Genomic DNA, 60,948 nt, shown 5'->3' on the forward strand with positions numbered 1-60,948 from the left:
GTTCCTTCTCCTTCCCTTCTGACTTAAGTGGGCACGGTCTCCGCCCGACAGTTTAAGGTTCTGCTGATCCCCAGCTTGTGCTCCAGGCGGTGATGAGAGTCAAAGAGCAAGTAACACACAAAACTTATTAAATCAGCAAAGGTTTTACTAAACTGTGACCCACTATATCTGCCAGTAAGCAACTTGAGCCAGTTAATGTTAATGCAAGTGTTAGCTAGTTATAATTCCCTAGGCAAGCTAACATTAGCCAATAATTTAAGACCTTATCTGTAACGTGTGTTTCATTACATGTGTGAGAAAGATGTGCTGTTGGACTTGATGTAACAGTCTTACACTCCTTGTTTTCTTTTCATTTGATTCGTGACTGCATTTAAAAGCAGTTAATAATTACTTACAGCTCTATTTGACCCAGACCTATAACAAAATTCATTATTGAACCAAACATCCACATCCATCCATCTATCTATCTCTACAATAGTATACATATACTGCATATATAATACATACACATTCTACTGCATTATATATAATAACATAAAGTAACTACATGTACACAATATTTCCTCCATTTCTCTAAAATAAATGACTGGACTACCTGCCAAGACAGGTATTGGTGCTTAAGGCTATTTTGAAACTTTTCTCTTTAATGCTTTTGTTCAAATTGAGGACAGCAGGAGGCAACAACACAACCCGAGTGTGTCTGGCTGCCTGGAAATACAAATGAGTGTAGACAAAGCACTAACACCTGAAAAACAGCTTTTTGTGGAGTTGTGGCTACCACACCCTATTCATATTTACTAGAAGTAGCACCCTGACATGTTGTTTGCTTGTGTTGTTGTTTTGTTTGTTTACCTTGTATAAGGAACATTTCCCACCGATGAACCACTGCAGTTATTGGCTTAAAAGCCTGCTGTCATTTCTGACACTTGATGTGTATTGAGCTTTGGCTCTTATGTCTGTCTAATGTATCAAGTTATTCATTACAGCAATTATGTTAAACACAGCTTTATGTATCTTCTAGTTACCCATTAACTGTGAAAAAACTATAAAATAAGTCAGTGTGATGCTCAAAGGTTTAGGTGTATTTATTATGTAATTGCACAAATTGAATCATATTGAGCTGGATAATACAGTTCAAAAAGTTTTACTGTAAAAAAATCTTATCTATACATATATCTCTACATCTATCTCTACATATATCTAAACATCAATTCATACAAATATCCATACATCATTCTATACATATGTGTATACATATTTCTAAACATGCATTTATACATCAATCTAAACATCAATCTATACACATATCTACACATCAATATGTACATATATCTCTACATCGCTCTATACATATTTCTTAACATCTATCTAAAAATCAATCTAAACATATATCTCTAAATCTATGTATCTATGTATCTATCTGAACATCTATCTGTACATCAGTCTATATATTCATCTGAACATCTATCTGTACATCTATTTACACATCCATTGATCCATTTGCATGACATCACAGAAGTCCACCATGAGGAAAGGAGGGCAGCTGATGCTCTGCACTGGATGGACTTGGTGGAGGATCAAGCTGCTCCATCACCAGGTGAAGCTCCACATCCTCTGATTGGCTGGACTCTGCAGAGGAGGACAGAGATGTGACGGCTGTTTCAAGAACATGCAGAGGAGTTTGTGTGTGTGACAGCTGCACCACGGCTGTCTGCTGATGTGTGCTGTGACAGGACCGGGACTGTCTGCGGGGGACGAGGTTCCTCTACAGCTCTCTGTGAGGTCGAGGCCTCCATCACAGCTGCCCGTGAGGAGGAAGCCACCACTGACGCTGCTACACCAACAAACAAAAACACAGATCAATCTTCCAAAACTTTGTTTGTTTAGTTTGTAAGCGTAAAAGAAATCAGTCGTTGAAGATCTTTCTCTTCTGATTAAAATAGTGTCCTTTTAAAGATCTTGTACCAGGAACCATTGTACGTTAGCGTTATTGTTCACAGTGGTGAAGTTGTTTTGCACCATTAAAGTAAATATACTACATTTCCTTGTTTGAAAAATGTATGTAATTTAACAGTCAAACATCTTGTAGTTTTCATTGCATTTCACATGACAGTTCTCACCTTTAGGACCTACACAGAAACAAACATTTCTCTACTCTTCTCCAGTGATGTATGTGGTGACATAAACATGTACGAGTTGTGTGTGAGCAGAGTGTACTTACATAGTTTTGGCTGACAGAGCAGTCGGGGTGTCTGGGCGTGTAGCTCTCTCTCTCTCTCTGCCAGCCTATTGGTAATATATGGCCTGCTCCTCTGCTGACAGTGACTTCCAATGTGGACAGATGGACAACACACTGTTTGTTAGCAGACGCATGCACACAAGAATGCAGACACACTGCCTACAGACACAAATAATAATTGATGGTATCAATCACTGTAAACATTTTTTTTTCCAAGCACTGATCAAGATGGTAACACTGACTGTCACACTTACTCTCTGTCCCAGGACCTTCCAACAGTGGCATGCTCTCAGCTGCCGCAGACTGACCCGGGATCAGGCTCACAGTCACAGTCCTTATCGGATGAAGTGAAGCCTGAACTTCCTGAGGTCTTGTTAATGTAAGTCCTGCCACTGAACATGAAACCACAAACACACACAATTGTCCTGTTATTGTCATGAATCATGTATCTGTTATTAGTTTTGGTGAGCTGAACTACTTTTTTCGTCTGAGAAATAGGTGCTGTGACCAGAGGAAGGCATCTCACCTGAGTTTGCCCCCCTCCACCTTCCAGCAGCAGCATGTTCTCAGCTGTCGCAGGCCGGACCATCAACAGAGGGAACACATGGCCTGAGTGTCTTTCTCATCCAGGAGAGGACACGTCGGAGGAATTTCTTCTTCTTCCCTGGCTCGTTCTTTGCCCCTGTGGTCTCTGAAAATAAAAGGACATTAAAGTCCTCAGCCGTACTCCAAAATGCACAACGGTTCAGACACAAGTAGAGGTGACTGTTACTTACCACATGAGCCCAAGTCCTCACATATCGATGACTCCATGCCACTTTCAATGTCTGTCTCTAAGGACACTGACGCCTCGTATCGGCCAGACTGAGAGCTGAAAACACAACAAAAAAGTCAGGCTGTCATTCCTGTTATTGTCATCACATCGTAATGCTGCAATGAGGAACTTTTAATTTTTGTTGTTTCTGAGGCTCCTGCGGACCAAACCTCCTGAGGTAAAGATCTTGATCTTGCTTTTTGTGGATTTGATGTGGAAGTGACTGAAAAACAAAGGCAAAAGGTTCTGATACTATTTTTCATCATCTCACCTGACTGCACTCTCCTGATCTCCCAGCACCGTGCACTGGGCTGTCGCAGGCCGAACCAGGATCACACCTGATGGTAGATATGTGGAAGATGGAGTGCAGTCCTCACTTGAGAACGGGGAAGTGAAGGCTGAACATCCTGAGGTCTTGTCAATGTAAGACCTGCCACTGAACACGCACAATTATCCTGTTATTGTCATGACATCTTCAAGAATTATGTCTCTGCTATTATTTCTGGTGATCTGAACCATTTTCTCATCTGACAAACGGGTGTCGTGACTAGAGGAGACATCTCACCTGACTTTGCTCCCCTGACCTTCCAGCAGCAGTGTGTTCTCAGCCGTCGCAGGCCGAACCAGGATCACACCTGCTGGTGGAATGTGAGACGTAAGAGTGGAAGGTGGCGCTGTCACAGAACAAGCAGGGCGTCTTTTACTCATGACATCCGCCTTTGGTCTCATCATCTTACCACGGCTTGTCTCAGACTTCTCTGCCCCACTGCTACAAAAAGACATACTCGCTGTTACACTGATGTCCCGGAAACACAACAAGACACTGATCAAATGACAAATCATCCCTAAGTAACAAAGCACCATCTACAGGACTCACATGTCACACGCACACTTACTTTGGGTAGTCTTTGGTGATAAATGGATGAGTGAGGACTTCACGGGGAGTGATCCTCTCATCCTCACTCGTCTTCAGTATGGCCTTCAGGAGCTCGATGCACTGCTCTCGCTCTGCGGCCTCGGCTTCATTATTTTCCTCAAGACGCACCTAGTTGAGGAAACAACGGTCATTTCCACCATCATGAAAGTCAATCGGTCATAGTGACAAGGAAAGTTACTTCACACTTACTATTTTGAGATCGTCCAGAGACTGGAGCTTGTGGTTCTTGACACTGCTGAGGTGACATCTGAAATACTCAAGAGATGTCTGAAAGAAGGTTCAAAGGGTTTGTATCAATGATCCTCAGAATCGTTTTCAATGATCGACTGTGAAATGTTGGGAAATGTTAATAAGAAATAAAAGATGATAAAAGATTAAATGCCAAAGAAGGTTCACTGTGGTACCTTGAACTCCCAGCTGTTGGACTCAGTGCAGTTAAAGTACTTCTTTGTCTGTAGACCACTACTGAGAACAAGGTCTTCTGGCTGACCCAGGAGATCAATGATGCTCCGCAGCTGGAGATTAAACACAGCATTACTTCAGTATTGTTCTGAATAGCCAGTTATCATCGGTGGGTTCGGTTTAAGCACGAGGATTGAGTTGGCCAATCAGAGGCAAAGTAGGGCAGGTCATCCTTTCTTTTATCTAAATTTCCGATCGATTCCAGCTTTAGACAACTCATTATTGTACATGGAGCACTAAGAAGAGCAAAACTGCAAGCACAAGTGAGGACACACAAGTATGAGTGACTGACAAACTGAATAAATTAAGGGACTTACAATTTCATACTCGGAGCGTCCACTGAACGGTAGTTTGCCACAGATCATTACGAACATCAGACAGCCCAGAGACCACATGTCAATGGCCTCAGAAAATGGACAGCCCAACAGGATTTCTGGAGACCTGAATGTGGAGGAGAAACATTACACAGGATGTTTACACTGTCAGACTTGGGAAGGGAGCAATAAATGGTAAACTTCTAACTCACTCCAGTGTAATAATAAAAATAATGAAGCCTACCTGAATGCCAGTGGTTGCAGGTGCTTGCCCTGGCTGGCTTCTGATCTGGACATGGCAACACCAAAGTCAATGAGCTTCACTCTGAAGGGTCGTGTTTGGTGATTCTCTATCATGACATTGTGGAGGTGCAGGTCAGCATGGATCACCCTGATCCCCTTCAGCGCCTCCAATGCTGTCCCCATCTGAAAGTACAAGGTCAGCAGGAATGTACCAAAGCCTAAAAGTGACAGAGTGCTCAGTGCTTTGCTTTCCATCTGTGGTGCTGATGGAGGTCATACCTGCTGGATGATGCTTCTGATGTCACTCAGAAGCATAGGCGCAAAACTTGTCAAACCAAGGTAGTCGCCTAGGGTGATATCCAACAGCTCCAGCACGATTGCCTTTCCATGTTTGGTTTGAAAGGAGTCGATGAACTCAACGATGTTGTGTTGGTGGAGTTTCAGACGCTTGAACCGTCTCAGCATGGAAACCTGGAGACACACGGCAAGTTTGACACGATTAGTTTTTTACAGTCAGTTAATGTGTTAACATGTGAAGTCAACAGCTTAAAATCAACAGCTCTCACCTCATTGACGGTGTCATTCTCGAAGCATTTAGGTATCTTCACAGCCACCGTCTGCTTGATGTCCTTTTTCCAACATTTCAACACCGTTCCAAAGTAGCCCTCTCCCAGAACTTTCAGGACCTCATATCCTCTGGGGAGCTGGACAGGGTTCATCTCGGAAGATGAGGTTGATGCCTTAGAAACACTGGATCCCATGCTGTCTCTCAGAATACTGAAACAAAACAGGTGAAAACAAGAAAAATGAGACGTTACTTTCATTCCCTTTGAAGGACCATGACAATGTTTCAGATATTGAGTATATATAATCTTGCTACCATTCTATGGTTTCTACCCCGTCAATGATTAGATGACACAAAACTTGTTGAACTGCCGCTTCAGGTCGTTACAAAGACAATCGTGTATTCCTTTCAAATTCCACATTTCAGTGATCATCTGATCGTCTGAGGTCTGAGCAAAATCAGGGGAATTCCCACTAAATATTGATCATTTCTACAGGTATCTACAAATATGAGATTTATATGATAAACAGATAAAACCTCAGAGGAGGGTAATGCAGTGATAAATGTCCAAATTCAAGCTTATAAACTCAAAAAACAAAGCCTAAACTACACCAGGGTCTTCAGAGGCAGAGAGGGAGTGTAGTAACAGAGATCAGATCTTGATTTTGATGTCACTGTAATTTATGTGGGAAATGTACCAACTAAGATGAAAAAACAAACAAAACAAAAAAATGGCCAGATATTTACTACAAATACTACTACCAGCTAGTAAAAAAAAAAACAACAATTAGGAAATGGTGAAGTAAAGACTCTCCAATAATCCTTGAATGGACAGAAATAGTTCATTCAGATACTCCCTACAAGTTACATTACAGACGAGGATTTTACATCTAAAACCTGTCCTTAGCTCACAAAATGTGATGCAGTGTTACAGTTATGGATACCAGTTGATTTGTTTATTATAACAGTCTCTCAAGTAAAGTAAGTAGGCTTATCCTCCAAGAGCACAACCATTTGCCCACTGTCCTATTTATATACTGTCTATCCGCAAAATATATATTGCTGTGCACAGAACACGTCAGTACCTTCATTAAAAAGCACGCAGTGGACTTCTCCAATATAAGCACACACAATAATCTGTTCTTCACGGCAGCGAAAACTGATAAAGCCAATATGTTTTCTATTAGTCGCAAGTCATGCGTCATGGAGGAGACGGTGGGATGGACGCAGGATGCCACTGTCATCTCTGCCCAAACTTTACAATACCAACACGTCAAGTAGAAGTTCTGAGCGCGCTCTCTCTCTCCTACAACATAACCAGTTACACTTGAAATTCAGTTTCAACAATTACAGCAGCTATCTCAGCTGTACACAGATAGACGGGCCCTGGTGCGTTTAAGTTACACTTGCACGTTCTCATCTCCTAACGTTCCATCGTCTCCATGGTGCACGAGACAAAACTGTTGTTTTTCAAAAAAAACAACAACAACAAAAAAGCCCGGTCGCCATCTTTTCCCTTAAATGTTCCAGCTTAAATATCTAAACATGTAATGCCCCAAACAAAAATATCCGTTTTAAAAAACCACTACACAACCATTAACACATTCCTCACCTTTGCGGGACTTTCGGCACATTCTTAACCTCTAAAAATAATTTTACATCGTGAAAATGTGGAGTATGACCCAAAACTGACTTTCCATGAGAGGCTAGCTAAAATGCTATTAATAGCTTATCTGTAAATTCAATAATTTCCCAAGAGTATACGCAAATTGCCAACCGAAACACACCTCTACACGTTTAAGAAGATGAATAAATACATTTGGTGTGATAATAAAAGATGTCCTACCTGCAGAGAGTCAGGACAGCAAGTGCCTCGCCAGAGGGGGTCAACTGGAGGCCACTTCTCCAGCAGTTAGAGATGGTCTACTTCTGGCAGTAGCTGTCCTGGAGCAAAGTAATCCAAAAGGTTTGTTTCCAAAGAATTTTACAGGTGGTCAGGAATAATCCAAAAGAGGTTTGTCAGAGATGAAGTCTTCAAGTGATCAGATTTAATCCAAAAAAGGTTTGTCTGAGATGAAGTCTTCCAGGTGAACAGGTATAATCCAAAATGTGTGTTGAGTAAAAGTTTGCCAGTCGATCGGGTTTCCCAGATTGCAACTTTCCAACAATAAATCCGCAGTAGGTCAACTTGTCAAAGTTTAATGTGCGAATGAGAAATAAATGAGGCCTGCAGCTTTTATAGCTTTGGTCAACGTTCTGTTTCCATGGCCTTCAGTGACGCGTGTACAGTGCATGTGTACGTGCGTGTGCGTGATCGTGCAGGTTCTGTGCACCAAATGAATATTTTTAGTTTTCTTGTGTTAAATGTCGTCATTCAACAATATGTCATTTAAATGTGTCAGAAGTGTAACTTCATTCATGCCAATAAAGCTGAATTTGAATTGATAGATGTAAACTGTGGGACTGTTGTGTGAGCAGCAGGTGTTTCTACAACAGCTCCAGTTCTAATCTTCACTACTTTGTGGGGGTCTAAAATAATGAACGTTAGTGGCAGAGATCAATTGATAAATTATAAAGGAGAGAGAAGGAGGGAGAGAGGCTTTTCCGTTTCCACCAGTTAAAGAAAAGCAAAAAAAAATTGAGATTAAAATATTTAAATTATGAGATTTAAAATCACATGTCAAAGACATGTCAAATTAAATACCTATCCACCCTCTAGAGAACAGAGCACCTAAACATTATACTTTTTGTGTTGTATTAAAATGAATAGTTATGGTGTACAGGTTTGCATCCAGAAGTGGAGCCCAACACTGCTAACTAGCTACATGTTCACTTGTCAGAAAGGCCCTGTAGAGAAACAGCATGAAGGCAAGTTTTCAGTTTTGTGCCTTTAATCAGTATAATAAAAGTGGCTAATATGCACTCTAGTGGTTTTCCTTGTCATTTCAGTTCATTTCCTATTATATTTGTCTCTGTTGTTAACAGACCAGTTGATCCTGTTATGACACATATATGACACATGGTGATATACTAGTCTTTCCTGAAAGCAGAAATCACTTGTGTTCTGTTACTGCCAGTGTTGGGGAAACTACTTTGCAAGCATAGCTTGTAACATTAGCTTGTAAATCAGCCTGGCAGTAGTTGGAACAAAGTGCATTTCTACCCCTGGAGAAATGTTATTTGTAAAACTACTGCTAAAAATCAGTAGCTTTAGCAACTACTTTTACTAATTTAACTCAGCGTTAAAACATTATGGTGTATATGAAAAATTGCCTACAAAAAAATATGTATATATATAAAAAAAAAATCACATGCCAGAAGAAAGCCTTTCAACTCAAGTTTTATTTTTTAAAGAACAAAAGCTGACATTTTTAGTGAACATCACAGGAACTTCAAAGGCACGAACACATAGGTCGTGTCTGTAGATGCATCTCTATCCAACATGTACATGGTCACATATGGCCATGGTTGGGCTGGTGCATTTGGGGGTGCATCAGGGGCAGCAGGAGAGTTGTCCATGACGTGCTTGTGCCATATGAGCGCTGCCTTCCTTGGCACTAAGTCCCACCCACTCTGTGAAGCATTTGTTACGGTTTGAGGTTGTAGTGGAGGACCCAAATGCAGAGCTGACTCAGGAGGCAAGATAAGGGGGAAACAAGAAGCGTGTTTTAATTATACCAAAGCTGAGAGATACAAAAAGAAAAAAAAAAAAAGTTAACCAACTTCAAGGAGTCAATTGCAACATAACATAGCTAAACAAAGTGTAACAAAATCAATTCAACAAAGTTCAAATCCAAAAGTACAAAGTAAGAAATCAAAAATCCAAAACCTTCCAAAGGGGAGTACACACAATGAACTGACACATACAAGAGGGAAAACAAAGACTATATACACAAACACTAACAACCAAGAGGAGGAACAGGTGAGATGGAGAAGCAGGTGGGAACACTCTGGCTGATGAGCAACACACTGGACAGCCTAACACAGACAGAGGGAGACAAACATGCAACAGGACGGAAGGGAAAGACAGGGAAGGACGCAGGACACTGAAAGGACACAGGAGGGCGTGGAAACAAAACATAGACACCACAAGACACAGAACCATGACAAACTGAGTGCTGCCAGGGCGAGCCAATCAGAGGCAGCGCTGGCTTAGCATGTCATGACATGTTTCATGCCTTTTTTCAAAGAAAAATACAATAAAATGTATATTATATAGGTCTTTTTTTATAGAAAAAAATAATGTTTCATGTTACTGGCCAAAATTGTAGTTTGTAAATTGAGTAATTAAACTACTCGAAATGACCCAAAAAGTAGTTGAAATACTTGACGCAGCACAAAACATGAATGTAGTTGAACTACCAGCAAGTTACAGCAAATTAAGCTATATGTAGTTCAACTATATGTAGTTTAAGTCTCCCCAACACAGTGTGTCTGCTGCCTATAAACTGGATAAGAAGCTGCATGTCTGATTCTGCTGCAGGTGGTTCACTGATTCATCAAAAAACAAACTCCAAAATGGAACCTGTTTACGTTCAGAACAGTTCTTTGGCGGCTGTGTTTGTGTTTCCTCATCCCAAGTCAACCGTGAAACCAGCACTTCATTGTTTCCTCACTGTTAGCAAGAAGGACACAACCTGCCTGTATTTGGAGTCTCTCCATGATCAACAGCCCCATCTAGAGAACCATGCTGGACAACACACATCAGCATCAGCAGAGTCTCTGCTGCGCTGCGCAGAAACATCAGGAATCCCGCCATGATCGACAGCACCGCTGGGAGTCCTGCTCTCATCAACGGCAGCACAATCTGGAGCTCTGCTGTGCTTGAAAACAGTGCCAACGGAAACGTGTGTGTTGTTCTGACATAATAACAAAGGAAGCTGATGGATAAAAGAAAGTGTGACAAAAATAGACACCGTTTTGTCTTATTCCTCTCTTTTCTGATGAGATCATGTAAGAAGGGTGAGCATATCATGAGATTAAACAAAGAAGCCATCAGCAGCAGCTCTCCCTTCATTTTCTAAAACCAAAATACTTGAGGAGGACTACAAATGGCTTTACGCGCTTGTTTGGATGAGGTCAAGCAGTAAGGAATCACTGATTAATGTGTGTTTATTGATGCACATTATTTTATTTTCATCACTGAAAGAACTAAACATTAAGCTGACTAAGCAACTAAACTGAACAGAAGCAGTATTGAATTACTGTGCAGCACAGCTCAACTTTGACCACCTTCAACCTTAAATACTCATCATGAGCCATCGGACGCTTCTGCTCTATAATGCCTCTTACACTGAAACGTTTTGCTTTCTTGTTAATGCTTTTACTGTGCTACGAAAATAACTTTTAACAGACTTTGTGTGTGAAGTACAAAAAAACACCTAAACATCTTTGATCAGCACTTTTTTGTGTTTTGTGGGAAGGGGAGTAAGCTCTGAAGAATACGATTAATAACATTTATTAAACAAACATATGGCCGACTTTTAAAGGCTTTAAGGAGTCAGGTGGAGTCATTAAACAAATGCCTGCTGACCCCAGCCCACAGGAATACAAACCTGCAGAGGTGTGTTTTTGAAAGAAAAGAATAAGGAACAGAACAAAAACTGTGTGTGTGTGTGTGTGTGTGTGTGTGTGTGTGTGTGTGTGTGTGTGTGTGTGTGAATGCAATATTTATGCATGATATACCAGTGGGACTGTATAAAACAATGAAGCATCATTGTAACTGAACCGCATATTTATCACCTGCCGTGTCAGCCCCATGCCTACTTGTACGTTGAGAGTGCTTTTGTGTGTGTGTGTGTGTGTGTGTATGTGTGTGTGTGTGTGCGCGCCCTCATTAATCACAGCAGTGCTGTTCCTCCAGCGGGACGCTCCTGTCTCAGGGGGGAACCATCTGTTGCTCAACACCGTCTCTTCTTCTGTGGTGAGATGAAACACGTAGAACTCAGTGCCAAACCCATTAAACCTAAGAGATGATGAAGCACTGAACATCATCTCAAACTGTCCTTTAACAAATCTGTTGTCACACTGACCGCTGGAGGAAAAAAATGTGATGTTAAAGTGAGAGGTGCAGGTTTAATTTGTCAGTGAGTTTGATACTTTCAGCTCTCCGGCAATGAGAAGAATGAGAAACTAAAAAAACATGTTTGTGCAGATGAGGCCTGCTTTGTGTTATGCAGGAACAGACCGAGACACAGAGTCTCCCGCTTGGTAGCACTGTCTCATCTTCAACGCTTACATTCTGATATGTAGCAGGTATTAACGCTGAACATGTTCCACGGTCAAGGCCACTGCCAATTCCAACCACAAGAACATGTGTTCAAAGCAAAACAAGTGCAGTGCATCAGGAGAGTCAGAGAAGAGAGCTGCAGCTTGAACTGAAACTCTGAGTATGCTTTGTGAAATCTAAAGAAAGGCCTCCCTCTAGAGGGAGCACCTCCTGGAGACATGGTTCACAGGAGAACCAGGGCAATGAGACAGAAAGTAGGAAACACACACACACACACACACACACAAGTGATATGACCATTCTAGAGAAATAAAATGATGCTCAAATCAGTTTTGTGTTGATGTAAGAAAGGACACTGTGTGTGTGTTTCCTACTTTCTGTCTCATATCCATGCAAAACTGAAACAATGACTCAAACAGGTGGATTCATTTTGAATGGCAGAAGGATTAAATAAGCATGGACTAAATAAAATAACATCGGACTCTAACTCTTATTATTTATATCATGAGGATCAGTTAGAGATTGAAAATAGATCTATTGGCTCTGATGATGATATGAAACACAGTCCCCTGGCATGACTGTTTACAAGAAAACCATTATCCACAGGTGAGAGGTATGTTACAGTCATGTCACATAACTTTTTAAAAGCTACAATTGTCATTAAGCTGTTGGACCTTACAAACACATTGTTAGGGTGTGCATCCTCCAGCGGTGGAAGCTGCACTCTGTCACCTGTTTTAAAACAGGTGGGTGAATGACCCGGTGTTCCCTTTTATCAGCGTGAAAGACACGTGAAAACTCTTACTGACCAAAATGAACAGAGAGTTTTTAAAAAGCACTTACAGCCTACATGAGTGATCAGACGTCACCAAGTTTCAGGTGACGTCAGCATTACTGCCTTCTTGTTTTAGCTTGTTCTTGTCATCTAGTTTTCAGGACAAACAGGAAACTCATTTTGTCTTATAATTCGCCTCATATTTTAGGATGTCTGCTCTCCCTACTGCTCTGAGACAACCTGTTGAACTGACTGCACTCACCAGGGACAAAGTTTAACAGCACTGAATCCTGCAGAAGACTTGACCCCAAAATACCTGCAGTAGCGTCTCACTACCACGAGATGTCAGTAAAGCACCATATTATATTTATGTTTTCGGGTCTGGCTCAAAGTCAACGTACTTGGACCGTTTGAATACAGACAGAGTCACTCCTTGCCTCAGACTGTCCAGTAACCAGTGCAGACTAAAGGCTGTAATGATGCCATTTTGTATTCACACTGCAAAAACTCACTCTCGTCTCTCTAGTAATGACATTCAGTTATTACTAGACCCTTCAGTGAGATTAAGGGGACTTGTTTTTGACATTTTTCACTTGTTCCACGGGGAGATTTTTTTTTTTCACTCATTACAAGCAACACCTTTTATTCATTGCCTATTATTACTTTTTTCTTCTTATTTTGAAGAAGCATTTTCCCCCCAGTGCATATAATTTTAAAAAGGATTTAATAACTTTCTCATTTTTGTAACAAAAATACATTTCCACAACCCGTCCGACATTAAAACCTCCTTCTTGAGCTGGATGTAGGGCCTGTAAAGTTGTGGGGATGAGGAGAGACAGGACTGTATGTGTTGAATGTTGCGTTAAATGTCGGCTAAAACAGGAGCGAAATGTGGACATTAGGGATTTTCTGTGAATACGCCAATAAATCAATGTTATGAGAGCCAACTTAGCCTGTTTACATAAGGTTTACATAAGGGTAAAGTGAAGCGGTTGAACCATCAACACTGGTTCTGCCTACACTTCCCATCATGCCCCTCGGTGATTTCTCCGGAAGAAAACCTCCGCTTTTTCCTTCCACTTCCTCTTTCCGTCAACGGAGTTTAGGTAGGACAGCAACTGATCTGATCCCCGTTGTTAAATCTGCTTTAAATCATGATTTTGTGTGTTCATCCGCGTTAACCCAGCATTTGTAAATGTCTAACAAATGTCTAAGATTAAGAACCACTGAGTATTGTCACGACAGACCTCAGTTTTGAAGCATTTTATTAGTTCTGTTTAGCTCATTGATGACATGGCGCTGTAACAGCGGTGTGTAGCAGCTAAAGGCCGGCAGCCGCCACACACCGAACAGAAATGACTTCGATACGAGCCGGTGATAGAAGTTTGAGATTGTTAAGTTTGAGCACAGCTGTCAAGGCTGACAAAAAGACTCTGTGTGACTGAAACCACCGTGAACGTCTTCCCTCAATGTGAAGATACAGCACGTTACGGTGGTTAGCTTGCTAGGCTAACAGCGGCTAAGTTAACAACTCGGAAGATTTGGCGAGTGTGTGTCCTCGCTCTAGACTTTGAAGTAGCTCATTTACAACGTGGTTGGTCAAGTCACCAACCCGAGACTGGGACTCTGTTAGAACAGGTGCACTGACTTGACGAGTGAAGCATCAGTCAGAGGCCTGTGAAGTTCGCCTTCACTTGTCAGACCGGTAAATAACGCTCACTGTGCTGTGTTTCAGGACACGATGGGACGTGTGATCAGGGGACAGAGAAAAGGTGCGGGCTCCGTGTTCAAAGCCCACGTCAAGCACAGAAAAGGTGCTGCTAAACTCCGCCACATTGACTTCGCTGAACGCCATGGCTACATCAAGGGGATTGTAAAGGTAAGTGAGGCGTCTTCTGGGAGCAGATCGGAGCCCATGTGTTGGTTGATAAGCGCCCAGTGAGACATCCTTCTGCTCTGGTGGTCTGCCCTCTCAGGATATCATCCACGACCCTGGCCGTGGTGCTCCCCTAGCCAAAGTGGCCTTTCGTGACCCATACCGCTTCAAGAAGAGGACCGAGCTCTTCATCGCTGCTGAGGGTATCCACACAGGACAGTTCATCTACTGTGGCAAGAAGGGTAAGAGGCTGGAAGTGGACCTCCTAGGGTCTTTGCAACTTAAAGTACCTGAACAGCTTTTTTGTCCTTTTCAGAGGGATTCTGACATTTCAGATGTGACTGAAAAACACTGGTTTGGTCTTTGCTCAAACTGATTTGAGACGGTTTAAATGTGACAGGATTATCACCGACAGTGTCATTAAGTGAATTATAACTTAACCTTACAGTAACATTTAACCTGTAAATGAATGATCTTGGTGTGTTTGAAGTAGGAAGTGTTACAAAAGGTTCTGTCTGAACTTGAGATTGCGTTCATGATGTTTGGGTTAAGATTTGAGGATTTATCCAAACATGAGACAGATGTGTAAAATGACCAGTGTAAGTGTTGAGTAATGAAGTGTGTGTCTGAGAGGGAAGATGACCAGGAGTTGGAAGATTGAATCATGTTGAGTTGGATTGGATGAATCTTGGTCTCATTTTACTGCATTTGTGGAATGGTTGGCATCTTTCTGGTGTCTTTGTATTAAGGATGTCATACTTTAACTCACGTTTCGAAATTTATGAGATGCTAGAAAGTAAAACATTTCTCAATACCTCTTTGATGTGCTGGGAAAAGGGATGCAAAACTCCTACAAAGTCGCTGAACATGCAAACATTTTTAATATCGCTGCAGCCTTTGGTAAAATACTGGTTGAAGATGTGTTTTTATAGCTTTAAGTAGTTCTGATATTACAAAATACAGATGTTGTTTGAAACTTATCAAACAAGTATTGATACCTTTGACAACCTTTTGTATGCCTTTATTCTGCCTCCGAGTCTTGTAATGCCAGAATGTTATTGTAGTAGGTTGTTCAATGACATCCTTGGATTAATGTGCTTGGAATTGCGTGATATTGGGGTTATCAGTGTCGATGGGTGTATGATATTATAGTATGAAGCCCGTGGCTCACTCTGTTTTAACCCACAGCTCAGCTGAACATTGGCAATGTCCTGCCTGTCGGCACAATGCCTGAGGGAACCATCATCTGCTGCGTGGAGGAAAAGCCCGGCGACAGAGGCAAGCTGGCCCGCGCTTCAGGAAACTACGCCACAGTCATCTCCCACAACCCCGAGACCAAGAAGTCCAGAGTCAAGCTGCCCTCAGGCTCCAAGAAAGTCATCGCTTCTGCCAACAGAGCTGTTGTTGGTAAGGACCCTTAATGTCTGCTAGAGCTCATGTTCCTTACTGCCACTGTGACGTACTTAGGGAACTGATGTCAGAGTGTGAGGAGCTGTGTGGTTATACACTCAACCTGGCATTTGTGAGCTGAAGAGTGTGATTGCATCCGTACGCTGTTTGACGGGCTCTGCCCTGTGTCACAGGTGTGGTTGCTGGAGGTGGACGTATTGACAAGCCCATCCTGAAGGCTGGTCGTGCCTACCACAAGTACAAGGCCAAGAGGAACTGCTGGCCACGTGTCCGTGGTGTGGCTATGAACGTAAGTCGACATTCTGCAACTGTGTTTTGTATAATGCAAACCAGGTAGGGCCGATTAAATGCACTCAGTGTGTGCAGATAATTCAACTGTCAAAGCGGACCATAATGAGATTAGACTTGGACAAGTGTAATTTACTGGAAAGCTGGTTAATGTGTGAAGTAGATTCTGTTAACTTGTGAATAGATATCGCTGGGATACAAGTTCCTGTTACCCTTGCTTGTATGTCATGATTCCAAGTGTCTTCAGAATCTTGAGAGGTTTTATGAGCACCTTTATTCACCGTTAAATGAATTATGAGAATGATGTTAAAAGTGCTGAAAAAGGCTCTATACTTTGAACCTGGGAGAGTTTTGCACACAGCGTGGTTTTTGTTCTACGTGGAGGTGAATCACAAAGCATTTTTGGGAGATGGACATTGAATGTTGTCCTAGTTGAAGATTTTATCTGAACCCTTCCGAGATGTTTTTAGAAAATGTCTCGCTAAGGAAGTCCAAACTTGTTCCTACTACTGTAATGTCTCCACAGGTGCTACACTAGAGGTTAATATTGGCATGCTTTCACTGTGAAAGGCACTGATGTACTGAAGACAATTTCTGTATAGCTTTCAGAGTAAGGCTGAATGTAGCTGGTCTTTTAACAGCACTAGCAGCTCATTAGGAAAAGGCACAGCAGGAAGTTGTAGGCTGAGAATAAAACAAATTAAAGGTTCCTCAGACTGATTTTCCTCTCTTCTCTCCACACAGCCCGTTGAGCATCCCTTCGGTGGTGGTAACCATCAGCATATTGGCAAACCCTCAACAATCAGGAGGGACGCACCTGCTGGTCGCAAGGTCGGTCTTATTGCTGCCCGTCGTACAGGCAGACTGCGCGGAACAAAGACCGTACAGGAGAAGGAAAACTAAATCTGACTGTCTTCATAATAAAACCTGTTCCAAAAGAATTCTGTCCTGTTTTTATTTCTTGGTCCACACACAAAAGGTGAAATATGGGACGGGTGTATAATGTATCGCTACAATAATCACACAGAGAAATGCGTGATTAGACCTTTAGTAGGAACAACACTGGTGTAAATGTTAGAGTTCAAATTAGCTCGTTCAGTTTTATGGTCTGGATGTTGCTGTTAATGTTTCAGTGTATTTGAAAATAAAAACCATGGCTGTTGGCTACTAATGACTTAAGTGATAACTGTAAAACTAAACCATTAGATTACTTAGACGTGTTTGTAGTATATTCATTAAACTACAAATTACAGTACATATCCCCACATGTTAAATCCTGACACTGTAAACTTGATGTGTGATTTATGGTAGAGTTTTAATTTGACCAGTCTTGGCCAGTAAGTGGTATCTGACAGTTTGTACACCAGGGGGAGCTTGTGTAGCAGGACAATTGGGGAAAAAAGCTTCAGTTAAAGTCCTCAAATGCAATCCTGGATCTATTCATAGACTAGATGATTCAGTAGTGCAGATGCTCCAAAGTGTATGTGGTCTGTTAACAAAATATTTTTGTTAGCCTGTCAGATTATGATATTTATGTGGTTGTGAGCAGTTAAAACATGACTAATTTTCCCTCTTGGACTGTATTTATGTGGAAGAGTTTTTATGTGAAACAGGCATTAAGTATCCAGTAAAAAAGATTGTTTAACAGTAATGTATAAAACATTTTCTTGAGACCTCTTAAAGGGACGGCCCCATTTAGAGAGATGATTGAATGTGTTAGTGGTCAAGATATCTTGATATAAATTAGTAGTGGAAGTGTGTCAAACTCAAGAGATCGTGCAACTCTGAGGCATCTTTCTTAAAACTGTGTGGTGAACAGGTACATCTTCTATATGATGTGTCTTGCAAGGTTGCTCCCCAGGTAAAAGACATACATTTACTTGTCAGTTCATTGGGTATACGTAGTTAAAGCTATTGCAGTGTAGTACATCAGCACTGCAATACAAGCTCCCTCCAAAGTTGTAATACAAAAAAGTTGTATTCATCCATATTTAAATGTTTGGGTTTGTTGACATGTATTGCAACATACTTGCAGGTATTTCTATCATTTAGGTTAAAAAACAGTTTGACAGCAGCACAAACGTTATCTTCCAATTTGGCCATATAGTTGAATCAGCGTGTAAAACTAACATTATAACCTTCAGATTTATTGTACATTTGTATAATTATTGTTCAGAGCTGCCATTATTGCAGCTGTTATCATTGTTGTCCCTGTGTATCTATGTCTCTCCCCCTCCGACTCTCTCCCCCTCCCGGTCCAGCTGGAGGTCCACCTTCAGTGTGGGTCTGCTCCGAAGTTTCTGCCTGTGAAAGGCAGTGTGTAAAATTCATGGGGTGCCCCCTTTAATAAGGCTCTCAAGTCACGACCTCACACCTCAACACAAAACAATGCAGCACAACTCAGACAACTGTGAGCTGTTGCAATACCTCAGCAGATATGAAGACACTGTTGCGTTCATATAATATGATCCTGTCAGTGACGCTCAGCAGATGTTCATATGTTATGTCCACCAGTAAAAATGACACACAGGCAAGATTCCATGTTCTTTATTTGCTAAGGGCGCAATGCTTTTTTTGTTATATTTCTGTGCACAAAAAAACCTCACAAAGTGAAAGTCCACATCGCGACTGTAGCTCCAGAATTCAACGTCACACCATGGCCAAAACAAAAGTCGGCAAAAAACAGGGCGCAGAACTCTGTACAGTCAATATCTTCTTTAAAAATAACACAAGGACAAAAATGTTCCTCTTAAATCAAATTCTATTTTTAGTGAAATACAACAAAATAAATTCTATAAAATAAGAGCAAAATATTTAAATATAATACGATGGGCAGAATATTTTCATTTGCAGGAGTATTTGGTATGTTTTAGACAAAAGAAGAAAAAAAAAATTCAAAAAATACATGCATTCAAGTTACCAATTAAATACAGTATTTACTGATGTTTACCTTTTACTCCTACAGAATTACAAGTTAGCTCAAGTTGCAACATGACTAACCAGCCGCTATTCTTACGGTACAACCCTGCTGTGGAACCCGTTCTCCATGGAGTGAGAGGGCGAGGGTCTCGCTGCCGGCTTGGGATGCCAAACCGCAGCCAGAAGCCAAACCTGACCAGCTCCATGGCAGAAAGGAAGCCGATGGGCAACAAGTCTGTCTACAACTAGGCTCTATTGAAGAGACAGAAGCAAACCACACAGTCTATTATACACCAGATATCCCAGTGCAGCAATTCTGTTGCATATGTGTTTCATTTTTCAGAATTTCTAATGATGAAAGCTAAGCTGTCTATCCCACCAAAACGGACTGCCAAATGTGAAGTTGGAGGATTATAATGTGCAATTGAAAAGCCACTTATTCATACATTGGTTCAAAATATCGCCCTCATTGTAGATAGGGTAGATGAGTAGAAAAATAAACAAAAACAAATAAACCTAAAGGGTAACAACACCCCTCTGGAGATGTGGATTAAGAACAGCTTTAGGTTGTTATGATCACAAGTCTTCCCTTGGGCTACACTATTCTGGTGAGAAGCCATGCTAAATGTTACAGCATATTAACTAGAGCTTCAAAAAGGATTGAATTAATTACCAGAACAAACAAAAAAAAAGAAAAAAAAAGAAAAAAAAAAAAAAAGAAGAAAGGCAATGAGTTTCAGAACAATGTTGCATCACTGCTTTTTCACATCAACCAAACATCAAGTCCACCCAACCATTCCATATCTCACACTAAAACCAACCACAGCTCGTGCGTTGATTTGGCATCGGTCATAAGGTTGCCAAGGAGCTTAAGAATAATAATATAATTATGATAATAACAATGCGTCCTTCTACAGTTGAATGACCAGTAACCGTCCGATGGTAGAACAAACTTTACTGCTGAGCATGGGTGATAAAACAAAGAGGAGTTGTTGTCTTCTTACAGTTTTTTTTTTTGGGAATTTTTCTTATTTATAATATCCATTTTTGTTTTTCATAATATCTGCAACATCTCCCAACAGCAAACCACACAGAGTTATGCTACTGGGGGATCTGAACAGTCAAAAACATTAACATACTATGTACACCTTTTTCGTCATGTAGACAAGCGCATCAGCATCGTCGGCTCTGGGTAAATTTGTTTTTCTTTCTTAGAACTCTTGTCCACTCCCTCGCCTCTGCAGCCGCCAGCAGACCCCTGTCACATGGTCAGGCAGCCCCAGGCCAGGGAAGAGCACCTACCACAGGCTGACGGGAGGGGGAGGCCTGGCTCTGCCCTGCCCTGGGGCCAGAGATAGAGAGAGAGAGCGCCCGACGAGGAGCTCTGTTGACCAAAGGATGAGAGGAAGGAGAGCGGGACGATGGAGGCTCGAGGCACAGCAGAGGGGGGAGGGGGTGTTACTCCTTAGGCGGGGCAGGCGCCGGGGTAGAGGTGGGGGCAGGGGTGACCTCCTCGGTGCTCTCCCAGTTCTCTTGTGCTCGCGGGCCTGGACCAGGAGTGGGACCAGGGGCCGGGGTGGGGGTCTGGGTAGGGCCTGGAGTCGGGGCAGAGGCAGGTCCAGGGCGCTGGGGGTTGTTCATGTGCTGAGCAGCAGGTCCGGTGTACGGCTGCCCATGGGGATGGTTGTTCTGGTCAGGACGACAAAGTGGACAGAAATCAGTGCACTGGTACCACATCATTGCAGTGGTCTACATGTTCCTTTATTGTCACTGAACATGGAAATTTCTAGTTGATCCTAGTAGAAATGTCCTGAGACACAGACTGATGTATTGTCTGCTTTAATCTTCTCACAGGATAACAACTATTTAATGTTGTTGAATGTTGCATGGCTGTACCCAGGTCCAGTAGTTTGTTGCTGTTCTTCAGTTTATTGAAGTATGGCAAACTTTTAAAAGGTGCGTACTGCAGTCTACTGTGTTGAACAGTGTGTAATTTGGCATTGTATAATTGGCTCTAATCTAATATTGGCCGGAGCGGAAAATATCAATTTCCAATGATCAGGTCCATAAATTACTGGCCTGATATATATTGTGCATCCCAAGTTAGATAAGGTCATGGAAAACCTCAAACAGCAGCAGCACACCACCCAAGATGACAAGTGTTATGAGCTCCAATGTTGTGTAATAGTTACATTATTTCCCCCCCGTCTTTTCTTCTTTCATACCATATATTTGTACAGGAGCAGACGTAAGAATTTGTTCCAATTTTAACATGTGATCAAATGATTTGATTTCTGATTTATACTTAAGAAGAAAAGCTATTACAAGAAACACAAATTTGCTGCTACAGCAGGCTAGACACAAACAGTAAATACGACAATCAGGGAAAATCAGTCATTTATACTTCCCAGACTGTCACGAGGACCCTGAGACAGTACCTGCTGAAACTGGGTTGTTCCAGGAGAATGTGGGTACAGAGAGGTGTCCTCTGGTGGGGAGGAGTCTTGATCATCAGGTGCTTCCTGTTCATCTGGCTCCTAGGAGACGAGATGAAATGAACATCATCACAAATTCATTTAACCCATCAAAGTATATTACAGTAAATATATATATATATATATATATACACAGCAGGACTTTCTAGGTTTTTTTTAACAATATAGTGAGTGTAATGTTAAGTTCCTGCCCTTCACTGTGAAATCGTGAGTAGGCTGTGTGGGGAAGTTACATTTTCATTTGTGTTAGCTATCAAGTAGAATGAGGTTTAAATGAGATGTGATTATGTGTGTGGGTGATTCTACACCTGAGAGCTTCCTCTCAGCACCAGAGCTGCTGGTAATCCTGAGCTAACAGAAGCTGCTAGTGAACTCCCACTCTACCGTAGAGGTAATTTTAGTGCAACAAAGCACAAGACTGGTGATCATTGTCTTTTTTAAACAGTAGGAAAAATATCAAATATATTCAGGCCTATCATTAAACAGCTGTTAATTATTCATCTATGTGACAAGGGAAATAACATTTCTGTTGAGCAAGTGCAAATAAAAATATGACAACATGAGGTTGTAAGGGGAAAAAATAACAAAACCTGCCAGGCTATTATACATAACATATACTTCTAGTTAATTTGCTAATCAGTGCTATAATAACAAACCATCCTTGTGTTGTTTTCACTCACTCAATATAGCTATTATCTATTATCTGGAGGTGACATATCAAACTGTGATTTTAAACTATATCTGATATTATGCCACTAACAAATGACTAACAACCTTGTGTTAGAGGTTGTTTTGTCAAATTGTGTCCAAGTGTTTTTGAAGGAGTGATTCTCCAGACTAACATCTGAGTATATTCAGCCTTTTCAAGATGCAGGTGGCTGGCAGCATCACAGTTTCAGGGGGGGAAAAAAAAACAAACATTAAAAAAAAAAAAAAAAAAACTGGCAGAAGTGAACCAGACTGAGATATGAGTGAACAAGACTGGCTATGTCAGTGATGTTGCTTTGGCGAATCACTGGGACTGGGCAGAAGGACGGCAACAGAACACAGATCTGTTCACTGTGTGCAGCTGCATAACGTCATTTCTTATGCCAGTACCACTGTATGGCAGTCTAACTTTCCTTTCACTATACAAGTGGATAACAAGATGAGGATGGTCTTTTCTTTTTTTTTTTCTTTGTCATTTATGTCAGCATGAACATGTCCATAACTTGAGAAGTAAACATTCTGACTACATATAAAAAGACAGAAAAAAACAATAATACACACACAAATGGCTGTATACTGGAAATATAACTGTTGAAAACTCTAATGTTTTTTAAATCATTCTGGCAGTTTGTATCAACATAGCCTTACTCTAACCTCCTGTGCTTCACTCTTTGTACAGTGTTTTGCATCACATTAATATAAATCCAGTCCGAAAACAAAACTGAGCAAAGCTGACAAAGTGGGAAAATCTATGGGGACTCAACATGCCACAATGTTTCTATCCTCTGCCACTGATGACTATTCAAGCTACAGAAAAACCTAACATTGTGCAAGTCTATCTAAACATATGTTAACTGTGTTGGAAGCCTAAACACTGGCCAATAGTTTCTCTGCTGATACTTCAATTTTGTTCCATTTCCTTCCTTTATGTTGTGGTGCCTGGAATACTGACCTTCCCTGGGCTTCCCTGAGTACACTTGAGCTGTGTATGGAATATTACAGGAGAAGTGTGTCATTTAACTGGACTTTTAAACATAAAAATACAAGTCACTTATTTTAAGTGATAACAAATAATGATATTTGTATGCATTGTGAACTGCAGCCATTAATCAATACAAGACATATTCAGCATAGCAAACACGTTATAGCTTTAACTCAGGGAGGACATTTACATTTAACGGCATGTTGTAAACACTAAATTAATGGGTCAAATTAAGTATTAATCATTAAGTCTAATAAATGTCAGACACTAACACTTTTGGTCTACACATCATTTATGCTACCAAATATCAGGGAAAAAACAACAACTACAAAACTGAAACAGTCCATTTGTTATGACATCAGATAGAGAAAAATGATTAATCAATCATTAACACTGTTGATAATAAATATTCTGGTCATTCTGGTGAATCAGTGGGTTGTTGTGTTGAAGTGATGTGCTAAATCAGGGGCTGTATTCACAAACATTCAGAGAATACTCTTGGAGAGCTCCTAACTCTAAACATTTGTAGCAAGATGTCCCAGCTTAGTGACATAGTGACAAGGTGTGGTTGCTGGGTATGACGTTCTATAAAACACAATAAATTGTAAGCTGTACTTTAAAAGAAGCCCACCAGGTGTTTGAAAACACAGGCCTATTCCATGCTGGTAATTTCTGCAGTGTAAAATCACTTTTCAAGTAAAGTCTGGCCCTGTGCTAAAGTGCAAAGCAAGAGGCAGACACAGGAGAACTTGCCTTTAATAATGGCAACAAATCCTCAGCCGCTGTCTTGTCAGTCAACTCTTTTTACTCTCATCACATAACAAGTGAAATGTGACTCCTGATACTGCTGCCGCACGGATTAGTCATCTGTGACACTAATTGTAGCATCCGTTGTATGACCATGTATTGCTTTTTTAAAAAGTCAAACAATGTGGGGGTGGTGGGCAAATAATGTAATCGGTGTATGCAGGAACACCGTGTAACACCGGGAACAATGCCAAGTCTACTCCCCACTCCTGTTTTTAACCTAAGGAGCTAAGAATGCTTTATGAATACAGCCCCAGATTTTTAAAGCTCTTCTGGCTCAGTCATACAGGGTTTCTTGACGATTTATTCCATTATCTTCACCACTGTGCACCATGGTTAACATGTTTCCATAGCAACCTTGGCCATGTAGAGTAGATTTGCTTTAAGGTGGTGTTTTGAGGTCATATTCAGTCTTCATGTGGCCTTCATGATTTCTTATATTTGCCTTTAACAGAAAGACCCCTTCTATACTGATGTTTGACTTAATCAGTCTAACAGAACTGAAGTGATCTTGATCAGCTCTGCTGAACTTCAGATATTTTTTAGTACATCTTTATATAGGTATTCAAAGTGTCCTACAACTTTACTGGAGATGCTAATAAAGTTTGGCTCACAGAACACATTTTGTGTCTTTGTGTGTATGTGTGTGTGTGTGTGTGTGTGTGTGTGTGTGTGTGTATGTGTGTGTGTGTGTGTGTAGTGTACAAAGTCAATGGCATTACCTCCTCAGGACAGAGTTCACAGGCTTTGGCCAGTGTCATGCGTGCACTGTGTGACCGCTCCAGGAAGTAGCCATTGGAGGTCTCATTGCTCTGAACTGGAGGGGACCAGTTGTTGTAGGTGTACTGGGGATTCCCTGTGTAGGGCCTCCTCTCCAGCTCGTCCCCTAACCACTCCACTGCCCACGTCCACTTTCGTTTCAGGTCACCATTACTCTGCAGACACAGAAGAACAAGCTCATCAGCATTGGTCCTCCCCAAAGTTATCCAGCATTTTTCAAACCACAAATTGGAAATTGATTTTGTGGCATATATGTAGTGTGAAATGATGTAAGCATACCTGTAGGATCTGGTAAGCCACAGAGCAGTTGCTAAACAGGGCCACCATACACTTGATGCACTGGTAGGCTCGTTTCTGGTAGTGGTTCTTTGAGCGCTGGATTGTGTCAAAAAGCCCATCTCTGTCATCTGGAATGCCCTTAAGCACATTGTGGATCCTATACAACCGAAGAGGGAAAGGGGAAATTTAAACTGTGATCACATTCAAAACCACGCAGCTCTAATGACTTCCAACTTGAGCAATGACTCTGACCTGTGTGTCTGCCAGGAGTCCTCAATGAGCAGGATCTGTAGCAGCAAGTCCAGGTAAGGCCTCAGTTCGTAGGTGTAGGAGTACGCCACCTGCAGACCCACAACACATATATGATCTGGACTTTGGCTCTAGTGGACACATAAAAGATATCCTGTTCCTCTTTTCATAAGACATTTACCTGCCAGAGCAGCTCACTGAGCACAGTGGAAGAAAACTGAGGGTTCTCCCAGCAGCTGAAGCGGAGCAGCTTTACTGTCTCCTCTGAGTTGCTGCAGTCCTCGATGATCTTCTTCACATAGCTCGTCCTCACAAACAGGATCTCCGCCACCAACTGCTGCACAGGCATCACTGGGGCCGTCAGGTTGGTGTCGCCATATGGGTTAGGAAGAGGAGGGTTACCTGGAGAGGGCAGAGGAGTAGAAGTTTAAAGTTACTCTAGCTGAAATATTGGTAGTTTCTCGAGAAATATACACTTTCTCTTCACAGCGCCTTTATTTATCATCTCTGAAAGCCCTCAGCTCCAAGCTCTGCCAACACAACAGAGGCTCAGAATGGCTGCTTTATCAGTCACTAGATCCTGAGCAAGGATGAAAATCATCATTGGGCTCCATCTCTCCCTACCTTGAACCATCCCCAGGCTATTCATACAAAGAGTAAGAGCAAAACCCTTACCATTAATGGAGGACTGCATGCGTGAGGAGACGTCACAGCAACGGACCAGCTGGGAGACTACTGTGTAGAGCTTGCCCAGCTCAGCGTACTGGTACTTAATGGGAGGGCCGGGACCCTCGTCCAGAGCAACCAACATGAATGTGGCGGGGACATTCAGCTTCAACAGCTGTGTCTTTTCTGCCAGACCTGTGTGGTAAGAGTAGTGGGGGGGAAAGAAGGTTACCATTTTCATCCCCAAAGTAATTGTAAGTTTTGGGGGGAAAAAAATTAATTCATTAATAAAATGAAATAAAATAAAAAGTGTGTACTAAAATCAAGTATCATGAATTTATTGAATGAATGTAGTATTGTATCTAGTACAATATTTGCCACTAAAAAGTAGTACAGTGGAAGTATAAAGTAGCAGAAAATGGATATACTCAAAACTGTAATTTAGTACAGACCATTAGTAAATGTACTTAGTTACATTCCATCACAGCTAATTATCATTTATATTTTCCATGAACCTTGCTTGTAGAATTCACAAAAGAACAGATGTACATGACAGCAGTGTGATGGCTGTGTGCTCCTTACCCAAATTGGCATACATGACAAAGAGGTTGAAGTACTGCTGCAGGTGACGGCCATGTTCAGAAACCTCTCTTCTGAGCAGGTTGAGTACAGCTCTCAACAGGTGGTCACTTAGACTGAGGTTATCACAGCCCTGATAATACACAAATATAGAAAACAACAAACAAACCACAGCAGGGTTACATCAATAAAAAGATGAAAACTGTTGGTGACAGCCTGCGATACAATCTACCTCAAGTCTATTCAAATAAATCACTAGTTCAAACTGTTTCACATGAAACATCTTCCTGAAAGTTCTATTAAGAGCAATTTTCCAAAAGGTTCCGCTTAAGTCCAGCACCAACCTGAGCAGAGGGTCCAGGCGAGGCGGTGGGAGAGGGGCAGGGGCCGTCTTGCAGGGAGAAGTGAGCGATGAAGACGATGAGCTTGGCAAATGCACCACGGACCTCGGCGCTCGGGCACTCGAGCAGGTACTCCGAGAACCGGTTGGGGTACGCAAACAGAACATTGTGTGCAAACCAATAGCGTACATTCTTACTGTGTCTCAGCAGGATGCAGAGGGCGTCATACCTGGGGGGAAGAACGAGCAGAATATTTAATGAGGGAAAAAATAAGAAAAAAAAGAAAGCATTCAGAGGCAGAGGGAGCTTACCAGTCACTGGCAGGACCCCGTACTACTTTCTTGGTGTGAAAACCTGTGCTGAAGAGGAACCTGGCAGCCAGCTGAGCACTTATCATAGCAATCTCTTCTGCCTCTGGCAGAAGATGGTCTTGTCCTAATAGAAGGGAGCAGTGATAAATAAAACACAGCAAAAATCCTTCAGGCAATTTGCTCCAATTGGTGTCAGTTCATGTTGCAGTATTGAAGAAAACTATGTAGCTACACACATAGACCAATGTAAAAAGCTACAGTTTACTCATTGCCAAAATGCATAATTAGCAACGATTCAATGAGCCTGACCTTCACAAAGCACACTACTCTAACGTGGATATGTATATGTATATGTATACTGCACAACATACAAAAATGTACACTGTAGTCTGCAAGTACACCAGCACGACAATGACACATTTTACTTTGTTTAGGCACTCAATCACATTGGAGAAATAAATAATCAATATGACTAATCTGTTTTATACTATCGATACGATTCCTATACATCCTCAAGCTGAAGCCGACAGTTGGCTCTCTGAAATCATTGTCATCATTTCAAACAGTGCAGAGTCAACACAATGAATAATGTGCCCTAAACATAACAGACACCAGGCCTGTTTCATATACATATTACGTAACATTATAAATAGTGACGGTAAAGACAGTGAATGCCAAAAAATGATGTTGCACAAAATGCAGACGGTAACACAGCAACTGGCAAGCAGTCAGCTCAGACAGAGACAGCAGTGCTGAGGCTCTTGGTAAGCTACAAAATAACATCTGATCTGATTTGGGCCAATCAGTAACATTTAAAATCAATACATTAAAACTAATATTCTTACTCATTGTATTGCAGCAGTAGATGGATGGTATAAAGACACAGCATACAAATTAAGTTTGTTTTTAAAAATCACTTTGCTCTGAAAGGAAAGTTCTTGACGATCTGAATCATTCTGTCCCAATCAAGTGCTTTTGTGCTGATGACTTCCCTCTAATATTTATTTTCCAGTAGAACATTACACGGCTCTGGCTCCATTAATAATGTATTAAAGGGGGAGTGCTTTCTCGGCAGCCCTTGCTCAACACCACTGAACACCAGTTCCTTCCACAGGGTTTCTGCGTATAACCATCACTTTGAAACGTGTGTAATGCAAGCCAAAGATTAGTGATACAATTATAATGGCAGCTGCTTTGTCTTTAAGAGAAAAGCTTAGAATTGCCTAAGAGACATGGTGATAACTTCAGCTCTGTTATTGGATATGCAGAGACATAACTGGAAGAGTGATGTGAGACTGTGCAGCTACAATAAAACACATTTCTCCTGCAAACACAAGGATCGAAAAATTGCCATTTTTCTACTAGTACTTGTGGCAAGTCAAATGGAGCCGCACCGATTTGCTTTTCCATTAGCAGTTTAACAGTGCTGAGTTGAGCTGAGCCGGTGATGGGCCTGCTCCAGAGTAGGACCAAGCTGCGGCCGCCCCACCTCCAAGCGTGTCTGGGCGATGTCTTGCAACTGTGACCAACTCCCTTAAATCGATACTGATCTCATGTCTGTGCAGGACTTTTGTAGCTTCCAAATTAACTCTTTAGTTTCTCTCATCCTGTTTATACATTCAGACATCTGCTGTTGTTTCGTCATGTTCACTTTCACCTGTTTCAGGAGCCATATTTTTACTGCTGGTGAAAACACAGCGTTTCCTGTAATGCTGCTTCATAATAAAAGCTTTTGCATGACTAAATAACGTGGGGCTTTCATTGTGAACAAGTTATAGTGAATGAAACAGGTTCAAACTATTTAACACTGTACTATGGGGATTGAGACAAGCGCATCACTGACACACCTTAAACCAGGTAACCCACATGTGATTGTAATACAAAACCCCAACTGTGCCGGGCTACCGTGCAAAATCAAACCGAGGAGCACCAGGCTGACAGATGTAATGGAAAAACGACCATGTGTTCGCAGTGGCAGAAACTCCTGATTAATATTGTTGATCTCTGATGTATTACCCATGTACACCCACCCATGCTAACTACTTGTCTAGTTAATGCCATGTCTGTTAGTTGTTTATTTTACTTTTCCTAGTATTGTTTTATCTATTGCCTAGTTTTGTATCATTTTACCTTTCAACTTTATTTTAGCTGCCCCCTTGGCAAGGTTTCAACCCCAGAAGCAGTTTTCTGTTTTAACTGGCCTTTTGTGATTAAATAAAACAGTGTCCCTGTCACTGGAATGATAAATGAAAACAGCTACACAGCGTGGGAATACTGAGCTAATAAAAACTCAGTTGTATTCACCACCATCATTTACCAGCACAATATCTATTGCCAGAGCAAACTCCTGTGTCTTCTTTGTTGCAGTTTGTTTCCAGAGTCGTTTCATACAGTACTTCTGATACATGCTACCAGACGTTTGAGTTACTTTTATGTAGCCAACTACAGCAATTTAGTTTTTATTTATACTGTAATATACTAGAACACATAAGACATAAGATTCACTGATTTAGTTTTGCATTTAAAAAACCCTTTAGCAGCAAACAGGAAAAAAAACGATACATACCTGGAGGAGGGTTTAAATAGACACTGTTACAGGTCAGAAGTTTCTTAATGAACTGGAAATATTCCAGGCTGTATTGCATTCGGTTGTGCATGAATTGGACGTTCTGCTTGCGGACACTGCACTCAATGACACCAGGCATCTTGACCTGATGTGGCTTAGTGGAGGAGATGGTCAACTCCGAGATGTATTTGACAAGCTCGCTGTCCTTGTCCAGTGAGTCCATACGCTCATAGAATAGGATGTAGGCATTCCACCAGCGCTTCTGCCTGCGGTACGACATTCTTTTCATCATATGATCAAACACCTCGCCCATGTATTCCCCTCCAAAGCACTGGTTCTTCATCTCCTCCTCATCGTCCATCTTGCACTCAGTCACATCCCCATCGTCGAACTTATACCAGCGGTTCTTCTCGCCATCACCCCCGTTCCTCTGGATAATGTAGGAATAGTAGTGTCCACCGCTGGCCTGGCCTGAGTGAACCAGCACTCCCACCAGACGATACTTGGAGCTGCCTGGGGGTGTGGGTTCAGAGGGTTCATTCTGTTGGATAACCTGGTTCTCTGGATTGACGTCATCGCCCTCTAACTTGGCCACACCAGCTACCGTGTACGGCTCCATGTCTAGTTCCCTGGGGAACTCAAAGTAGTCGTTGAACTTGATGGCACATTCCCTCTCCCAGTCATAGTCGAAGCGCTTCAGCTGGATGGCCAGGACAGGTGGCAGCTTCTTAATGAGCAGGCGCTTCACAGTGTCCACCTGACAAGGGCAACAAACATCACAAGTCACCTCTCTCGTCAGAGTGCAACAGATACTTTTGGGTAAGCCATTAATGGGCAACCATCAAGGCCTCCTTTATTTTACCAATGCACTTTCAGTGTCAGAGTCTAACAACTCACCTTCTTGTTGCACTTCTCACAGTGGTAGGCGTTGGCCCCCTCAAGCAGATCTCCTTTAACATACTGCTCCATGGAGTCCAACAGGTTCTGGTGGTTTCTAATGTCTACGTTGAGTGTTGTGAATGACTCCTCACACTCATACCTGACAACACAAAAAAATTATTAGAAAACGAAAACCCAATGCAATCTGAAGTTTTTCGTTCTCAAACTATTAGCACAGGAGAACGGAATGCACTAACCTGTGGGGGCATCCCTGACAGATCTTTTGGTCAGCAAAGGACCCACCCAGCACCTTGCTGAGCATGGCAGGGTGGCCCAGGGCTTTCAAAGCTTCGTCCAGACTATCTACTAAAGAGTTGAAAAACTCCAGAGCATCATGCTGCTCCCGCAAGTTCACTGGCTCACCCCATAACCTAGAATGGAGAGAAGACAATAAGATATTTGCATCCACTAGACAAGCAATTTGCAAATCCAACCAAAACTAATGAGTTTTGAGTCTAGTTTTAAATCTTTAATACCTGAACTGTTTCCAGAATCCCCTTGGGACGTAGTACTGCAGTCTGGATGCAGCCAGATGTCCAAAAATGACCTGTAGGTGACGTAATACACCAATGTTGTATTCCTTCCTGTCCTCTGACTTGCTGGAGGGTTTATCATCAAACTGATGATGGTAGCTGAACACCTCATCACGAGGATCTACGTTACTCTGTAGAAACAGAACAAAAAGATGAAACATAATTTGCAAGTCGTCACAGCCACATTTGTTTTCTGTTACTTTTTGCTACTGTATGTCATTTTGTGGTATTTCCTTGGTGAAACAACACTGAGAAACAATTGCCCAATTATGATCTGATAATTTGTATAAATTAGTCCCTGAAGCTGAAGCTGTTTTATATGATGCCCTCAGCTCTTGCTCAGCCTACATGGACTACGAGCCTTGAGTTAGCCACTTTTGTCAGTCACAAGATTCTGAAAAAGGATGAACATCTTCATTGGGCAAAAGCTTATTTGCCAGCAAACCCTCAATGTACCTCATTCTCCTGCTTCTCATCCCCCGACATGTCATCGTCCACGTCAGTGCCTGTGCCTTCAATAGCCAAGATGCCGTTCCGGATTGGAGGGATCATGTACAGCTGTTGAATGACTGAGTTCATATAACAGGTGGCCCCAGCGTTCTTCAATCCTACAAAGCCTTTGTTGGGCCGTGGCCCCACTGGAGGTAAGTACTCCCATTCTGTCAGTGTCTCGCAACCTGGAAGGAAAGGGAAGAAACCTCATACATGATGTAACGTGCAAGTGGTCAGCAAAATGCATCAATGACAATACCACACTAGTGTCTCCCTACCTAAGTAGTACATGTCAGTGAGGGTGTCGACTATTTGCTTGAGGTTGCGTACACAGCCCACGGCAAGTGCAACCAGGAGCTCAAAGCCAGCATTTATGGAAGCAGGGGTGCTGCACACTGGGATGGCCTGCTCTGTGGGGAACTCCCCACTCTTCATGTACTGCAAGTACACATTAGATGCTGGGAAGATGAAGTCGTCAATCAGCTCCTAATCAAGAAGGAAAAGAGAAGCACTCTGTTAGATTTGTTCTGACAAAGGAGAGGTTTTCTTCTCTTCTTCAGGTATGGTCCATTTGTTATACCTTAATTAGGTTCGCTCCTCCTTTCTCACAGCCAATGTAATACTTCTTCTCTGGTGTCTGGAAGGCTAAAAGTTCTTTGGTGACCCCAAGGTGGCCCTCCAGGATGGTCTCCTCCACACCAGTCTCCCCAGTCCTCTTAACCTCGTCCTAGTAAATGCAAACAATGTTGAGTACCATCAGTACAATTGTCAATGACAAAGATTCAATAACCTAAACATGGATTTTTAGGGGGCATAACAAACACTAATAACACCAGAACAGGTCAGTATTGAGATTAAAGAGCTTCTTTACCCTTATCCGTTTCAGCCAGTCAATCTCATTGTTGAGGAGCACCTCAGCATTTGGCAGGTTGATGTTGCTGTTATAGGCATAGTTCAGAAGGTGTCTGAGCAAAGTGAAGTAGTCTCCAGCATGTTTGGCGCGCTCCTTGGCTGTACTCTGCACATGGACAATTTAGCATCAGGATCTTGTAAACAGTAAATTTAAACATATATGGCAGTGTAGTGATGTATTATAATGGTTCAATTAAATGGTTGAGAAATAAATAATGGTCTTTAAGGAAACATAGTGTATAGTCACTCACCCCCAACACAGTGAATAGGAGGGTGATGAAGAACAGAAGGGGTCGATGGCCCATGCAGCACCTAGTTGCCATCAAGAAAAACTGCTCCTGGGCCATTTGACGCACAGATCTGTTTCACATAAATGACACCATCACCATCATAACATTCGAGATGAGGATGTCTCTATTTTTTCTTTCAGCAACTGGGTAACATGCATCTTGGTCTACTTACTTGCTGTGGCAGTGAAGCAACAAATCTATGATGAAGGTCTGCCAGGCCTTCTCCTTACTGAGTGTGTCCAGAGCCGTTGGCATGAGGGCGAAACACAGTGTCATTACCTCCAGGGCCTCACAACACACCTGCTCATCCTCCCCATCTGGCTCCTTTGCTGCATTTGTCTAACGAGAAAGACAAAGACAAAAGATAGTATCCACTAAGCAAGAGCTCTTTTTTGTTTTTTCATTGTACCTTACTCAACACTTAGGGCCTTTACAGCCCATGTCTACCATGGAAGGAAGAGCAGCACAGATTTTGCTCTAATGGAGAGCCTGCTTACTTTTCAATGTATGAGGCTTGAGACCTTTTCTAAAATAATTAGAAACTTTCAAAAGTCAACTTACCTTCTCATATATTTTGCTGATCTCTTCATTAGAACTGAAGACGAGCTGCACTGTGCCACAGCCTGATGCCCAAACTATTTTCTGTACTGCTCGGATCACACAAATGTCTGGGATGTATTTCGATGCCTGGAAGAAATTCTGGTAAAAAAAAAAGTCCCATAAAAGCCATTACAGACTGCACCACGCAACCAAAACAGATTTTCATCTACCTATCCAGTGCTTGTTTGAACATACATTTCTTACTATCTTCTTGTCTCCTTTATGTACAACCAAAGTGACTTTACATAATACATATTTCAAGTTTTGGTATCTGCTTCTATAACCAGCTTTTCTATTTAGACATTTATCCTTAAATTAATACCTGAAGTACAGTGCAGATTAAAACTATTCATTAAAATTCAATACCTTAATTAGTTTAAGATATTCTAGCAACAGACGGGTGAAAAATCTGTTCCTTACATTTTCTGTAACCTCATCAGAAATCTGCTGGGCCAGGCGAATGGCTACGTTGCGCAACATGCATTCTGAGGCAGGGTTAGGGATGTTTTGCAGGGCATTCTGTAGGACCAGGGCCTGGTCATGAGTGGCCTGATTAATCTGCAAAGTGGAGAAAGATATAGACATGTCAGAGTCAAATTCTTAAGGAACCAATCATACAGGTATGTTGGTGAGTTGTGTGTGAGAGTGAGTGTGGCCTAACCGGTGAGACAGGAATATTTCCCTCAGCGTTGGGCTGGCAGGCTTCAGCCACAGCTTTCACATGCCCAAAGCCTACGGCAGTAAGAAGGAGCTTTGCGATCTTCAGTGCATTGAGGTAAGCCCCACGCCGAGTCTCCATGTCTGCCGATGGGAGGAAGTTGTTTCTGGTGAGCATACTCAACACCAGGGGAAGCCCACCGCTCTTCAAGAAGTTGTACTGGAAGTCGCTGGCATCCTCGCCCAGAGTGGCACTGGCTGGCATCAGCAAAGCATAAACAACCTGGAAAATAGGCAAAATAAATGAAAAACTTCCTCTAGATCAGAGGAGATCAAATATGTAACTGAAAACATAGGTTTATCCTACACTGCAGGATAAATGTGTGTAAATGTGTTATCTCTCAAATGTGGTGCAGAAATGTTTTATTCACTGCAGTTCTCCAGCTACAGTAGTCATATTTCCTTGTGAGACGCATTACAAATTCATACACTATGTAATGATTATTAATAGAGATGTAATAGTGCTGTTCACACACCAAATCAACACACAAAATTACACTACTACATCACAAGTTGAGAAGATGAAAAATGGGCAAAGATAGTGTCACAATACACTGGGACCCACCTCGATGAGGTAGAGCACTTGTGAGGGTGACGGGCCAAAGAAACGTGAGTCCAGTGAAGGGCTGAGGCTGTTCTCACCGAGCTTGGCATGGTCCAGACACACAGCTCGCAGATTCTCCACTGTAGTGTTATCTAAGGACAGAGAAATGGCACAAACATGACCACGGAGTAAACGCTGGCCCTCTTTCTGTCTATGTGTATGTTTTCAATAAGTTAACTGGCAGTTAAGCATTTAAATCACAGCTGTATGCACACCTGGGGGCATGAGTTTCATGAGAACTCGAGCTCCATCTCTGAGCAGTGGCATGTTGAGGTTGCAGCCCAGGTCAGCCACCTGCCACAGGAAGGAGATGTATCGAAGATGCAGCGACATAATCTGTAAAATAAGTTATAGGGTGTTAGAGTTCTGCTGCTTCCACACTGACAAACACAAAATTAGGGCCAAGTGATGCTGACATTTTCATATGCTGGTTTTGACCTCTCAAGACAATGTGATGCTTAATATAAGTGTTTCTAACTGACTAAAGTAAATTAATAAATATGCAATCTGATTAATAACTAAAAAATAAAATAAAGTTCAATTAAGAACTGCTTTAATTGCATCCAAAAAACACAATCTTATACATATTTGTCACATATCAAAATAACTGAATTAAAACAAAATGTAATATATATGGATGTTTTGGATGTTGTTGCTCTCTCTTTATCACTCCTGACTGATTCTTCTGCTAGTGTCCTTGTCACTACTAGTAGCATGTGGTGGTTCCTGCAGCCCAGTCAGGTTGCACAGGAAGTCCAGCTCTTACAGGAGGACACATCCATGGGTGCAGTCTCAAGAGGGTCTGCTGTGTGCCCCAACAAAGTCTCAAGAGCATGGAGGAGATACCAGGAGACCTGCCGTTATACGAGCAGAGCTGTACAGGACTGTAGAAGAGCATCAAACCAGCAGTAGGACCGCTATTTGCTCCAAGAAGGAACAGGAGGAGCACTGCCAGAGCAAAATAAAATGATTTCCAGCAGGCTACTGGTGTGCATGTTTCCAACCAAACTGTCAGAGACCAAGAGGGTGGCATGCAGGCCCGATGTCCTCTAGCGGGACCGGTGCTCAGTGCCCAGTGACGTGTAGCTCAATGCCAGCTCAGCATTTACAAGAGAACACCAGAATTGGCAGGTCTGCCATTGGCGCCCAGTTCCCTTCACAGATGAGAGCAGGTTCACACTGAGCACATGACAGGTGTGAAAGAGTCTGGAGACAATGTGGTGAACGTTACGCTGCCTGTAACATCCTCCAGCATGACAGCACGAAATGTTAGCCAGTCAGTCAGTGATAGCCCGGGAAACAAATCCAAGTCATATCTAACAGTCCCCTGACTGCTGTTAGGTACCAGGATGAAATCCTCAGAGCGACTGTCAGACCTTATGCTGGTGCTGTGGGACCTGGGTTCCTCCTGGTGCAGGATAATGTTCAGCCTCACGTGGCCACAGTGTGTAGGCAGTTACTGGATTACGGTACTAATGCCATTGACTAGCCCTCACTTCCCACTGACCCACATCCAATTGAGCACCTATGGGATGTTTTGTACTGGTGCATCTGACGCCACCAAGTACTGCAACAGACTGTCCAGGAGCTCATGGATGGCCTGATCCAGTAAAAGGAGGAGGTCCCCAGGACACTATCTGCCAACTTGTCAGGAGCATGCCCAGACTTTGTCGGGAGTGCATGCAGGCACGCAGGGCCCATATACACTACTGACTCTCATTATGAGTTACTGTGATAATATTCACACAAGTTGGATCAGCCTGTGATTTCCATTTTTTACTGTGTGATTTTAAAACCACCCCTCAATGGGTTGATGATTTTTGTTTCCTCTGACTGTTATGTCATTTTGTTCTCAACAAATTACACAAGATGCATCAGTGAAGATTTTCAGCTTGAATAATTCATTCATCAAGATCTGATGTGTGTTCAATTAACTTAGCAGTGTACATGATTTGGAGGTAACAAGAACATGGGTTTACAGAGTTAATAAAATATTTTTGCTGTAATCTTACCACACCAGGAAGACAGCTTTCCACCTCAGGGTTGGGCCCATCACTGTAGTGGTTGCCATGGTTACCAGGAGAGCCAGTGGATGAATCAGAGGAGCTGTCTGGGCTTGAGGGCATGTTGGCACTCACCTGGGTCAGCTTGGCGGTTATCAGCTATACACAAACATCACAGTGAGTTAATGCATTAGTTTTCCAGTCCTTCTGGCTTCAAAATAAGTGTTGTTTTTGAGGTGAACACAGCAGCTGGGATCACTTATTTCAGTGATGAAAGTACCTATCATATGTATGCACATAAAAAGCAAAAGGAAGGCAGCACTAGAGCTAAATATAAAATAATTATTTTTCTTTTTGATGCCAAAAAATAACATCCACCCAACATTCTCACCGTTTTGTCCTTCAAATTGAGCTGTCCAATCAGTTTCCTGTCATCAGCTGGATCAACAACCTCCCCACCAATGAAGAGTTCTATCTTGGTATGTGCAGCATTAGCTTTGATCCTGTTTAGGATGCCACGCCGAACCGAGCCGATTGTGTCGTTAGTGTGTGACCAAATATCCAAGTCATCCACCTGGCGCCCCTGGTTGGGGAAACGGACGATCAATGTGATGTGCTTCCCACGGAAAGCTCTGCAGGAGGAATGGGAGAATGTTGAATTTAAATGAAACAGAAATTAGGCAATGGCAATAAATGTGAATCAAGCAAATAGACTCTTGTTCTTGAACAAATGGAAAACAAAAGCCCTCAATTAACTTGTTTAACAATGTATATTAATTCTAATGCATGACCATATTTCAATTCTTAATAATGTTTCTAGGTTTGTGATAATGTTGATTTTTCATATTATTGTCATATTCAAAATGGCACTGCAAGGTGTATGTACGTGATGTACCGTAATGTGTTATGACAGATTAAGGACAATGTCATAGTGACTGTACCTGGACATAGGCAGGATAGTCCTTTCCTCATGGTAGTCACTGTCACACTCATTGATGTACTCTTTGAGCACAGTAAGAACTCGCACCATGCGGATTGCCTCCTGACGGGCACAGTTAATGCTGTCTTTGTCTCCATCTAACACACACAGGGTGTCATAGGATGCCTTCAGACGGTCAAAACAAGACTGGATGAAATCTTCATGAATTTCGACCTAAAAGGGAGCAAAAATAGATGACAAAGATAAAGATACATTGCTTGTCATGACAGAAAAAAGATTTTAATACATTTCTGAAACACAACAGTTAATGTACCTGATTGACTTGCAGTTTTGGTCCAAGATTGGTGTAGATCTCTTTCAGCAGGTCTATGGCTCGGCTGGCAATGTCATCACTTCCTTGGATTACCACCTGGGAGAGAGTAGAATATGGAAAAAAGGTTACAAAGAGAAGGGCTCTTCAACACACTCAAGAGCAGAAACTCTGACTTTCAAGCATACATGTCTGTTGAGGTCTAAAGCACCAAGGTTAAGAGGAACCTATCACTGACCACTCAGAACAAAAGCCACAATGTACTACAGGGCTGCTTTTTTATCATTTGCAATAGAATGACAAACAGGATGACAAAACCCAGAACAACTGACTCTGGGGGAAGGCTAGATCTTATGATTAATTACCACTGCAAACTTCTTTCAATAACAATGCAATTACTACCACAAGCTTACAATGACAAGGGTACAGTAGGGCTGCAACTAAACATTAAATTGATAATTTCTTGAATAACAGACTTGTTGTTTGGTGTATAAAATGTCAGACAGTGGACAATGAGTATTTTCCAAAGCCCAAGATAAGGTCCTAACATACATAACCAAGCTATTTTTTATTGTCACAGAGGAATAAAGACACAAGAAAATATTCAGATATATGATGTTGGAATCAGACATTTGGACTTGTTTTCCTTAAAAAATTGATCATCAACTGATGATCCAGATATTTGGCGATAAATATTACTAGTTGATAGCTAATTGATTAATCATTGCAGCTCTAGTGCACAAGAGGGACGAACCACAGAGCAGCTGTTCTTCAGCTCATGTGTCACAAGTCATCACCATTATATCAAGTTTTAAAAGTTGGCTTAGAGCAGAGTGTGAGTCTGTGAGAAATGTGAGCCTAACTGATTACATCCATTAATTTGGCTCACACTTTTGTCCAAAGCAACCACACAGCATAACTCATCATGCCGTCAGACATACAGCTTATCACCACTGTTTCCCCAACAAATGCAAATTACATTTAAACAGAAGCTTTACAATCATCGGTATGTTTTCTAATTTAAGTGGGGCTCAAGGAGACTGAATGGAGATATCCTTTTCTAGTTTTCAAGATATCCAATTTTGTTTCTTATGGCTATTATAAAAATGCAAAGCAGAAAATGGAAAGACAATAGGCATAAAAGTTGAAAGGCATGATTAAAACCATCTGCCTTTCCCAATAAACAAAAACATCCATTAACGTGTGCCTGTCGCAACACATCTCCTCACCCTCCAAAGGTAGTCCAAGCCTATGAGTTCCAGGTCATCCATCATGTAGGCCCTGCGCTTTGCTACCAGCTTGCCTTCCCTGCAGTTGACAGCCTTGAAGAACCTCTCGAAGCACTTCATGCCATTCTCCGTGAGCAGTGAGGGGTCCAACTGTAGAACGTTGTTCTCAAAGAAGTCCTTATTGATATCTGGGTCCAGGTCGGGCTCATCACCCATCAGCTTTGAGTACCTGTTGGGTGGCAGGAAAGTCACACCACATTCAGAACAGATGTGCTGATAAACAGATATAAGGAAATTTATTCAAGTTAAAGGCAAGATCTAAGGTGAGATCTAACGGCGCACTACCATTTGAAGCAGGCCTCACGATCACAGAGAAACACTGCATTCTCAGCCAGACACTTCCAGATCTGCTTGGCCTGAGGGGCACACAACCACAGCTGGCCATCTTTAAGTAGGAACCTGACAAGAAAAAACAAGACAATCAATGGTGGACACTGGTGGCCTGAGAGTTACAGAAACATGCTTGTCAAGTTATAGTTGGTCCCAGACTTGCATCATATTTGCTAGTGGGGGTGAAGTCTCTGGGTAGCACTTGCTTCTCTGAAATTACCCACATCTGTCCTTGAACAAGCTAATGAACACAATACAGAGTCTTAGACTTGGGTTGTATTAGAGTGTGACATATTAGCTCTGAACTGAACTGCACATTGTGTATAACAGGCAAAATATTTAGATTTCTCTTTCTTCCATTCCTTGTTTTAGACACAGGTTTGAGCTGTACTTCCCTAAAACCACTGTTAGCTCCATCTCCACCAGGCATCAACACAGAGGAGTTCATGCATTTGGTCGTTTGTCTCTATAATTAATCCTGGATACTTAGAATCATCTATCTAATATGTTTGTGCACATTTATGACTGTATGCTCACATCACTCTGGACATACAGCTAAACTTGTACACCCTTTTCCTCACCAACAAGCCCCCCAGACTGACCTGACAGAAATCATTACTCCTTTGGTTCAAATTCATGTATTTGAGTGTGGGATGATTATGGTCTGTTGTACCTCAGGAAGTTTAGCCGCTCCTGTACTTCCTGGACATGGCTGTAGCGGCTTCCCGGCCTGACTGTCTGTGGGTCAAACTCAGCTTGTTCTTCTGTAAAAGAACATATAGTAAGACTACAGACAGTGCACATCTCTGAGCCTTTTGCTGTACCTATAAAAATTAAATGTCTGAATAACCCAGGTTCCATTTCTGTCTTCAACAGTGTACCTTTAGAGAACTGCCTCATGGTCTCCATGTAGGCCGAGAGGTTCTCAGCCACCAGGGTGACCAGTGCATGGTTATGCTGCAGCTGGTTGATCAGGTCGTGGCGGTAAAACACATGAGGACTTCTCTGGGTTTGACTAAAGAGAGAATAGCAGGAGAAGTGGAGGTTGTAAGAGGGACAAAGACAAAAATTCAGTGAGGAAGCAAGAAAGACAAAAAAGTGAAAATTAAGCAGACATTACTTACTGTACATTTAGTAACACATTTTCCAAATTGGGAAAACAAAGCATGGCTGATTTGGCTCATTTGTGTCTATCAGGGACACATAGAAAGCAGCTTTTGGTGTATTTGTGTACTGGGGTGTGTGTGTGTGTGTGTGTGTGTGTGTGTGTGTGCACATGTGTTTCGGAGAATAACCAGCAGAAGAGGTCATATCATAAAAAAAGGCCATTTCCTGCCTTGTTTTCTATACAAACGGCTAAACTCAAAATCCAAATTAACCTGCAATCCATGATTAACTTTTGACAGCCACCAAACAAAGAAGAGCCACATGGGAATCTGCAATGTACCTAAATCAGTGCAGATTGGAAGAAAAAAAGTGGGTCCGATTTATTAAAATTCTGCAGATAAATTATGACTTTAGTTGACTTATTATTAGTGGCTACATTACACTGACCACATTCCAGTGTTATTACAGTGTTATTACATTTTTCAAGTTAATTATCCATAAGCATTTAAAATGCATGAAAACAATATGAGAATATATTTGAAGAGTGGGTACAAGGCATGAAATGTCCCTGATATTTTGCACCGAGTGATTTGCGCTGAAAAGAGCTGGCATCAAGAAGAATGGGGCTCCATCTCAAAGGACCTTTCATTCAGTTGTGTAACTATCTAGACTGATGTACTATTATGTAGATACCATAAATTACCAAATAATAGCTGGGTTTCAATTAACCGCAGCGTCCCCTTTAAAGGCCTGGTGCAGGTGTATATTTTGATAAATGACTGCCAGTTCCAAATAAATGCCAGGTCTAACTTTTTTCTTTCTTTCTTTTTTTTTTTTTTTTTTTTAAATCAAGGAAGAGGTCGTGACTGCTGACACTGCACGTTTTTCTTCTTCGCCTTTTTCACGTATTATGCTTGCTTTCTGTCAGTCAATATCACATTGATGATCGCCACGGCTCTGCAAACGGGAACGCCCCGAGAGAGCGTCCCGCAAAATGATCAGGGCGACGGTGAAACAAATGTACGCCACTGTGAGTGACAGCAGAGATGAGGAGTTTGCCCCGAGTGCTGGTTGGCTAAATTGTTTCCTCTGCCGCAACAACTTCACTTACATACAACTATTGCCCAGAAGTATGCCAGAGAATTCACAGAGAAGCTGGCGAAGTTTGTGACATTTTCATCCCGGATGATTGAAACAATCAGGAATCAAACGCCTGTCCCAAATTGCCACCTGGTCCCAACTAAAGGCCTGATCTGTTAAGTGATTGAAACAAATAAACGCCCCGGCTATTATTTGGTAATTTATGGTACACTCTGGCTTGTGTTCAGTACTGACAAACTGCACAGAAACTCCCAACACGTGCTTCTACAGAAATTACGCATATCAGAGTTTACCGTAAAGTGTCTGCTTTTCAGTGATCATAGTAACCATGCCCCAAAAAAGTTCTGGACTTGGCTTGCTTTGAGTAACCACACCTTAACTTCATCCACCGTAAAAAAGACATTCAATATAAACAAACTATTGCATCTCAAGCAATTTTCAAATGATATTAATAATGAAATTGAAAGACATGAAGCTAACCATTTAACACAAGCATAATGACAATGAGCAAGGATTATCATTATCAATCACTCAGTATTAATTAGAGCACACTTTACATTTTAACAGTTTTCAGTCCAGCTAATCTGTGTTTCTCTTGTAGCCTGATTTTCCAATTTCTTAAACTGAAGGTCAAGTGTTATGACAAATGTGATGGATAGGCATAGATGGGTTGCCAGGGTTTCCAACAGCAAGAGCAGAGGAGATAAAATAATTCAACGCTGTTCAAAACCAAAAATGTAGAGCTAATTGCTTAGCCACTGGTCAGACTACAAGTATCTGATATCTTTCTTGACTGTACTACACGTGCAGGGCTTTGAACAGGATGAAGAATGTGTCATTTGAGATGAAACCCAAGAAAGAATTGCTTAAGCAGATCCATGACAGAGAATGACATTTTATATAGTATATATCATAAACATGTCAAAGAGAAAGTTAGACTTGACGTAACACAGAAATAGGTAGAACCCTGGAATTAGCTCTCAACTTACCCCACTAAGTTCGTTTGTATGTTAATTGGCATTTTCTTTCTGAAAAAACAACAGGCATGTATACTACATATTTTCTATATTGACTAGAAATTTAAAATCAAAAATAATTTATGATTAATGCTAAACAATATCACTTTAAATCAGTCTTAGAATAATTTCACAAATTTACCATGGTAACATTATATTAATAGCCAGCTTTGTTAGCTTCGTGATACCCGATTGAGTTGTTTGTTTAACTACAGATCCTGACAACTGCTATTTCTACCATGAGTCAAAATGTCTGCATCAAAAAAGGCCTATGATTTAACAAATTATGAAAGTATCACAAACAGTTCATTTTAATTTTTTCACAACAGAAGTCACATATCAGAATTATTAAGACTAATTGGTTTAGACAGCAATATTTCACATCAGTTTAAAAATTTGGGTGTATTGCTCAGTCCTGCCGATTAGCACTGATGGTTTATTAGTGCACCTGGATGACTTTACACAGTACAATTCTGATGTTATCTTGCAATGATAAAATGCTAAACTGCTAAGCTGTTTATTCTTGTGGGCACTAAGCATTCAAGTTGACAAGCATCAGCTTAAAATGCCAGAAAGGTCAGCTGGTCAAAAATGTTGGCTGTTCATGCCTTCTGTGCGAAATAAACACGAACAATTCTGAATAAAATACTTAAAAACACACATTTCATATCGTTAATCTTCCTGTTATATAAAACTGATTTTACCATGAACTTACCTAAGGTTTTGAGGGGCTTCTCCAAAGAGGCTACAGATCTCCCTGATTTGCTTCAGGGCTGGGATCACCCATTTGTCATTGGTTCGTAGCTCCTCTATGAAGCGATCTATCCATTGAATCTTCTGCGTGTCTCTGTCCTGTGAGTAAATATTTAACATTCTCAGTATGTGAAATTGAATGAGCAAGTCCATCAGTTATTGTGCATGTTATTCACCTTTAAACAGATTCCCCATCAATCCCCCAATATGTACCTGGGAGCAACTGTAATCCAATATCTTGATGTGAGCACTAAGAGCCTGATCCATGATGTCTACAGGCACATCATCACTGTGTGCCAGGTTCCACAGCAAGTTAAGGACCTTGTGGGCCATCACGCCATCCTTATCATCCTCAGCCAAGCGCCGGATAAGCTCCAGCAGTTTTTCACGCTGTTTCTTGCTGGCATTGGTCCAGCTTGCCTGCAAAAGAAAAGCAACCAAGTGCAGATGTTAAGATGTTGCATAAAACGGTTTATTGCTGACACTGATCTATGCATCTGTAGTGTGATTAGGTCAGAACCAAATGAACAAATAAAGCATACTGTGTACAAAAACCATTTATAAACAATTGACTGAGTGATTAATACAACTCTTTCTCACCTTGAAACAGTCAAAAAGGTGATCAAGCTGCTCGGGTGAGAAGTCCCACGCCAGCTTGGCTAGGAGGTCATGGACATTCTTCACAATGGCCTCATGCTTACCAGCCTGCAGATATACAGAGACAACAACCAAACTGTTGGGTTAACAAAACACTTGGAATGTCAACCAGAGCCTGACATCTCAGCAGTGTCAGGGATGTGCTGCAGCTGCAATGCAGACAACTGGCAATTAACAGCAGGGACTAATACTTTTTGTGTGGCATGAACAACTGCAGCTTGCTTTTTGTTACAGGATTAACTGAAACTGATCACACAAAACTAAATTTAATTCAGTACCACGATATGTGCCATGTTCTTTAACTGCACCCCTATAGCGAGGTTGAAAACACTAGCTTCAGGCAAACGTTTAACACTACAGCGACAATATGATGGCATCTACATCTACAAGTTCAGTGTCACAAAAGAACACTTGATGAACTTTATTTTTCCTATTTCTTTTCAACTTCAGTGCATCTGCTGTTTTAGTGTGTCAAGTTGAAGTGCAAGAGTGAACTTTAACTGTTATGGCAGCTTACTCCTTGCCAATACCGAGCCCTCCACCATAGTCAGACAAAAGTAACAATTTACATAATTTCTGTAATGTAGGATTTACTGGCTTCCTTGCATTGTATCCTATCAGATGAGCTTAGATTGAATTATTTGGCTCTGTTAACTTGTTTTGTGCATTTGTCCAAAAAAACAATATTAGTTGCTGCATACCTGTGCCGCCCAGATGTTGTCCAGATCCTGCATTGTAAGCGCTTTCTCTTTGATAACAAAGCGAAGGATCTTCTCCAGTTTCTCTACATACTGCGGCTGGTGCAAACTGTCCCTCAGCACAATGGACAGGATGTGGTTCTGCTGGATCCACTCCTGGGGTTGGACAAAAGACACAGAGGGAGAAGTGGATTTCAGATACAGAGAAAACGAAGACTCAAAGTGCAAATGTCAAATGCCGAGTTGAACTCACCGCCATGCGCTCCGCTGTCAGCCATTCCTCCTCTTCAGGGTTATGTCGATGAGTGTAATAAGACACACTGGAGATCACCTTGTTCACTTCATTTAGTGCATTCATTTTGCCATTAAAAGAAGAAATTTGCAATAACCTGGTGAAGAAAATTGAGTTTATTTAATTAATATAAATTGATATTAAATGTGTAAAGTGATAATTGCACTCAAATTGCCTTAAATCAATTGAAAGATTTCAGGAACTGGCAATCAGAAATCATTTTGTGGTACTCACCTAAGAATCATTTTTAACCTAAAAATCTCTAAATTCTTCACGGTCTCCTCCTGCCCTGGTACACGAGAAGCCAGATTCTTCAGAGACTTGATTATCATGGACAGTGCGTCGTTTTTGGCTTCATTCTTGGCCTCTTTCTTCAGCTCCTCATCAGTTAGATTCTCTAGAAACTGGGGAACCATCTCGATGACTGGAAGGAAGTACTTCTTTACCGTGTGCAATGTGAGGAACTCGTAACACTGGCCAAAAGGCCTGCAATTTAAAGAAAACAACAGTCAGCTCACACAAACTTCAGCATTATACAGAGAGCACTTTTCTAGTCCGTAAAATGTTAATGAAACCCATTGACAGTGATTATGCATTTGCAGAACAGCCTTACTTGATAAGTGCAGCGATGATCTGGACGTTCAGTGCTTGGCCGCTCATGAAGCGATCGTGCAACATTTGAAACCCGTTTAACGTGCCAAATTTGTTTATTAAGTCCACCAACCAGCCCTGAGAATACATAGAAAAAGACAAAACATGTTGAAAGAACGTTTAATCAGATTTCAAGGTGGAATTATAGCTAGTCTACCTGACCTATCTGGTCTATCCAACTATAAGCAAATATAAAGTTTGCATTGCAGTTTAATATTTATAAATGTCTGATTAAATTTTAACCCTAAAAAAACAAATGACAGCAAATCTGGTTTAATCACTGGACTGTGGGACCATAAGTAATCCTGGGCCACTGCCAACTAAGGCAGACAGGCGATCAGTGCTGCAGTGCTGTTCAAACTGACCCCTGCCCACGCTGTATTCATCACATCTTTCACTGTAAAATTCCAATTCTCTGGTGTATCCACCTTCTTTTATAAAATCTGCTTTCTGACAGAGGCGCTAAGGTTCTTATGGACTGTGAGTTCCACATTTCATTATCAGCCTTTTCCAGAGAGGGATTCTCTTTGTTTCACAAGGGCCCTAAGGGTAAGACTAAATTGTGACTCTATGGATTCTGTCTAGGATACAAAGACGGGCCAACAGTCCTCTGGAGGAAGAAAACAGCAAGTTTCCAAAATGACTGTTCCTGAAGGAAGATAATTTAGATTTTTCTACAGCCTGAAACTGTATGATGAATAAATAATGTATTATCATCATGCAAAATCTAGACTACAGAAAGTGGAAAAAGAACAATTTGTTTAATCACAGAATGTAATTCAAAAAGTTTCTGTTTAAACAAAAATAGAAAAATGTGATTTTGATTGACCACAAGACTAGTTGAAGTGACCAATGATACAATTTTTATGCCTGGTCAGCTGGTGCAGTGCCAACTCACCTTAGGAGAGCGTGGGTCTGGTGGTCTGGCGAAGAGCTCATCGTCGGCCAGCTGTGCTCCAGCGGGGACAGTCTCAGAGGGCCGTGTGCCGTTGTAGATGTGGAACTTGCAGTGAGGGTTGGTGGCCATGGCCAGCAGCTCCAGTAGAGGGAACCAGTCCTGAGAGAGCTTGGCCACACACAGCTCCACCAACCGGTGTGTGTTATTGATGATGCACCTCTATAAAAATAAGGTTTGTGTGTCAAAAAAAACAGTTGCATATTAACTTTGTTATTATGAGAGACAGCGAAAGAAAGCATAAGTATGTGATGATTTCAAGGTCATCTGAAAAATCCCCTCTCTGGAATACTGCAATCTACTTCTGGTTTAGTAACAATGACCATTTTGACTTGGAACTCCACCAATAACCTATACCTCATTGATAGGTTTACATTAGGTACCTGGAAATACCAGCAGGCAGCTGCCAGAGACATATTTCTTAAACATACACAATTTTCAGAGTAAAGGAAACCAAGATGTTTTGCTCCTTTACATCCTTGCTTGTCTCACTCCATTTACCATGAAAAGGTTCAAGGGATCAATCTCGCTAATACAACACAACAGCCAGCCTCAGCTACTTCTTACAAAAAGATCATTGATCACTGCTGGCGTTGCCTCAGCCCTAAGTAAAACAAACAGGAAACTCAATTTACAGGCAAGACCCCATCTTAACAATGCATACATCCAAAGAGATAAGGGCAAAGATGCCAGAGAACAAATAAAGCCAAGATGGCTGTGCCTAGTCATGCTAACTGATAATGATATAGATTTTGTCAACCTTTCAGAACACCTTTGATCCCCTCCACTAAACCAGTACATAGTAATTTTATAGGAACTGAAAGTGGAGTCAAATTCAAAAGAGGGTTCTCATTTTTCAGGGAAGTCTTACTGCTTATATGACACTTTTATATGTTTAAGATAATCTATTTACATAGATTCCTTGGCTTCAATTTTTTCAAGCACCAGAATACAAAGAAGCAATGAGGACTCACATGGATTTCAAACTTCCAGCCACTGACTGCCTCGTCTGTCAGGATCTTTGTGAAGGAGATGGTCAGACCATCTCGGAAAAACCTCTGACATGCCTCACACTTCACATCCAATCCTGCAAGGAAATATGTCCCTCATAAGATATCAGACCGTTCATATAAAATGTGTAAAGAATTAAACAAGATTATGAAACAATTTGTAAAGGTTTCCGTTTTCAAATGGCCTGGGTAGAGGAATGTCTACTATGGTTTTAAAATTGGATGAATCAAATTAATATCTGGTCTTTGACCTTCATCTCATTATGACATTTCATATGTGAAGTACAAAACAAACATGATACTTTTGATAACTGCATCAACGCACTTAATGTTTTGAGTATTTTTCCAGCAGTCTGAATGTAATATGTAGTGTGCACTACAATTCAGACACTGATCTGAGGAGGATCATTTGTTGACAAAATACTGAGACTCATAAAGTAACATCATTTATGCAGATTGACGAAAAATGAAGGTCTATATATTTGGTTCAGTGAACAGTGGACAATCAGGTGGAATAAGGCTTGATTTTAGTGATGAAATATTCAGTCCATTAAACTGTTGTTTGATTTCATTAAAAATGGACAATATCTTGGTCTGTTGGTTGAGCCAAATATATCAATCATATATCAATATATCAAATATATTACCAACCGTTTTCAGTAACTATTTCTAATAATTCATTCTAATTCAGTTTTCCAAGCAAAAAGAGTAAACATTTGTTGGTTCCAGTTTCTAAAATGTCAAGATGTGTTGCTTTTCCCTGTTTTAATACATTTTAAACAACAGATCTTTTGATGTGTAAAATACACCTTACACCTACAAATCATAATCTAACCTATAATCAGCATTACATGAATATTTTGTTCAGAAAGTCTTGCCAGATTCTATATATTCTTACCTTTTTTACTCAGGTCTATAGCAGCTTCCAAGAGGACTTCTAATTCTCCTTTTGGCAAAACTGGAACGACCCAACGAGGCCTAGGAGAAAAAAAATTAAATCAACGGAAAAATCACTATAAATGTGTAAAAAGCATGGATGTTGTATATGATGTCTACCTGCATCTCACAGAGCTCAATTTCACATGCTGTTAAACACCTTCCCTGTGGTGGCGTGACTGTTGTGATGTGTTCAGATTGAATGTGAAGCCAGTTTTTAAGTGCACATACAAAGTCAACAATGTCTTGAAAAAATGTTTTACCCAAGTCAAAAATGTGCACCCCTCACAAACACAATGAAAATAGAGACTCAGGGCAAAACTTTTCAAGCAAATGCGAAATGAAACTCACTTAAGTTAATCAGTGCAATTTGGATGCAGCCCCTGTGTCAACAAATGAGGAAGTACCTGTTGATCATGTCATCCAGCTTAGCTAGGTCAGTGTGAGGGAAGGCGGGCTCCTCCTCTTCCAACTGTGGGGGGCCATCACCCTGGCCCTGCTCATCTGGTGGGCTCACTGGAGAGTTCTCATTAGATGAGTTTGGAGATGATGTCTAGAGAAACCAGAGAATCAAATGCACATTGATCACTGCTTGCATCATATAAACAAAACAGAACAGAAAGGTCTCAAAAACAAAATACCTAAAAAAAAATCTTTATGCAGTATTAATAGTAAGTATTGAATGTATAAATGTAATAAATGTAATTTCAGTGAAACACCTGCACAAAGTAGAGTAATAAATAAGAAGGTAATGTAAAAAGTTAATTGTTGGTTGCTTTTTCTAACATTAATCAGTAATAAAAAAGTAATAATTCATAAATAAAACTATACGTCTAGGGTGATGTTAAATGAAACAATTACATGCAATGCTCACTACTAGTTATAGTCTGATAAATGGCCTGGTTGATTATCGGCCCAATGTTAATCATTGGCATCAGTGATTTTTCTGCCAGATTACATTACATTTTAACTACATTAAACATGATCTAGTTTGGTTCTGATGCAACATCCTCTAATACAATGTCCCGCCCACAACACTATCTGATTAGTAACCCATCACAAATAATGGCCTACAAACATTACAATAATATGAATCTGCAAAGTAACTAGTAACTAAAGGTATCAAATAAATGTAGTGGAGAGGATGTATAAATTAGCAGAAAAGGAAATACTCAAGTAAAGTGTAATGTAAATGTATAGTAGTAGTAATCGATACTGGTTAAAACAACTGAACAACTCCTACTGATTAATACCAGAGAATAAAAAAAAAAACAAAAAAAAAAACGGAAGACCGTTGACACAGACACATAACACCAGGTGAGAGGGAGGGTGGTGATATGTGACTAAGAAGGGCTGTTGTGGTGACATGGCATGTATATTAACCCACTCAACCATCAAGACACTTTGATTGATTCGTTTTGATTTTGTGTAAATAAGCATATGGACGACAAAATATGGCTTGGCCATTAAAAAAATAAAAAATATGTAAGAGACTTGAACAGTTTTGTTTTATCTTCACTATGACCAAACAGCAATTCAAGTACAGTTTCACTATCATCATTAGGGACCACTCAAATCAAGAGACATGACTAACTGCCTGATAGCTCACTTTCATATCATTTTCTGAAACTGCAGGCTGCTTTCTAATTAATTTGTTTGTTCATCTGGCTATTTGTGAACAGGCCTATGCAACTGCCGTGTTTTGATAGACACAAAGTGGAATTTTGTTTTTGATCATTGGTGTACCCAGAACACTTAAACAAAGGATGAGAAATAAGCCTGGCTTCATGCAACTGACACCAAACCTTCAATAAAATGCAAGATCCAGAATGAAACAATTTATTGACCAGCAAAGCAAAACATTAACTTAATTTGTTATACTGTTTCTATAGAAACATATACCAATGGAAAAGCATGGCCCACTTCCTGTATGGTATAGGGTTTCTACTGTTCTGGTCACTAAGTGAATACATGTATGTATAAAGAAGCAGGTGTCTTTCATGAAAGGCCTTTAAACAGAGCCATTCAAGTCATTATACTCTTAGTATTTGGCAAACAGACATATGCCCTCTTCATCCTTATCTACCTGGAGGAAACAAAAACTGGGGGCTGATGTGTTTGTGTTAGAGGTATAACTGTGTTAGCATGTATCTGTTACGGTGCTGTCAAACACATTTTGGGGGGGGGGTGTTTGAAAAAAAAAGAAGCAAATGTGCATCAATAAATGTGCATCTCCGCTCCAGTGTCACCATTCCCTTCTTTATTTCTTTCCTCATCTAACGAGTATGTATGAGCATGATGGTGGTGTGAGCAGCTGTGTGTGAGAGAGTAAAAGAGAGATACACATAAACGGGAGAGATGCACAACTGAGAAATATGAAATGTGCGGGTGTGTGGTGAAGGCTCCTTCTGCTTGGCTGACCTACATAGGCAGCTTGCCTCTCACGTCTCACCACGGCTCATCTCTAACCAACACAGGCCTGCACATACACACATCCTTTATCCATCACTCAGGAGGCTCTGTTCATTGATGCCTCGCCTTCACTCTCTTTCTCCCCCTTTTCCGTTCCCTCCTCCCCTCCCTTCTCGTCCACTTTGGCATCTGTGTGAGGTTAGGTAGGAGCAATATCTGTTAAAAACAACTGTGCTGCAGTGTGTGGATGTACAAAAAGAGAGCTAACAAAACACATTCTGGTTCCCCTTCCTACACAGGTTAATTGAATAATATGTGTCTACCTTTGGAAAGGAAGTGTTATGCACAGTCATTTAAAACGAGTATAATGTGATGTGACTGGATGAAAGCAGTCGCCAGCCAAAGGGAGACAACATCAGACATATTCAACATAAAAGGAAGAAATATGGTAGGTGTGTTGAAGGACAGTAAGGAAAGGCCCAGTGATGAGTATTAGCTGGAAAGTTAAAACTGACCTGGTTCTGTGGCAGTGGGGGCTGGCTCTGGGCATCAGGTGCCTGGCCCTGGCCCTGGCCCTGACTGTCATTGCCCCCCACCGGAGAGCCACGCGTGGTGGCCGTCATGCTCGCCACGGGGCAGATCTTGGCAATCTTGGCCTCTTAGGGAGTGCTGACCAGAAGGGAAATCACAGCCACCTCAGCTGTAGAGCAGAGGGAAGAGAGCCCGAACACACGAGAGAGGGACACAAGCACCTGGAGATCTGGTTGTGCTGCTGAGACCATTGCATAACCTGGAGCAGGGAAGAGGGGATAAAGGTCAAAAGTTACTTGTGATACACACACACAAAATAAGTTAGGTGGTTATAATCATGTATTGCTGAAATTAACCTCTAAATTATCCTAAGCCACCTAAATAACATTGTGTTCTGCCACCAACAATATGTGTTATTAATCAGGATGCTCCAGACAGGTTTTGATGCAGTCTGACGCAGATCACTGATTTAGAATATACATGGTAGTACCAGTAGATTTAGAGTCCAGTACCAAAAGATCTGTTACAGGCTCTTTATAACATAATTACACCAAACAAAGTGAACAACTGCCTTATTCTACATTTACAGTTCTCTAGATGTATCCCACACCTGCATGCTTTGGTCACTTTAGCAGGGATGCACAATATAGATCTTTTTTTCTATAATAATAACTGATAATTAGCTACTTCTTATGGCTGATGCCAACGAGACAACCACTTAAAACTCTAAAAAGAGGACTAAGGAAGGCTCAAATGTATGAGCAAAGATGGCCAATTATGATTCCTTCTTCCTCTTCTTCATGTTTTATCGTTAATTTTAAACCAACTTCCATGGTATCAGAGTTTACAATTTGGACTGTTACTATGACATTATGGAGGCGTATTATGTACTGCTAAACAGCCAATATATATTTCTTTATATATATATATTCATGTTATTGGTAATTTATTGTTCTGATATACATCATGCATCTGTATAATTTATACAGACATTACCGACAGACATTTTTTAAAATCTTTTCATTTGCCATCCAGAGAAATTGCAGTGACCTGTGTCACTACCAGCCCATCTAACCTGACAATAATTATGCTGTCCCAAACATGTTGCTCCTCCTGTCCAACTAAATCTTTTGTTGCAGCAGCTGCAAGACTGGTAAAAATTTTCCTCAAGCACTTTGGCCAATCCTAGGAACAAGCAGCCAGAGGATACTACTACCTGCCTGAATCCAACTCAAATTCGTGCAAGGGCAGTCACAAACATAGTCTGAGGTGGGTATTGATGGGACAGGACAGGTATGATGGACAGCAAAGTGAATACAAAAGTTTGACATTCATTTTAGTGTTTTTGTGACTGGCGTTTCCAAATAACACTGACTGAGTTATTATCAATATATATTATGAACTTCTGATTGCTACTGATCAGGTGAAAAACTCGAACTACTGTATAATATGTGAGAAGCCTGAGCATGATAATAAAACAGAATGATAACAACAAGACACTTCAGAACAGTCCAAGAACACTGTCATACTTTCTCGTAGCCTTGACCAACTCTGGTCACTGCAACCTGGATCTTCTTTTTGTTGTTTTGGCCATTAATTTTGTGCCTCCCCCATGTAAACTCCTGAGATCTACAAACATAACAACGCTGCTACATGAAAAAAGTTTGATGGAGCGATATTCCCAAGCAATCAGATAGTTTCAGACAAGCCAGCAGTTCGGCCATATTATCTATCCAAATGTATTTGGAAGTGAACCCTGTAATGTTAGTACTACTCCCTCACTGCATAAGAAAAAAGTGTGCTCACACAACTACGATAAATACTGCAAGACAAGTTTAAGCCCAGAAGTTGGTCTGTAAAATTTGGGTCGATTACAGATATCAGTAAAAACTTTGTTTTTTGAGATTATAATTCACACGAAGATACTTAAATTAAAATTTTACAATGAAGTTTGGTGTGTCAGTCCACTGCTGTTTTTGACTTAATAATTTAGTGTATTGTTAAAATCTAAAATACCCCGCCTCTATTGATTATATTTGTCACAAGGGTTTAATAATTACATTCGAGCAATCATTGCAATGTGAGTATATCAGCCAATATGTTTACTCACCATTATTAGTATTGGTTGTGGCAAGTGACAATGGCATCTAGCAAACACCTATCATATATCTACCAGGCTATCCATTTGCATCTGTTCCTTCTCTTCCCATCGACTGTTGCATTAGTCTTATTAAATCTTAAGTGCAGCATTACTCCTACTTTACTTAATCAGTTGTAATTTAGTTGCTTGACTAGCAGGTGAAAAGCACAAATCGCCTGATTGTTTTGTAACAGTCACGTCCATTTAGCAAATGATTTGTTACACAAAAAATGATAACAAGCCACTGTCATTACAGTAAAGTAGCCTAAGGGTGTTTGCAAACCTGTAATGATTTGCTCTGGTGTAATTCAGCTGATGAGCTGGCTACAAAATAGGAACTTTTTTCCTTGGGTTTGGTTTACTTTTCACATACACACACACACACACACACACACACACACACACACACACACACACACACACACACAAAATTCCAAGCAAACTAAAATGCAGCACTACAAACCAGGTGAGAAAGGTCTGAGGCGGGAGGAGGATGTTAATACAAAAAGGAAGGACCAGTGCTTATTTCTGTGTGAGAAACCTTGCAATGCCATTTATCATGGAGCAAAGGGCACAGTTGGAATTCACTCTCAAGTATGTAGAAATGCACCAAGCAACACTACACTAGCAGAATGCCGACTATATTAAAGCATCGATCTTCGCTCAAGACATTTAAGCCTTTCTCACCCTAAGGTATACTACAGGTAAGAAACTTGACAAAATGTGAAATTATTGGTTACCTTATTGGTATTAGCCATGAAAGCAAGTAATGTTTAGTTAGAGGTATCAGCTGAAATATCTGTATTGTGAATTACTAATAAAAATTCCCATTTTGATTCGGGCCAGGGAAACTTTGTTATCTTATCATTCCCTTTTTTCTTTTTTGCTTCAGATGTTTGTCTCTCTACACATTATAACTGACAAATTTAGTTGATTTATTAAAAAAACAAATAAATGTATTGAAGATCAGTTTATTTGAAACTGCATAATTGTCTCACTGAATGCATTTCTTGGCTGGCTGACTTCTTTTGGTGTTGTCAGGGCATTCCCTGATCATTTAGAGACGTTCTGATATTTTTTCCTCACAGATTCTGATTCCGATACCTGGGCTTTGGGTATCAACTGATTCCAAATACCAACCCCATACCAGTGCTTACTTAAAAAAAACAAAACAAAACAAAACAAAAAAAACAGACTTGTATGGACTGGTTCAGCTTAAACCTTGCAGAGGATAACTGCCATACAACATTCTTTTATTATCAATTTGACTGTCAGTCTTTTACTGAACAAGAACAAATAAAGAAATATACTACTAATGACTAACAATTTCTTTAAAAACTGTTAAGCGCACTTAAGTTGAAAAGTTAACTTTTGAAACAGAACAGTTTAAAACAGTACTGCAACAGCAACTTAGTCAAAACGTACTAAACGTACTCACGGAACTCGTTTACTTGCAGAACTGCACTTTGATGGGTAAATGATGGTGGCGATACTGTGTCCACCCAGTGTGCAGACTCAGCAAAGACAAGGTCCAAATGTCAGCAGTTAAGCGGATTGCCTGCATGTCTTTCAGCCTACATGAAATGTGTTCCCTCACTGTCTAATGAAGTTTGGGGAGAGCAGCTTCGTCGCACTCTTTTGCGTGATGCATCTTCAAAAGCTTTATAAGGTTGCTGGTGTTAAAATTGGTAACACTCGTGCCATTCCCCAAAAATTACAGCCCTGCATACAGAACTTGTCGCCTTTTTACTGGTGGGGTTGCCCAGCATGAAATATTGCCAAATAGCTGACATGATGCTAGCTCTGTCTGACTCACGTGAAATTAACTTTTTCTTCACAGCTTTAAAAACAGTAGTTGCCAGGAGCAGCACAGCACAACTTCCTGTGTTGGCTTTCAAAGCAACGCAGAATAATTGATTTCCAGTGTCTAAACTTAATCAAAGCTAACGGAACTAACTGAAGTAGCAAGGTCCTGTTTCTAAATTACATGGTATCAGTATCATATCAATACCTGCATTTTTGGCAGTATCAGCAACATTTCCAATACTGGTATAGATTTTGAAAAACTCTAATCTCCATAATTTACTTAACTTGGTGCAATGTAATTATTACAGACCTAGCTTGTATGACACCATACATTTAAATGTAAGAATGACAATCAATAAAATACATATTGCCTGCTTATTTATTACATGGCGAATGCTAAAGATAAATGTACCCTTTTTAAAGCTAGTGTCATCAAACCACAGCTTTCATTGTGGATAAATATTCACATTAGTGCCGCACTATACCACCAAAAAGTAAAACTGTGATTATTTTTGATAGATATTGCGATAAAAATATAATTAATGATTATCATGGATGATTAAATTTTATATAACAATTTTCATTGTCATTGAAAAACTAGTGTTTTGTGGAGTGTCTTCTGGTCTCTGCCAAACAAACATGTTTTATCACATCTGGAGAAAAGGCTGTGAGGGCCAGTGCATCTCTGCAGCGCTACAAAATGCCATTAAAAGATTGCCCAATGATAGTTTACCTTTACAAAATAATTGCAGTTCTTGTAATTTGGATAATTATTTGTGCAGTCCAATTCACATTCAATTTTATCTTAACCTTTCCAATTTTCAGCATCCAAAAGAGGGCTTACTTAAATAATGTGTTAAAAATATTTCAATGGCAGCGACAAGCTCAAATAGATATTGTTGGCCACAATAAAGGGGACTATGAATGACCTGCTGTAACATTTCGTACAAATACTTAAGAACACATACCTTCATATTCAGATATTCAGAAGAAGTAAAGCTGAAGTCTTATTACGGGCTATTTTTTGATTCATGCCAAATGCTATTTTAATGCACCAGAACACATTTCAACATACCAATTGCTATTTGCAATGTGCATCTCTGTCAAGGCCATCAACACCACACCTTTTAATATTTGGGTCATTAAAATGAACAGTATGATTAGCCTATATGCTGGTTCAGAGTGAATTCTGTTTTAAATGTATCTTATAATTTGACACGGGAAAGCATTATTGGCATTTTATAGACTTGAAATGAGAACCCTTATCCACAGCTATTCCTGTGACCTGTGACCTGTGACCATGGTAAATGAGGTGTTGGGAATAAAGGTAATGAAACATAATTTGATAATGTTTAGAAGAACACAAGGAAAAACAAAGACATCTTCTATGTCATTTAACCAGCTGAAAGCCTCAGTTAAGGTGACAATCACAATATAGAGTCTGACCTGCTGTAAAACCAAGCTCTAAAGGACAGGAGTCCATGACTACTTACAATCTCAATTTCTTTCACTTTCTAAAAGCCCATGTCCACTGTGTCTTCTGCCAACAAAACTCAACAGATTACCAGATCAACAAATGGCTGGAAATAACAACAGTTCAACTATAACGTTTGATATAAAAATTAATTATGACTAACAAAGACCAACTTTCGAGAATGTAGGACATAGTTATGAACCATAACTGCCACCCTGTTGGAGAGGAGTGTCAATCTAAAACCAACAGCCTGTCTTGCAAACACGTGCCTTACAGCAACCTAACACTGCTGCACTAAAGCAACTGATGTGACTTTTGGTGACTATTATATACTATTTTTTTTATTTCATTTTATTTTTTTAGTGAGTAGCCATTCATGTCTTTCTTCATTCCTGTTTCTTTCATTTGGTGAAGCAGTTAAGACATGTTTTGTTTACCTACTCGACAACTGTCTTCCTTATTGTTAGGGTAGTGAAACTAGATTTTTATCTATTTTACAGGTGGCCAGTGACATCTGCAGTTTGGGTTGCAGCTGTCATGGCAGACAGCACATTATTTTACAGTCATTATTGAAAGCAACATCTGGCCATAGTCTTTGGCTTGCTGTGAACAAAATGTCAGATCATGTATCTGAAACTACTACCAATACAATCGCTCAGTATCAAACTATTTACAAATGGGTGAAATGTGGAAGATCACTCTAATGTCGTACAAAAAACTAATTGTTATGCTTTATCAAGAGCCAAAAACTTAAATACACGGTAACAACAGACACTATATAAACGCTATGCTGGTACAACTGCGGCCTTTTGGACTGAACCGGCGTCGAAACGTTAACGTTAGTGTTATTAAAAACATCTTATGGACGGAGAAATCGGTCATGGAACAATACGTGAGGCACCTTTGAATATGTTCAAAATTAGACTTCCAGATGCACATAAAACACACGGTGACATTACGTAACTATGATTACAAACTAGCGCCGTCAACAACCGTTAACAGCTGGTGGTTTAGTTAGTTAACGCCTGCTGCTAGCTAGCTGCGGCAACCAACGTTAGGTTAGCTTGCAAGGCGATCCGCCCAGACGGCAGAGCGGTGACGGCCTTGTCGTCCAAAGCCCATTGCGCTGAGACATGCAGGCCTCATTATTCGGTCGGGCCTGACATTAAAATTGCACAGAAAGCCTTTGCAACATAACGGACGAGCTTAAGCACACCGATAGTTTGATTAATAACTAATATAATTATCGATCTAACATCACTCTCCGCGGCTTTATTGTTTCTACAACCATGTTCCTGTAACGCCATTTACAATGAGCATCGGTCGTGCTAGCGTGCTAACGAGGGACAATCTAGATAAACAGTAAATGTTAGCTAGCTGTTAGCTTAATACCCGAGGGTGCATTTAGCTAACGTTAACGTTTCAGTTTTGACAAGCGGCTTGCTGATAAGGCTCGACAAATAACCAGTTTTCCCATCTATAAAGCGAACGCTCACAGATTAATCTAAACGTCATTTTGCAGTTATTTCAGCGTTTAGAATAAGTTAACCCAGCTAGCTATCTTAGATAACGTTAATATGTTAGTGACAGGGGAGTCGTCTATTTCCTGAAATTTAGTGAGTGAGCGTTCTGACCTGTACCGTCTAACGCCAAGTTATAACTTAGCTAAAACAAACTGAAAATAAGATCTTGGAGGCCCGAGTGATACAAGATGTTAACAGCAATGTGGCTTTGGTAATGCTAATATTAATGAAAGACAATATAAATGTATATGTAAGATAACCAAATTTCAGTAACTTGTAAACATGAACCGTTTAAAGGAAATGTCCCATCTCAGGCTGTAGACAGTGCCGATGACCATTTGGTAGCTAGCGCTAGCTTGGCATCAGTGAATCTAGCGGGGTACGCTAATCATACTACCCGTTGTGTTAAGACCATGAATTGCAGTTTAATCGCGTTGACATTGTCAAAGATGCAGTAAGCAGTAGCTAACAGGGAAATAAGCACCAGCAAGTTGATCACACAAGTAACCCAAATGCAGTAATGTTACCTTGCATCCACCACCAGCTGACGCAAATACTAGCAGTAGCCAGCTAACAATCATCAGCCAGCGGACCGAGCTAGTTAGCTAACAACTCACCAGGAATTTGATATGACTTCCCCCTCTATTCACGGGCTACGTCCAGCCTTGAACGATGGTGTCGTCGTATATTACATAAACGTGGCCTATATCGCTGACAGTTTCGCAGGACACAAACCTGTTACTAGAAAGATCTAATTCCTACGCTTTTCCTCTGCTTCTGGGTGTTTTTCCTGCGTCACCGGCGCGGTAACAGCCCCCTAACTCTATCTAGTCCGGTTTCTGGGGCTTGTCACTTCGGTCCCAGCAGTCACTCACAACTTGAATCACTTCAACATGGCGGAAGCGCAGTCGGACACAAACGCTGCTCAGTATAAAAAAAAAAAAAACAGGCCAGACGACTATGTGAACTCTCGACAGTCGGCGTCGTCTGTGAGCTAGTTTGCGCCGCAACCGAGAACAGCTCCGCAAACACAACACCCGCTGAATGGAAAGGGCATAAAACCTCTCTCAATTCTGATAAATGATTCCGGCTCCAGGAGATAATCCGAGCCGTGGTTTGATTAAAACCGAGCGAGAAAAAGAAGCGAGCGACCTGACGCACCGAACTACACCGCCTCCTATCGCACGGGGAGGTCAGACATGCACACACCACCAAGTGATACACATGTCAAAAGTAACAGAACAGAGGCAGCTTCAGATGCACACACACACACACACACACACACACACTGACATTTCAGTAGATATCAGAGAGCGTTTGAGAAAATACAGGCAAGGGGTAGACTTAAGAGAATCTATCCCCAGAATCTGGACAAGGGAAAAACTGTGGTAATGGCAAATAAACCCAGATTTAAGCTTTGTGTTGGTGAGGCAACTGGAATGTGTTTGTAATTGTTGAAAGGAAGGATTGTGGACATGGTCTTGTCCAGATTAAAGGACGTGCAGACCATATGATAACTGAAACACGTCTGTCCTGCTGGAATCATTCCTCTCGTCCACACTGAACGTTAAAAGATCCGCACTGGAACTGACTATCATCATGTCAAATGATATTGTACATAATGTATTAAAGCACAGTGCAAAATCCCTTAGAGTTATTATAGTCACATGTCTAATTGCTTCCGTATGCACTTTAATTACACTAAATACGTTCATCGGTATATAGGAGTTTATTCTCTCTATTACATTTCTTACCTTTTCTGATTATTTTGTTTATTATTCTCTATTGTTATAGGCTTTTTTAAGTACTACTGTCCTTTTGCTGCTGTAGCAAAGAAATTGCCCCATCAATAAAGGTATTCTGATTCTGATTCTGTTCACTCACGCACCCACTTGTTTTAATACACCGGACAAACACAAGACAGTGTAATGCAATCTAATGCAACAGTCCTGCAATAAACTAAGAGTCATAAGATACAAACTACAACATACAAATACAGTGGAGGGATTTTACAATGCTGGTATTTCCAACAAGGTCTTTGCATTGATTCTGCCAGTGCATACAGTTTACATTTTTTCCGAGGAACTATTTCT

The 60,948-nt window shown here is 40.9% G+C and overlaps 3 protein-coding genes across 16 annotated transcripts; 1 reads left to right on the top strand and 2 right to left on the bottom strand.

Annotated features, from left to right (window-relative positions):
• Positions 1–1,067: 1,067 nt before the first annotated feature.
• Positions 1,068–7,893, bottom strand: LOC119026520 (homeodomain-interacting protein kinase 1-like). Of its 9 annotated transcripts, none has more exons than XM_037110981.1 (16): positions 7,421–7,893; positions 5,576–5,786; positions 5,289–5,480; positions 5,011–5,192; positions 4,770–4,893; positions 4,395–4,505; positions 4,180–4,257; positions 3,950–4,098; positions 3,791–3,819; positions 3,619–3,688; positions 3,325–3,489; positions 3,016–3,110; positions 2,766–2,930; positions 2,494–2,631; positions 2,222–2,325; positions 1,068–1,831 (listed from the first exon to the last, which is right to left on the bottom strand). In XM_037110981.1, exons 2-13 carry the CDS (start codon positions 5,768–5,770, stop codon positions 2,806–2,808), a joined length of 1,515 nt encoding a protein of 504 aa, XP_036966876.1. In that variant the 5' UTR covers positions 5,771–5,786; positions 7,421–7,893; the 3' UTR covers positions 1,068–1,831; positions 2,222–2,325; positions 2,494–2,631; positions 2,766–2,805. The 9 variants fall into 9 exon arrangements, with proteins under 9 accessions (XP_036966876.1, XP_036966875.1, XP_036966873.1 ...); XM_037110980.1 differs by having other exon boundaries at positions 3,619–3,691; XM_037110978.1 differs by having other exon boundaries at positions 3,619–3,691; positions 3,791–3,822; positions 7,421–7,891.
• Positions 7,894–14,284: 6,391 nt separating this feature from the next.
• Positions 14,285–17,093, top strand: rpl8 (ribosomal protein L8). The gene is made up of 5 exons (XM_037110584.1): positions 14,285–14,457; positions 14,555–14,696; positions 15,643–15,861; positions 16,038–16,153; positions 16,897–17,093. The coding sequence occupies exons 1-5, from the start codon at positions 14,320–14,322 to the stop codon at positions 17,053–17,055; spliced, it is 774 nt and encodes a 257-aa protein (XP_036966479.1). The 5' UTR covers positions 14,285–14,319; the 3' UTR covers positions 17,056–17,093.
• A 1,590-nt stretch (positions 17,094–18,683) lies between these two features.
• usp9 (ubiquitin specific peptidase 9) lies at positions 18,684–60,032 on the bottom strand. Of its 6 annotated transcripts, none has more exons than XM_037108951.1 (48): positions 59,473–60,031; positions 51,897–52,171; positions 49,377–49,522; positions 48,932–49,011; positions 47,998–48,110; positions 46,967–47,185; positions 46,031–46,146; positions 45,652–45,903; positions 45,379–45,514; positions 45,129–45,281; positions 44,371–44,475; positions 43,984–44,190; positions 43,733–43,869; positions 42,991–43,029; positions 40,675–40,808; positions 40,467–40,557; positions 39,749–39,862; positions 39,404–39,632; positions 38,178–38,273; positions 37,866–38,077; positions 37,316–37,556; positions 36,934–37,083; positions 35,137–35,257; positions 34,883–35,013; positions 34,262–34,540; positions 34,021–34,158; positions 33,562–33,699; positions 33,173–33,339; positions 32,962–33,070; positions 32,670–32,816; positions 32,379–32,525; positions 32,077–32,284; positions 31,763–31,983; positions 31,250–31,437; positions 30,971–31,144; positions 30,732–30,873; positions 29,835–30,591; positions 27,269–27,392; positions 26,961–27,186; positions 26,620–26,749; positions 26,047–26,232; positions 25,553–25,773; positions 25,375–25,463; positions 25,123–25,279; positions 24,786–24,998; positions 23,227–23,256; positions 21,510–21,608; positions 18,684–20,760 (listed from the first exon to the last, which is right to left on the bottom strand). In XM_037108951.1, the coding sequence occupies exons 2-48, from the start codon at positions 52,002–52,004 to the stop codon at positions 20,530–20,532; spliced, it is 7,851 nt and encodes a 2,616-aa protein (XP_036964846.1). In that variant the 5' UTR covers positions 52,005–52,171; positions 59,473–60,031; the 3' UTR covers positions 18,684–20,529. The 6 variants fall into 6 exon arrangements, with proteins under 6 accessions (XP_036964846.1, XP_036964847.1, XP_036964849.1 ...); XM_037108950.1 differs by having other exon boundaries at positions 20,530–20,760; positions 59,591–60,032; XM_037108949.1 differs by having other exon boundaries at positions 20,530–20,760; positions 59,383–60,032.
• Between the last annotated feature and the right edge of the window lie 916 nt (positions 60,033–60,948).

This window comes from Acanthopagrus latus, chromosome 9 (assembly GCF_904848185.1).
Source record: "Acanthopagrus latus isolate v.2019 chromosome 9, fAcaLat1.1, whole genome shotgun sequence".
NCBI classification, from domain to species: Eukaryota; Metazoa; Chordata; class Actinopteri; order Spariformes; family Sparidae; genus Acanthopagrus; species Acanthopagrus latus.

Coding starts and splice junctions, on each gene's coding strand:
- usp9 (XM_037108951.1), bottom strand. CDS start 52,004: ATGACGGCCACCACGCGTGGCTCTCCGGTGGGGGGCAATGACAGTCAG. Junction 48,111..48,931: donor TATAGACCTGAGTAAAAAAG/GTAAGAATATAT, acceptor ATTTCCTTGCAG/GATTGGATGTGAAGTGTGAG. Junction 32,285..32,378: donor GAGGAGCGAACCTAATTAAG/GTATAACAAATG, acceptor CTTCTTGATTAG/GAGCTGATTGACGACTTCAT.
- rpl8 (XM_037110584.1), top strand. CDS start 14,320: ATGGGACGTGTGATCAGGGGACAGAGAAAAGGTGCGGGCTCCGTGTTC. Junction 15,862..16,037: donor TGCCAACAGAGCTGTTGTTG/GTAAGGACCCTT, acceptor CCTGTGTCACAG/GTGTGGTTGCTGGAGGTGGA. Junction 16,154..16,896: donor TCCGTGGTGTGGCTATGAAC/GTAAGTCGACAT, acceptor CTCTCCACACAG/CCCGTTGAGCATCCCTTCGG.
- LOC119026520 (XM_037110972.1), bottom strand. CDS start 5,770: ATGGGATCCAGTGTTTCTAAGGCATCAACCTCATCTTCCGAGATGAAC. Junction 5,481..5,575: donor AGAATGACACCGTCAATGAG/GTGAGAGCTGTT, acceptor GTGTGTCTCCAG/GTTTCCATGCTGAGACGGTT. Junction 2,931..3,015: donor TGAGGACTTGGGCTCATGTG/GTAAGTAACAGT, acceptor TTTTATTTTCAG/AGACCACAGGGGCAAAGAAC.